This window comes from Phragmites australis, chromosome 3 (genome assembly GCF_958298935.1).
Source record: "Phragmites australis chromosome 3, lpPhrAust1.1, whole genome shotgun sequence".
Classification (NCBI taxonomy): domain Eukaryota; kingdom Viridiplantae; phylum Streptophyta; class Magnoliopsida; order Poales; family Poaceae; genus Phragmites; species Phragmites australis.
The window spans coordinates 32426628-32498716 of record NC_084923.1 but is presented as its reverse complement, the minus strand read 5'-3'; the positions used below and the strand labels follow the sequence as shown (position 1 = coordinate 32498716).

Here is a 72089-nt window from a genome sequence, read left to right as displayed (position 1 = left end):
CTAGTACTCTTTTCTTCTACTTCTTTTCCAACTTGGTTGTACGGAAAACGTTTTGTAATTAAGGCATAAGCATGACATTGGCAAGTATATGAAATGGGTATTGTGAATTCAGCCTTTTGCATAGACACTAAGTTTGGAGTCATGAAAGGGCTGATGAAATGAAGATTGTCGATTATTGGTGAACCATCGATCTTATGGATTTATAGAAGAAATAGGGGATGCTTCAAGTAGACGAATCAAAGAATGCATAGAGGGGTTTTTATATAGGTTTATGCCTCCCTTAGAATAATAGCCATATGTCCTATTTGTCTTGTATTAATCTCTGAGACTGTTACAAGAGGTGCGTGGCTAGCCTAGATGGATCTAACCTAGTTGGACAACTTCCTTGCATGTTGTGAGAGGAGGTGCTAATACAGATCTAGCTACGAAAGGCTTGGTGGATGCAGAGCTTCCGCAAGCTTGTAATGGCTCTAGTTGTTGTTGTCCTCTGCAAGGTCTCCAGGCTTCGTATATACAGGGGACGTCGTATGTCCTTTGGAGTCTTTATTTTTATTCTTGGAGGTAAATTTCTCTGTTTATGAGATATCCTGGGTGTCTATGGGCAGTTTCCTTTCATCTAGGGATCCCCTTTTTGTGGATAAAGATATGGCCCGAGAATGATGGAAAACCCTGGGGTATCCAGATATGGTAGTTACATACTACTCATCATCAAGCCCCCTACCAGTACGTGAAATGAGTCTTTGATGGGTCAAAGACCTGGTCAGCAAAGATGAATATTTTGACCGACCGCGTTCATCAAGTAAGACTTGGGTTCCTGATTAGGATGGCACATCAAATCGGGTTCTCAGGGGCCCTCAGATCATTTATTCGTGATTATGAATACCTTCGAGTTCTCAAGCAAGTCCTCGAGAAGGTATTCCATCCAAGTAGAATTTCTGATTTGTCCAAACATTGTCCTGTCCTTGCAAAAGGATGGAGAAGAAAAGACTTATTGTTGGCTGAGTTTGAAAGTTGGACCGTTTCAGCGGAAGTTTTATGTGGTGGTGAAAAGATTATCTGTCTGACAGAAAGAACTGCACGAGTATGACGAAGTAATGTTCCATCTTTTCAACTGACCCACGTGCTTAGAAAAACACAGTGAGTAATTGAACGCACTGAGAGGCTGCCTCTTTGTCTGTGCAAGCCAGCCGAAAAGACACGGCATCGATGACTTAAACAATGCATGCGTGAACCATTATGTGGCTGCGCCCAACATTTAACGCTTGAAGGCTAAGAGACGTAGTCTCCCTGACTCGAAAGCCTTTAAAAAACCCCCGAGTGATGAGGCCTCGCTGCACTAAACCAACACTCAGTCATGGAACCTCTGCCTTCACCAGAGTATTCTCCATCTTCTCCAAAATACTCTCCGTCTTCTCCAGAGTATTCTCCTCTAACACCACCACTATCCCCTACCCAATCCAACTCTATGGTAGAGGTCATCGACATCTCCTCCGATGAGGAGGTTGAAGAGAAGGCATCCACCAATGGCGTCCCTGTTAAAGACAGTAAGCTCCCAGCATGCTCAGAGTCATCCCTAGTCCAAGATGAAGTGGACTGGACCTCTTGGAGGTGGAGATATGGGAAGAAGAGGCATCGACTGAGGTGGAGGAAGAGGAGGCGACCGACAGCGTCTTCGTTAAAGATGACAAGGTCTCGGCTTCTTATTCACCTTCATCCTCAAGAAACACCGACGAGGATGGCCGAAGGGAGTAGCTGGGGCAATGACATCAACGATGATGGTGGAGAGCCAGGGCCTCCTCACCGTCCTCATCCTCCACTACGACGCTGATGATGGTAGCAGTCAGGGAAGAGGACGAGGAGGGAGAGACTTCCCTGACTTGTTTTCTTTCTTCCTCCATAGCCCAGTGTTGAGTAGATCATGGGGTTTCTTGTAAACCTTCTTTCTTTTAGCTTATCTATAAAAGAGCTCGAAATCTTGTTAAATGGAAAAATCTTATTTCTACTGCAATGCTTATGTATAACTGTGAATCTTCATGAATACAAGGAACATTTAAACAAGTGTTTGACCTTTGAATTGTATCTTCCGAGTACCTTAGGGAGATTCGAAAACACTTGTTGGGATATTCATTGTGATTACTTTAGGTATGACTTTAAGCAAAAATCGTCTCTGCTTTTAGGGTGGACTCGATAAGGTTCCCCGTGGTCCCAAAAGGTGTTATTCCCTTCTCGTTAGAAAACATTTTTATGGCATGCTCGACAAGTTTTTTTAGTCCGAGTACATGTGGAGCCCCCGACTGGTTATCAGGGAGGAGTTCTTGGATAGGTAGTCTAGAGACCTGAGTGCGCGCATGTGCGTAAGTACCCAAAGAGTGGCTTATCTCAGTTTTGAAGGCATTGGATGGAAATAGGAAAAATGATATATATTGATCTATTTAATAATATGGCAACTAATATTACAAAATATATCGTACTCCCTCCGGTCCAAAATAAGTGTCGTTTTGGGTTGTGGCAGGTAACTGTTTCAAACTTTGGCTACAAATTATTTTTTATATATTGAGTTTGGATACCTGAAAATGACAAGGGTAGATTTGTCAAAAAAAATACTTTTTGTTATATTTTTTTATCAATATATTATAACAAAAAATAGTAGTCAAAGTTGTATTTTGAGGATCATATCGATGTCTAAAATGACACTTTTTTCGGACTGGAGGGAGTAAGTACTTACACATAGAACTTACGAAACTGGTTGATATTATAAGAGTTTTTAAGGACTTTACCATCTTCCATAACTAACCTATATGACCTTGGTTGATTAGACTCAACCACCCTATAAGGACCCTCCCACTTCAGAGATAGCTTGTTGCTATTTTTTTTATTCTGGACAAGTTGTAGAACTAGATCTCTAGATTTGAAGTATCTTTTTTAGATGTTCTAGTCATGATAGCGTGGGAGAGCTTGCTAGTACAGTGCTGATCATATCATCACTTGTGTCCTTTTTTCTTTGAGAACATTGAGGTCGTATTGCCTTCTCGGGAGTTTATCCCTGTTGTCACACCCGGTTTTAACGGCCAAAACCAGATGCGGCTTATGTGTGCCCAGGATGTTCAACACACATAAGGACGTCACATGTGAAGTAACAAAAGCAATACTTTTATTAAATAAACATTAAAATCTTACAACAATTGACATATATTATCTTCTATAAAGATATCTGCAGCGGAACAGAAGCACTGGTACCCAACAACACCGCATGTAACTGACCGAGAGACACGCGCCTAGAACGTCACAACCTCGTCTTGATAGTCTTTAACATCTTCACTCACTGAGCAGCAGCATACATGTCACATGGTGTAGGGAAAATAGCAAGTGTGAGCACATGATGCGCTCAGCAAGTGTGGGAAAAATAATGATATGCAGGCTTATATCAAGAATAGGCTAACACATGGTATATTTGCGTAAATGCGAGTAATGAAATCATATTTGGACTCAAAAGCATGAAAAAATTATTAAGTGAATGTAACCCATACGGTCCAACACCCAGCATATTAAGGCTCCCCACCTTGCATACCATAACCGTCCAGTACTCCCTGTACTATAATCAAAACCACAACCATCTAGTACTCCTTGTATTAGAACCATAACCACAACCATCTAGTACTCGCTGTACCAGAACCCTAACCACAACCAAATCCATAACCACAACCCACTAATCATGTGAGGATCCAAGTCTCTCATAACCGTGAGCACGACTGTTATAACAGTTTTACACTCTGCAGAGGTTGTCCAGCTTTCCCCACGAGTCAGTGAATTCCATGTTGCCGTGTTCGTGAAATACTTAACACACGCCAATGGTGTGTCGCCAAGAATTACTGTATGACACTTTCCACTAACCAGAGACTAATCCAGTATATGTCTGCCCACTAGGTTTCACCGCCAGGCTTTACGCAAGCTAAGCTCCTACCCAGAAGCCCCCTTTTAGGCTGACCCAACACACACTGGATAGACTCTAATCAGTATGTCACGCCTTACCCATATCAGCCTTGTGGTTGGTACGTTACTTCTTGGGTTGTCGCTCCACGAATCGGTCCTTACTTAGGTTACTTGAGCAAACACTAAACCAACATCATAACCATGACAACCATCAAACCACTTTGCTCAAGACCTAAGGTTCCATGTTACTAGACCATTAACAAATTAACCACCAATGTTGTATATGTTCATTAGTCAAGATTATGACACTTCTTAACATTCCAAAAGCATGGCTAAGCAATCTACCCACAAAGGACACCTAACCATAAACCATCTAGGTTCCAAGAGATGATAAGGGAAAATCTAGAAAAAAATCCTAACATAGGTGACTACCCATCATATTAACAGATATTGCATGCAGTTTATTAAAATCAAAACATTTAAAACATAGGTTCAATATGATCAAGGACACTTGCCTTTTTCCCCAATATTGCTCAGTGTTGTCAAAATCTTGGTCTTGAAGTCCATCGAACTCCTCCGGAACGTTATCAACTAATCGCGAGAACTACCGACAAACAACACAAAGCAAATACTAAGAACAACATACCAAACATCATTAAAACACTTTAAAAACACTATGGTTGGATATGGATGATTTTAAGAACATTTAGACGCAAGAATCACCTAAATCGGAGTTAAGATGAAAAGAGAATGAGCTTTTGAGAGATGGATTAGACTGAAAAGAAAGACTAATTTACTGGAGTTATCTTCCTATAGGAAAAGAGTTTATTGTGCAATTATTACGCTAGGCTAAGGAGAATGATGTGGCGCTGACTTAGCATTCTATGCAAGTAGCATCTTGGATTAAAGAAGGGATACACTGAGATCTAGTATTGACCACCTATGATGGATCAAAAAGGCTGAACGTTGCGCTTCTAGGTTAAGGATACTACTAGTGACTCTATGTAGCGGTGCTGATTCGGGTTTCGTCAGAGACAGCGATCGGGCGCGTGGCCACAAACATCGATATCGGCTTCAGTGGTGTTTCAGTGAAACAAGGGAAGCATGGCGTAGAACGTGGAAAGACTAACTCAATGATATGGTTGGTTTTGGAAGGGGTCATTCGAGGTAGCGGCAAAACAGCGATAACTGCTTCTAGGTTTGGTGGTGACTGCGAACAGATGCAGGAACGAAGACGCTCGCGTTTTTGGAGATTGGCTATGAAATTTATGAAACCATTTGAACAAAGATGTTCATATAACCCGCGAACACAATGCTATGGCATGATTTTGGGTAGATCATCCACTGAGAGGAAGAACGATCAGCAGATATGAGACGGGTGATGGCTGCGACGTGCTATGGTTGGCAAGAGTGTCCTGGTCGTGTCACTGCATAAACGTGGATGGGCTCCTAGGGTAACATAGAAGACTCCATGGGACACGCCGTGACGTGGTTGGTGCATCTATACGGCTTTCGGATTGACGGGGAACGCGAATGCAAATCTGGTGCACGCGCAGAACGAGTCCAAAAACCGGACAACGGGTATGTCGATCTTGATTTCGATAGTTTGGCTGCTCTATTGGCTGACCTGGTTGGTGAGGGCGTGAGGAACATCATGGGACATGCACCGGTGAAAGGGCTTGGTGATTTGACCTCTGTTCAGTCGGAAACATCGATGCCAATCCGCTACAGCGTGGCTGTCCCGCGGCTATCCGTGACGGCGACGACCGTGGTGACGTAGATCGGGCTTTGGCCGGGGCTAGAGCTTGGTTAGTGACTTAGTATGATGCTAAAACAGTAGCAAGGGAGGATAAGAAGGGGTTCTCACCTTGCTTTGATGGTGGAAGAAGGAGGATTCACGGAGAAGACGACGTAGCGAATCACGGGCGGCGGCGGCGGCTCCGGCGAACGGCGGTGCTCCGGCGACGCACAGACAGGACAGCAGCGACTTCTAGGGCTTGGGGGCATGGAATAGAGGTAGGAGAGGGCGTGCAACTCATATATATAAGGCTAGGAGCAGCTGGATGAGGTGGAGTCCAAACCGAACACGAATTGGATTCGAGTTCGAGTCGGTTACGGTTTCCTTTTTTGCAGCTCTTTATTCCGAGGATGATATCTCCATCGTCCGGAATCCAAATTGGACGTTTCATGATTCTAAATTGTATTACTCGAAACGATCTACAACTTTGGTAGTCATTGGAACTTCTGAAAACGCCATCTTGATTTCCAAAAATGCACCACAAGATAAACTGTTTGAACTCGGACTTCTCTGCGCAGCACTGATTTCGGGGGCTATAACTCCCAGCTCCATTATCCAAAAAACGACTTTCATAGGTTCAAATCGAAGCTTTCGACGAGACCTACAACTTTGGTATTGTCAAGATTTGCATTTGAGACCGTTTTGAACTCCGAAACGTCATGAAAAGATGAGGTTGTCTATGACTTCGCGAAAATTTGCAGATTTTGTGAATCCTTTGTTGGGCTATCTAGAAGACTTGGCTAAGGGTTTGGACTTGAGCAAGATTGAGCCCAATGACACTTTAGGTATATCTAGGGTTTAGAAAAGAAACTTTTGTACAGAAATTGGAATAGGGTTTGAATTTGAATTGAGTTTGGAGTGAATTTAAGAGAAACAAAAAATGAGGTTGAACAAGAATAGGAGTAGATAAGAAATTTGAATTTGGATTTGGGTAGAATTTTGAGAAAGAGGCGAGATTGGTTTTAAACAATGATTTGGATAAGACTTGAATTGACCTGGAGAAGGATCAGGTATAATCAAGGATTGAATAGATGATGAATTCAAAGATTTTGAATTCCAACCATTAAGATCCTTAACTTATTCACTACTGAGTTTTGTAAAAACCTTTTTAAAATCTTTTTCACTCAAAACATCAAAGAGAAAGAAAAGAAAAAGAACTCTAATGCATTTACCTGGATCCTAACAAAACTCAGCATGTAATGCACAAGAAATAATAACCTATATTGATTGATTGATTAAGAAAATAGGTTTTAAACCTATACTACTGTTGAAGCTATTCAATAATCTTGGAAAATTTTAGAAATTTGAGAAATCTGAAAATCAGGGTGTTACACTTGTCGGGATATGGTTGATGCGGGGAGATTTGATCTTTAGTTCAAAGGGAGCATTGCTTTGGCCCCATAGACTAGTAAGAAAGGCATTTCACCCGTCGCCCTACTAGATGTCGTTCGGAGCGTCTAGAGTACATTAGACAACTCGGAAGCCTAGGCTTTAGCGTAGGTGGATAAACGGTTTAAGAGCAGGTCTTGATTCCTTGGAGCACCAGACCGATTGCTTGCTTGACCTGTCCATTGCTTTTACAGATGAGCCACGGATGCACAGCAAACCGTAGTGCCTAGTCCTTTGCAATAATTGATGAATGCCATGCTGGAGAACTGAGAGTTGTTCTCGGTAATTATCCTACTCAGGACGTCGAATCTTGTCATGATGCTTTTTATGATGAACTTCTTGTCACCCGTTGAGGTGATTTTGCTGGCTGGCTCAGCCTTAATCAACTTGGTGAAGGTATCAATTGTGATGAATAGGAACTTAAAGCCCCCGGGTGCTACCGGGAAGGGCCCCAGAATATCCAGCCCCCAAGTCGCGGTTACGACAAGGGGGACCATTTGTAGAGCTTGAGCGGGTTGATGTATGCGTCTGCTGTGAAATTGACAGCTGGTATACTTTTTTACCAACTCACTTGCATCATGAAGAGTCGTAGGCCAATATAAATCTTATCTAAATGCTTTCCTCACCATGGTTCAAAAGGAAGCGTGAACTCCACACATCCCTCCATGGATTTCTTCGAGTAGTTCTCTACCCTGCTTCTGAGAAACACACTTCATGAGTACTCCATGAGCGCCACTTTGACAGAGGACGCCGTTCACTAGGGTATACATCCTGGATCAACAGGAAATTTCTCGGATAGTGCATCGTCTTCAGGCATTACTCGATCTTGAAGGTACTTGCGGATTGGGTCCATCCATGAAACTTCGCTTTTGAGTTGAGCCACAAGTTCTCCCATGACTCCTTTTGGGGCATTGATCCCAGGCGAGCCCTCGAGCTAGTTATATGTCTCGTAGACCACCACTCTTTTGGCTGTGGCATATGATGATTTCACAGACGGCTTTGAGAGTTTCTTTTTGAAAATCCTAGTTTGTCCTCGAGATCATGAGGATGCTAGGCATGCAAGACTATCGGTGAGGCAATTATCCTTCCTTGGGATATATTTGACCTCGAGTCTAACAAGTTTCTTTTCCAGCTTCGTCACCCCAGCGAGGTAGTCCGTCATAGTCTTATCCAAGGTTTGATACTTCTTGTTGACTTGCTTCACCACCAACTGTGAATCCCCTTTCATGACAAGGCGACGAATGCCAAGAGCAGAAGCTACTCGGAGACCAACGAGCAGACTCTTATATTCGGCTACGTTATTCATAGCTGGGAAGTCAATATGCAAAGCATATTGCAGGCTTTCTCGCATGGGAGAGATAAGTATAATTCCAGCCCTCCTGCCTTGAAGCGTAAGTGATTCGTCGAAGAAGAGAGTCCATACATCTGATAAGTCACCACGGTTTCCCTGGGGTTGATCGAGTTCTTTCTATTTAGCCATGTAGTTAGTGAGTACTTGTGACTTGATCACTATCTGAGGCATGAAGTGAATGTCAATTCCCCAAGCTCGACAACCCACTTGGCGATTCAGCCGATTGCGGCTCTATTGTGTAAGATTTCCCCAAGTGGGAATATTGAGAGTACGGTGATCTTGTGAGCCTGGAAATAGTGTCGTAGGTTGCGAGAGGCCATCAACACAAAGTGTAGTAGCTTCTGCACCTGAGGGTACTTCGTTAACATAGTACACCGGTCGCTGGATCTTCTCTCGCTTGTTCGGCACTTCTCTTTCCACCACTAATAATCTACTCACGGTACATGGACCGACCGCAATGTATAACAAAAGATCTTTATTTGGGTCCGGAGTGATTAGCACATGGAGGATGAAAGATACCTCTTCAGATTTTTAATGCCTCGTCTGTCTCTTCTGACCATTCAAACTTGTTGTGTTGTCGTAGCAATTTGAAGAATAGAAGTCCAAGGTCTCCAAGTTGGGATATAAAATGGCAGAGAGCTACCATGCACCCGGTTAGTCTCTGAACTTCTCATATTGACCTGTGGGTTGCATCTCTTCAATGGCTTTGATCTTGTTGGGGTTGACTTCGATTTGCCGGTATGACACCAGGAACTGAGTAGCTTTTCCGCATCGACTCCGAACGTGCACTTCTCTGGGTTCAACATGCCTCGGTTCTTGCACAGGTTGTTGAATGTCTCTTGCAGGTCGGAGATGAGATATTCCTTCTTCTTGGTCTTGATGACGAGATCGTCAATGTAGGCCTCAACATTTCGGCCGATCTAGTCATGGAGTGTTATCTGCATACCTTGTTGGTAAGTGACACTAGCATTCTTCAGTCCGAAGGGCATCTTGGCGTAGCAATAGACTTCGAACGGAGTGATAAAGGAAGTTTCTCCTCATCTTCTAGATGCATACTAATATGGTGATAACCAGAATAAGCACCGAGAAGGCTTAGATAATCGCACTCGGAGGTGGAGTCAACTATCTAGTTTATTCATGACAGGGGGACGCCATCCTTATGGTAACCTTTGTTGAGATCGGTGAAATCCACGCACATTCATCACTTGTCATTTGACTTTTTGACCATGACGGGGTTAGCAAGCCACTCGGGGTGATCCACCTCTCGGATGAATACTACCTTGGTGAGCCTTTCGATTTCCTCCTTGATGGCCTCCTTCCGATTAGGCGTGAACCGCCGGAGCTTCTGCTTGATTGGCCTTGCATCTGGCCGGATAGCTAGTTTATGCTCAATCATCTCCCTAGGATACTAGGCATGTCATACGGTTGCCATGCGAACATGTCAGTGATGACCAAGAGGAAGGTGACGAGTGCGAGTTCCTATTGGGGATCTAGGTTATAGCCAATTCGAATAGTCTTGGAGGGCTCTGCTGGGTCCAAAGGAACTGTTTTGACTTCATAATGTGACTTTACAGCCACCTTAGGCCTTGAGTTTTTTGTCTCCTTGTCGGGTTGGTGCTACGTGGCCATGTCAAGACTCCGCTTGTTGCAGCGGAGGCCTGCTTTTGGGCAGCCTTGGACAGTAATGACTCCCTCAGGGCCAGGATCTTCAAGCACTGGTAAGCATAGTGCGTGGAAGCCATGAACTTGGCCAAAGTTGGCCGTCCTAAGATGGCATTGTATACCCTCTCGTAGTCGACCCCATCAAACAAAATGTTTTCTGACCGATGGGAGTGGCCAAGGATTCAGGTATTGTGCCATGGAAGGCTTGCATAACCAGCTTGATGGCAGATCGGGAAATTTGCATCGCTTTGAGTGTGCCCGCGAAGAGGATGTTCAAGGAACTCCCTCCATCGATAAGCACTCAGGAGACCTTGTAGTTGTCGATCATAGGCTCGACTACTATTCAGAAGCGGCCTGGCCATACAAAGTTTTCTGGGTAGTAGTCCTAGTCAAAGGAAATCTTGACATTCGACCACTTAATGACCTAAAGATCTTTGGGACGGTAGCTAAGACTTCTCAGGCCACCGTCTTGTATTGCTGCTTGGACTCGTAGGACGTGAAACCACCGAACATGTGGTTGACAGTCCTCTCATCGGCTAGAAAGACATCGTGTTCGAGTTATCCTTGCTACTGCTGGAGCTAGAGTCCTTGCTTTGGGCCATAACTTGGGTCTTCTTTCCCTTGGCCGCTTTCTCGATCTCTGCTTTGACCATCTTCTTCTAGTGGCAACACTAATAGAGGCTATGGTTGTCGGTTTGGTGGAGATCGCACCAAGGCTTACCATCACGTTCGCTGGAGCCTAGTGTATAGCTCTTGCTCCGGGATGAACTGGAGTGCTTGTCGGGACGGGTGTCGGGCATATCGACAAAAACTTCATCAGATTTGGCTTTCTCACCTTTACCTCCCTTGCGATTCTTCTTGCGCTTACTCTTAACTACGTCATTGTCGAGCCTAGGCCGGGGGCACTTGATGCCCTGGGCCTTCTCCTTAACAAAGAGAAATGCCTCTTCGGCCTTGGCGGCCATACCGACAATCTTCATGAGCTTTTTGACTGTCTCGGGCTCCTTTCGGGTGACATCTTGAACGCATCATTGGCTCTTAACCCCTTGAGTGAATACTTGGATGATGTTGTAGTCGCTGATGTTCGGGATGGTGTACCGAATGTTGCTAAAGCGGCTCACGAACTCGCGTAAGGTTTCTTTCTCCGTCTTCTCGCAGCGGTAGAGATCATTTTTCGTGCCAGGGAGAACGTATGTACCTTGGAAGTTAGCTCGGAATACATCGCAGAGTTGCTCCCATGAGTAGATAGTTACCGGTGATAGATTGGTCAACCAGGTTCTAGGTGCCCCTTCAAGGGCTGTAGGGAGGTAATTTACCATTATGTTCTCATCCCCACCAGCCGCTTGGATATCTGTGGTATAAATCTGGAGGAACTCAACTGGATTCAAGCTCCCGTTGTACTTCTCGATTGACCCGTGGCAGAACCTTGCCAGCTAGATCACATTCCATTAATATGGAGAGAAAGCCAGGCATCCGTTGATGGCACCTTGCTTGGTCCCGGCAGCCTCGGGTGTTTTATCCATGGGGGTCAGCAATCGGCCCCAGCTTCAGCGGTGTCTGGACGTCCTCCGATCGGATTGTCGAGGGGTGGTCAATGCCTCCTCAGGGGTCTTCGAGCGTTTCCACCGGTCGATAACCTCGCGCAAGTGGTTGACCGGATAACCCTTGATTGGCAAGTTCCTACGGCGGTTAGTTGCTCGGTTGTCATCCCGAGGCATCTTTTTCTGGGGGTTACGCCTCTCTGAGTCCGATCCTTCTTGAGAAGGGGTGGTGCGCGACTTTCCTTGGTTAGAGCTATTCCTCGCGAGGGCTAGATGGGAATTCTCAGCCTAAATAAGAACCACCTTCATCATACCAGTCACCGAGTTCATCTAGTCTTTACCGGTAGGGGTTGTCAGATTTGTAGTCAGAGGGCGCATGAGAGTCTCTTGTAGAAGGAGGAGCCTCTGCGTCGTTGTAGATCTATAACACGAAGACCCCTGCTGATGGTCAAGAGATGGTAAACCCTGCACTCTGTTAGGGCTTTGGTTATGGGGAGGTGTAACCAGTGAAAGTTGGCTGTCGCCTGGACCCGAAGCGGGAGGGATCTGCGTGTTTGCAAGATCATCACCATGATTGACCAGATCGTTACCTCCGTCTCTGATGGCGAAAACTTCTCAGGGGTAACCTCCATTAGAGGAGGAGTCCAGATTCATCATGGATCTGTCATCGGATTGCTCCGGATAGGTATCTCGACAATTCATGTTGTCGAAAGCTGTGGGGGAGGGTCCCGACTTGTGGTGAATATCGCATTCGCAATGTCTTATCAGCCAAGTAGTTCGAGCTTGATGCCGTAGTCCTTGACGCATTGATCCATAAAGTGACTTACCTCGTCGCCTGAATCATCGCTAGATAGTTCTTCATCGAGGTCCACTCGATCAATCGCCGATTCATCGGTGGGAGAGGTGAAGTTGTCATAGAACCCCACATCCAAGAAACCTGTCCTCGGTGCAGGCTTAGACAAAGTCGCATGTTTTGTGTAGATTCTTCAACACCTATTGTCATAATCCTCACAGACGGCGCCAGCTGTCGACGATTGGCAAATTGCTGATCTTACATATTTGTAGAAGAAATAGAGGGATGCTTCGAGTAGACGAATCAAAGAATGCACATGGGGGTTTTTATACAGGTTCATGCCTCACTTAGGATAATAGTGCTACGTCCTGTTTGTCTTGTATTGATCTCTGAGACTGTTACAAGGGGTGTGTAGATAGCCTAGATGTATATAACCTAGTTGACGTTTTCCTTGCGTGTAGTCGGAGGAGGTGTTAATACAAATCTAGCTGCGCAAGGCTTGGTAGATGCTGAGCTTCCGCAGACTTGTAATGGCTCTAGTTATCGTTGTTCTCTGCAGGGTTCCTAAGCTCTGTATATATAGGGGGACATCTATGCCATCTAAAGTTTTTCTTTCCATTCTTGGAGATATAGTTCCCTATTTACGTTCTTAGGTGTCTATAAGTAGTTTTCATTTATCCAGGAATCCTCTTCCTGGGGATAAATTTATTCCTCGAGAATGACGAAAAACTTTGAGGTATCTGGATATAGTATGCTACTCATCATCAAAGACCAAAGGGCTTCGGTAACCGGTCATGACGGTGACTAGAAACATTATACTCTACGTTTATATAAAAGGTGTTGTTTTAGGTTTAGGCATAGTCAGCATATTACAACTTTGATCACTAACTCTTATCATATTATATTTACAAAACCAAGGTTCCTAAATTTTAGCACACCACTAACTCTTATCACATTATATTTACAAACCACACTTTCTAAATTTTAGATGCCTAAAATTTAGGAGCGATAATCAGGTGACAGCGGCCGCCGCGTATGCTATGGTCAGCGAGGTTTAGGGTTCGGGGAGGGCATTTTCGAGGCCGTCGATGTACTTCCCGTGCTCAGATGTATGCTCGGGAAGCAGACTGGTTTGGCAGAGGAGACGGGCGCGAGGGCATAGGTAGCATATTACAACTTTGACAACTAACTCTTATCACATTATATTTATAAAACATATTAATATTAAAATTCAATAGAATTATTTTTCGAGATAAATCTATGTCTAGTGTCAAATAGAAAAAGCTATTAAAGTGGAAAGATTATATATGTGCTTTTTTCCTGGAGGGAAGTATTCTCTGGGGATCGTATCCTCTAATTTTACTTAGCAAAGTCATAGATACTACAGTAACATGACTTTGTTAGCTCCTGTCCATTAGATCGTGAGCAGATGGACAGAGCTGAGTGTTACAGTACCTGTACTACAGTGCGCGTGCTACAGTATCTTACTACAGTACTGGCACTACAGCAAAACTGCACAGACTATAGCTTCCACGCGAATTACTGTAGCACGCGTGTCCATTCCCTAGAGGGCTAGATCATTGTAAGCATTGAATTATCGATGCCTTCATACTGCTTGTGCCTATTGTTGATTTTCGTTATCGCTTCCAGACGGGAGGTCAAAAGGACAAAATTTGGCAAAGTCCACCACCGACGGACGGTGCGAGAGAGGGAGAGAGCGCTGTGGTGGCCGCGGCGAAGAAGCTTGGCAGCCGTCGATGGCGGGCGTGGAAGTGATGGTCGCCTCGGCGGTCGTGAAGGAGGCCATCCGGGGCCTCGCGGCGGCCGCTGGGGGCCCGATGGCCAAGCTGTGGAGGAGCTGCAAGGCTGACCTGGAGGACATGCGATCCACCCTCTCCCTGCTCGAGGCGGGCTTCAGGGACGCTGAGCAGCGGTCCGGGAGCGAGGAGGGGGTGCGCGTGTGGCTGGGGCAGCTCAAGGCCGTCGCGCGAGACATCTCCGCCGTTCTCGACCAGCCGCCGCCGCCGCCGTGGAAGGTGCGGTAGCCGCGCCATATGTCTAATTTACTTCCTTACTAATTGAAGGTAGAACCACTTGCAATTAAAATGCGTTAACGGCATCTAGTTTTGAAGGTATGGTAAAATCTGTGCTCGTTGCCTTTTATTACATATTCATATTTTTAACTCACCCTGAAAGATCATGGATTTGTAAGTTGAATGCAACTATGCAAGGGGTGCCATGCCAATACCCAAGAAATGGCTATGCTATAGTGGTTGTTCTCCTGCTACAGCTAATATCTGATGTTAAGAAAAGATACAGCTTATATATGTTGGTGGTAATGTTCTGAATCTTCGACAGGTATTTGCGAAACTTAGTTTGGTTAACAAGATAGAGGAGCTAAAGGAGAAACTGAAGGTGGTGGAAGAGAAACGCCGTATATTTGGGTTCAGTTTGTATAATAGCGCAATCAATGAAAATGTGGTTGCAAACTATGTTGCATGGTACGGGGATACGGATACGGGGATACGGATACGAGGATACAGGGATACGACATTTTCAAAAAACAGCAATACGGGGATACGGTAAACCCCAAATCCAATACTATAACTATAGCCGAACTGTGCATTATATAACAATATAACATAATAATATCATAGAAATATAGGATAAATAAACATGCTAAGCTCATCAAGAAGTGACAAGAATTCAATTTTCCCCTCCTAATATCTCCTCCTCAAATTCAGAAGATCGAGAAGGAGGAATGAAGGAGCAGCAGCTGCTCCTTTCTTCCCCATTCTTGCTGTCGGCCTGAGCACAGCTGCTCATGGTGGCTCTTCCTCCATCCACCACTATTGCCACGACCACCTCAAATCGGTTCCCTGGGATGTGCTGCATCTTCCCCGCCCCTCCTCTGACTGAGCCCCGCGGCCGCTCGTCGCCGGAGAGCACGAACAGGGCAGTGCCATTGCACAGCACACCTAGAGCTCTTCTACACCCATCGTGGAGAGCTGCGCCATGATCTCCTGAAGCCGACGGAGTATCCCCGAAGTATCCATGGAGTATCCCCGAAGTATCCCATTTATTTTGTATTTATTTTAAATCGAAAATAAGGGATACACGGGGATACGCGTATCCCCGCCGTATCCCCGCGTATCCCCGTATCCCCGCGTTCTGGACGGCGATACGGCACATCTGGGAAGTATCCGTGCAACATAGGTTGCAAAAAGGGAAACAGTAGCATGTATGGACGATGAATTTACTATCGTTGGATGGTCAGGAGAGAGAGATGAGATAATAAGGCTTCTACTACAGTCTGAAGAAAACTTGACTATTATTCCTATTGTTGGCCTTGGAGGCATTGGTAAGACCACTTTGGCAAAATTGGTTTTCAGTGACAGTAGAATGCAAGATTTTGAGGGGAAGGCATGGATCCATGTGTCCCAAAAGTTTCATTTGGGAAGAATAGGAAAAGCTATTGTATCACAATTTGAAGGTACTGCTGATGACTTTGATGATCTGCAGTCTCTGTATAATCAGCTAGAAATCATTTCTAGTGGCAAGAGGTGCTTAATTGTGTTGGATGACTTGTGGGAGAATGACATTGAACTGTTACGCAAACTGAAACTCATGTTAAGATGTGGAAAGAAAGGGAGCATGATACATGTCATTGTGACAACACGCAATAAAGAAATTGCTCAGGAAATGTCTACACTTGGTTCATATAAACTAGGACCTTTGTCCGATGATAATTGCTGGGATGTGTTCAAGGAAATTTCTTTTTGATGGGCAAATGAACAAGATTTACATGTGCTAGAAGCTGTTGGAAGGGACATTGCCAAAAAGTGCAAAGGCTTACCCTTGGCTGCTCATGCTGTTGGATCCATGCTTCGCAATGAAAATGTTGATTTCTGGAAAGCTGCCAGAGATAGTAACACTTGGGATCAGTGCTCATCTCACGACAATGTATTGCCATCGTTGAGATTGAGTTATGACCATATGTCGTCTTATTTGAAACCATGCTTTGCCTACTGTGCCATCTTCCAAAAAGGTTGTACCATAGACAGGGACAAATTAATTCAACAGTGGATTGCTCTTGACTATATTAAACCATCCTTACCAAACTTGTCTTACAAAATTCAAGCAGAGGAATATTTGAGAGAGCTTTTAGCGACATCTCTTCTCCAAAACTCAGTATCTTCGTTGGTGAGTTCTTGTAAACTTCCATATTATGTAGGGAAAATATTTGCTTCAGTGCCCTACCAGCCATGGAGTTTGCACATTGCAGATATAGTCCATTTTTCACACTTTTCCACCTTTCAGAATGCCTCACAAGTTATATCTCAATAGATTAGTTTGTGTTCTATCCCAGCATTATCTCATTGTGTATACAGTATAAAGAAATTTTGGTTCAAACTTCTTTGCTCTTTTTTCTTTTGGACCAAGGGCAGGAATTCTGCCATTTAAAGATGCACCTAAAGAAAGTTTCTTTGTCCTGATAAACACTTGTTACTACTTTGTAGGTTACTCATGACCAAGCCAAAGCTTCACAAGAACTCAGCATGCATGACTTGGCACGATCGGTTGCTGGTGATGAAACACTTTTTCTTGATTGTACAAAGCAAAATAATTATCTCAGTGACGGTTGCCATCATTTAGTTGTGGTGAGATATGATAAAAGGCTTTCCAAGTCATTGACTGTTAAGGTAAAGTCACTACATTTCAGAGACTGGTGGAACACAACTCCCTGGTGATGCATTCTCATCGACAAAAAGCTTGCATGTCTTGGATATAACTGGATGTGCTTTGAGGACGTTGCCAGATCCAATTCATCAGTTAGCCCATTTGAGGTACCTCAATGCTTCACTATTGTGTGACAAAGATTTTCCGATGTGGATTACTAGTCTCCTAAAACTACACTATTTGTGCATGCACGGCTCTTCTAAAATTTCGGAGTTACCTAAGTCAATCGGCAAGCTCAAAGATTTGGCACATCTGGACATATCATGTTGTGGGAGCCTTGCGTACTTACCGGAGATGTTCTCCAAACTTACAAATCTCTCGTTATTGAACCTAGCAGATTGTTCTAGCCTTTCTGAATTGCCCAACTCCATATGTGACCTTGTGAATTTAGAGATCCTAAACCTTTCAGGTTGTCCACCTGAAGAACTACCTCAAAGTTTGGGAAATCTCCAAAAGCTAACGCTCCTGCACCTATCCAGATGTTTCAAGCTTTGTGTCTTGCCCGACTCCTTCTGTAACCTTGTGTCCTTAGAGAAGCTTGACCTATCATATTGTTCTGTTTTGCAAGTACTACCTGAATCCTTTGGCAACCTTGAGGAACTAAGGTTTTTGGATTTATCACACTGTTCCAGTCTTGTAAGATTGCCTGGTTCATTTGGTAATCTCAAGAAATTGCAGCATCTGAACTTAGAAGCTTTGATGCATTCCACATCCTTGCACCACAGTGACCTACTCTCCTACTTCGACATGTTATTTCGAGTCCTCTGTAAATTATCGAACCTTGAATACCTAAACTTGTCAACATGTCCTGTTTCTGCTCTGCCTGAATATCTTGGCAACCTCAAAATGCTCCGCACATTGAATATCTCGTGTTGCATATCTCTAAGAAAATTACCGCAAAGTATTCTCAAATTGCCAAATCTTGAGTCTTTAGTTGTGAGAGGTTGCTTTCCACGTATTGATGAGCAAATCAAGGAATCCTCATTGGCCAATGGTTTGGTATCACTGCCAAAAATTTTCGTATGTACCATGGCTGGTGGTATGTCCAGCAATATTGTGCAACTTGAGGGTGTAAATCCCGGAGAGCTCGAGATAAAATTTCTCGAAAATGTCATGAGTTTGGAAGAAGTGAAGAAAGTTAACTTGCATTGTAAATCAAGGCTTTCCAGGTTGTTTCTATCTTGGACTGGCAGTGTTAATGATCATCTTGTGGACGATGAGTCTGTCCTTAGGGAGCTCCTACCCCCAACCACTTTGGAGCAGTTTATTCTCCAAGGCTACATGGGTATCAGATTTCCAAGTTGGATTGGCTCTGCTACATATCTTGTAAGTCTTTCCCGAATAGAGCTGCTAAACTTGCCGAGATGCACCCAGCTACCATCACTTGGTCAGTTACCTAATCTACAAGAATTGTCCCTCCGCGCATTGCTAAACATCAAGAAGCTGGATAAGGATTTCTGTGGTGGCAGTCCAGCATTTGTGAAGTTAGCAAAATTTATTCTGCAGGACATGAAGAATCTAGAAATCTGGAACACAACGGTATCAATATCTAATGATGATAATAGGGGAAAATTCATGTTCCCCAATCTTCAGAAGTTGCTGATACATGGTTGCAACAAGCTGAGGGTGAAACCGTGCCCACCTGCTGCCGTGGAGTGGGTCATAGAGGTTAATGATGTAATGGTATCATCATGGAACGAGGGAGGATGTGCAATCAATTCTTTCAGCCCGGTACCTTGTTTGGAAATCTCAGATTGTCATGTCCATCCTGATGATTGGAGGTTGCTCAGTCATCTACCTGGCCTTCGCAAGTTAAGAATTCGCATGTGCAATGAGTTGAACAGCTTACCAGGAAGCATTCAAGGCCTCACCTCCCTTCAGTCGCTACTTGTTTTTGGATGTCATGGTTTGATAGAACTGCCGGAATGGCTTGGTAGTCTCACTGCACTCCAAGAATTGGAAATCAAACTACTGTCCAAAGCTCAAGTCCTTGCCACAGAGCATGCGTCACCTTACCTCCCTAAGATTACTACACGTAGGTCATTCCGACGGCATGTCAGTGCTGCCAGAATGGTTGGGCGACCTCACCTCTCTCCAGAGACTTGAGATCTGGGGATGCCAGAGAATCAAGTTTTTGCCACAGTGCATGCAGCGCCTCATGATGCTGAAGGAGCTACAGATCAGGCATAACCCTGAACTAAAGCAGTGGTGTGAATTCTTTTTAGATGGAAAAGAAATAGTTTGAATCAAATAACAGCATAAAAATCTTGCTGACATCAAAGACTAAATGTGTGCACTCTCAAGTTGTGTACCCAAATACTTCCCTTGGTTGGCTGTACATATACCACTATGCCTCCGCGGCATTTGGTAACTAATTATCTTTGTCTATTTTATGTTCTTATCTTGCTGTTCTATACAAGATTCATTCAAGTATGTATACCTAGTTTAATCTTAGCTAGTGATCCAGGTTATGTAATGCACTAAACAATAATGAGTCCCCCAAAGTTTTATGTTTGCCTCCAATCTTATAGCAGGATTGTCTTCTTATGAGGCACCAAACAGCTGAAGTTGTTTGTGAGATCTTTGCATAATTCTGAATCAAAATGTCACCTAGACGCTTAGTAGAAAGGAGCTAAGTCGTTAACTGATCATTGTTGAGCCAAAGGAACGTGTCAGGTTGCTCAAATTACATAGGCCTATGCGTTCTGGGGCTCTGCCAATAGTCCTGAAGCAAGTCTAGATATCACAGATACTGCAATTTTCTGAAGTTGGCATCGTTTCTGAGGTTCAATTTTGGTCACTGGTGTCATTTTGAGAGCTGTTGGTTCTTATGATGCGCAAATTAGAGGGGTGGGGGGGAACCGAACTGTCTTTATGCAGAGTGTGACCAAGATGATCAAGTTTTTTTTTGCAATCCCAGTCCAGCATGTCAAAAAATATTCCTCCAATCCGAAATATAAGTCTTACAACTCCAATACAGCCTTTTGCTTTATTCTTCCATGTCTACCCCTACTTAAATGCATCCTAATCAATTTGATAAACTTGCCACCTATCTTAACTCTAACCATAATTGATACACAATAGAGTTTACACCTCATCTTAATTCTTGTGCCTAAGTCCAAATAGACTTATATTTAAGATTGGAGGGAGTAGTCATTCACAAACATACATGACGTAGACATCAGAGAGGAATCCAATGCTTTGTTTGTTTGAGCAATTTCACGTGCAAGCAATGAAATCCAATTTATTTGATCTGCATGTACCAGAAAATTGTCCAAGAGGAATCCGGCATCTACACCATGCAATGCAAGGGGAGAAATTAGGAGATGAGGAGAGGTATCAGATTTCAGTCCAAGAAATCTCTTGTCGATGATCCAACTGAAGCAACGGCCCGCGCATGCAATTTTTTAGCCGAATAATGCTATACGTACGATGATCATGCTGTACGATCAAACGACAAAGCACTGTTGGCTCATGCGGTGATGATTAAAACTGCTGCTGGCCCACGCGATGCTCTCCTGATGCTGTGCCTGCAAGATTCCCTTTCCATGCATGCATGAGGGTGGGGTCCACCAAGGCAAGATCAACTTGAATAAGGTCTTTGTTTTTTTTTTTTTTTATTATGCATTCTAACCCCGAAAGTAAAAGAAAAAAATAAACGGCTATGATCTAAAAATTGATTATTATAATTTACGACTCATATTGCATTATGAAATTCCACAATTTGATAGGAAGAAAGTTTTCTATAAAATTCAAATTATGACTATCCATAATAAAAACAAACGGGCCTAAACCAAGGTGTCACTGATCCCGGGGTCTCACCTTGAAGGTCGCACCTTGAATAATGTAACGTTAGCTCTGGTTAGTTGAGTCCGTCATCAGTTTGTTGGCAGCCCGAGATGTAAAAGGGAATTGCTAGTATTATTTTATTTAGGAAAGGTAGACCACATGGTTTGTGTGTGAGATAATTAGGTGAGTCTAGAATCTTAGTTACGTAGGTACATGATACACGTATAGATTGGCTTGCATGCCAAGTTGTACGTGTGTGTGGCTTATAAAAGACAGGGTGCTTCATTGTAAAACAAATAGAGTTGATTATTATGAAATAGACCACCACGTGTGTGTTTCGGCTGTGTGCCGTTAGGATCGAATCCCTGTTACCAAGTATTGGTGAGAGCTTATCAAAATTTACCGAGTTATGGAGAAAATCAAGAACTGGTTTCTTAAGTTATCGAGGACGATTCAACCCTTCCTGGTCGTGTTTGGTATGATCACAGGAGGGTAGAGGTGGGACTTAGGCTGGGTCGGGCCGGTCTGACCCGGCCCTTTCGGGTCTCGAGCCTTCTGGGCCGTGATAGGATGGTCCGAGAAACTGTTCGGACCGGGTCGGACTGGTTCAAGCCATCTTCAGCTAGGCCCAGATCCGGCACGGATGCACGATGGGCCTCGTCGGGCCGGGCTGGCACGGGCCCAGCATCGCCACACTCCACCACACTGGAGGGCGCGTGAGGGCGCAGACCCATTTTTTACCGGGCCAGACCGCCCATTGGGCCCATATCAAGGCCCGACCCGACCCATAAATCAGGTCGGGTCAGCCCGGCCCATCAGCGCTCGTGTTGGGTCGGGCTTAGGCTGGATCGGGCTGTGCCGGGCTTGAACCGGCCCAAAAAAACACGACCCAAAGTCCCAGCTCTACTGGAGGGAGATCCTTGGGTACGGCATTATATCTGCACATTAGATTGTAATGGCATGCTAGTTATCCTTGTTCTTCGTCGTTCCACCGTGAAAGATCGAGCAGATCTTCATCAAATCGGTGAAACCTTTTCGGTTCACCGTTTGATTAGTCCAACCGGACTGCCAGTTCAAACCTTATAAATAGCATAAATGTTACACACCAATCACAAGAGCCAACATTGTGCGGTGGTAAGGAATACGACTCAAACATGGTGGACCGGCGGAGGCTTTGATTCTGGTTTTTCGGTCGAACCGTGTTGACGCTGACTATGCTAACAATTAGATTAACTCAAGAATATTCTAAGATTTATCCCTTAGAATATTATAAGATTTATTGAACTCAATGAACAAGTGGGTTAAGGATTTAGCTAAAGAAAATATATACCAACTAAACAAAGGTTAATTGTAAAGTGATTGGATGCCATAAAACATGGTGGATGGTTGGTCTTCCCTACGATTTAGGTTCGTAAGCATGCATATATTAGATTAAAGCGTCTATTAGCACTGCTCAATTGTTACACCGTAGATGAAGAAGGTTCGCCTCACTCAGGATATCACGTAGAAAGGGTATGCCAAGATCTAAAGATGCACTATAGCGATGATATCGGTACATAAACCTAAACACTATGTTTACACTTATCTACTAGAGTCAAGAAAGGATCCGATAAATGATTTAAAAATTCACTTCAAAAATCTCCTTGAAAAAAGAGAATATTTTAGGAAAGGAAACACACATTTTCAGAAAGACGGACATGTCCAAATGGCATTAGGTAATCTCAAGGCACAAGCGTTGTCTCTGCTATCGGATTGCACATTATTGGAAAAGAGTTTCGGCCTTTTGATAACTATTTTACTCAATTTCTGCACTTCTTATCTTGCCATAACTCGCGCACACTCATTCTTGAGAATATTATTGGATCGGACCCTTGAATTTACGTTATTGAATATTTCTTTCCTTCAGCATTTGAAAAAGTAGCTTCATCTACTTCACTTGTTTTATCTTGTAGTGTGTCATGGAACCTATAACAACCCGTATTTTGCATTTAGAATAGTAATCGAATTTTAGTACAAGTTTGAACTTTTTTGTTCACCGTCCCTCTCTCTTGGCCCGGTCTGTAGGCGTTAACAATTGATTATGGCCAATGGGCTACGGGACTTAGCCCATGATGTTCTGAGATCAGTCAATGGACTGGACCACTGAACCTTTGAATGTAGGTCATTCTGGACTATTAAACCGTGGACCCATTTTAGCCCATGTTGAGGCAGTCTGACCTTGGGCCCAAATCTAATCCAGCTCCGTTTCAACCTAAGTCAACCCAGCCTCTCGTGATCGTCAACTTCGATGGACCAGTAAATGTGTACGTGTAACATATATAATTAATAATATTATAATAAATATATGTATACACATCAGTAATATTATAGTAGGAGTTGAAATTTAAAACAAAATATAGTACATAAGTTTACGATCACCTATTATATTATTTAAGAAAACTACATGGTAGAAGTTTACGGTCACATATTACAATTATATATAACTGAAGTCATGAGCAAAAACATAGGTAAAGAAAAAAATGGTACAATAGTCATGAGAAAAAATAATAGCATAACTAATTTCTCATTCCAGACGATGCACTATCTGATACGTTTAACAAATTCTCGTACAACTACAGAGATGTTGTCTTTTGATTCATTCCTGTTGTATTTTAGCATGTCAACTAAAAACTTCTTTCTTAATTCGTACACATTCTGCTTATATTTCATTGTAATTGTTAAAAAAGTGCATAATCAGATGTCCAATTGCTTAATGTAAATCACAATTCTGTTGAGAACACTCATTGCGCAAATCAGTGGTTGTAGTTGTTTACCACTCCACGTGCTTATGGAGTTAATAACAAAACCCCCTGAGTTGAACCTGTAAAAGAATAAATTATTACATATACGTGGATAATCTAATTGAATGAACCAATGTTGTAAGAAATTTACAATTCTTTTATCTTTGGAACACAAATTGGTAGTATACAAGGCTAATCACACATGTCATCAATCCATAGGGAGTTTGCTACTTCTAGAGCTAGATTTAATTTATTAGAATTTTGAGAGTTTTCATCAGATAGAAGCATATGGGTGCATGTCATTTAAACCAATCCGGTATAGGTAGTGAGTCTAATATCGATATACTTCTAGCCTTCATGTCGAATACAAATAGTATGAAATACCCATACTAACATATCAGCAATAAAATATACAAACAATAGTCACTATCTTATTGAAACCGATGAACGTAGAAGTGGATAGTGAAAGTGTGTACGGACAGGGGGTGGTTGCTGAATCAGAAGTTGAAGGACTTGGAGAGGTGGCAGTAGATACTGAAGCAGGTATGGTGGAGAATGCAAGTCCTAAGTTCTTGGGTGCTAAAGACTGGAGCTATAATTGAACAAAAGTAAAATGAGTAAAGATTCTAGATCAATAAAGTTTTTTAAGGTTGCTATTGTAGATTTTGTAAAGGAAGTTCTTAAGTCATTATGGAGACAAGGTAACATGAGCAAAGTGGCTTTCAAAACTATTGTCAAGAAAATAGTTGATGAGGTTTTTTAATTCAGTCCTTACCGGTCATATACCGAAAATGTCTGCCAAGATTAAAAGGTGTGTATTGTCCTCTCAAAGAAAGTTGACTAAATTAGTAATAGTATGTCATAAGCGCATTCCGAATCAATCACGCCCAAAATATTACAACGAGACAAAATCTTGCACATACCAACTTTCACTATGAAATATTGTACTCCATCTCAAACTACATATCAAACATTTTTGCTAACAATTGGACATCAAGCTTCCTTTTATATTTTAGATGTAATATGAATTCACATAACAACTATGATAAATAAAATAGCTCTAAAGATTATGTGCAAATAGGATCATTACATGAATATATTATATCATATCCAGAACGGAAGGTTCATGTAGTGATATTGGGTGTCCATTAATAGGTTGATCTTATCGCAAGCGAACATCGTCACACCCATGTTGAAATAATCCTTATCCATAGATTTTTGCATATTTATTATTTCATAAACCTTCTTTTAGGTTTAAGCTAATCGGTTGAGGTTTAGAGCTCCGAGTCTTTTCCTTCCCATAAAACAATGTATTGCATTATGTGCAATAATAAATTAGAATAATGTATATAAACAATACATATATATGAAATTAGATAGACGTACTCAACAGTCTCAACATGATCTATAGACATGATAAATTTGCAAAGCTCACCAACTAACTCAGATGTGTTTGTCGGCATGATGGTAATGAGAAGAATATAGTAACAATTGATCTTCAGTTTGATGTGATGTCTTAAAAATTTGCCACACTTGATAGGTCTCTCTGCAATCACAACACCATCTAAACTTTTTTCTTCTTTGCTATCATGTTTGGAATATGAACATGCTTTCCTCATGTTTAGTTTGGAGTCCAACAAAATTGCTACTAGTTTTAGCCTAAAATTTATCATATCACGCTATAAAATTGTAATTAAAATTAATCTGTTATCTAAATATAATATTTTTAAAAAATATATCACAAACCTTTATGATGAAGCTTAAAATACCTGAGTCACACTATCCGATAGTGTATCTCCTGTCCAATACTCCACGAGACTTAGCATGAACAAACCACAGGAGACGCTACAATATTGCAAAAATTTCATATAGTTATTAATTTAATTTAATCAATCAATTAAAGGTAATTATTTCAACAAACAATAATATTTGAGTGTATCCGTCAGTCTGCATTGCCTCCAGAAATTTCTCTATAACAGGCCATGTTCCAACCTTGAGGTCCTGCCGCTTGTGGCCTTTAAGCTCTTTCAACTGTGATGCAATATTTATTTGTTTCTCCAATTCACTTATCTATTACATAAAAAAGTAGCACCAGAGATAAGATAATAACCAAAATTCTTATCATATTATAATAAAAGGGAGTATTGAAGTTATAAATACTCACAATAAGAATGAGATCGTTGCGGTTTATTATAGACCTTAGCGAGTCAAGAACATATATCTCACATTTTTGGATGTTTACAGCTGCTAGTACCAATGGCATCGTATGATGTTAATTGAAATGAATACCTAAAAAAATATTTATTGTAAGTATTAGTCACATATATATCTATGCTTTTATAAAAAGCACGAGTTATATTAAAATCAAATAATCTGCAACTTAGATTATACACAATTCAATGATACACAGTTAAAAATTCTTCCGGTCACCTACCCTCTCGCTTGATTGGAAACTGCTCACCGCTTCTCACGACGCTCCACCACGCGCTTGGGCCGCACTCTTCCCCGTCCCCGCGCTGACGCCGCCTCCGCGATCCTCCCCGTCCCCGCGTTGCCGCCGCCGCCGCCTCTGCTATCCTCCCCGTCCCCGCGCTGCCGCCACCGCTGCGAAGACTCACCGCGGTCATCGGGCTGCCCTGCTACCCTCCATACAGCAGATGTCGTAGCCCCATCCTCTCCAATCTACTCGACAAAGACACGGAATGTGCCGCCTGGTGACCGGCCTCGTCTCATGCCGGTGATACGCTGTGGTCGCCTGCTGCTGCGCCGGTGAAAAACCTTGCCCACTGATTTCCTTTTTGATGTTTGCATGCAAGATGACGCCAATTAATGACGCATTTCTCTCGATTTTTTATTTTTGTGCTGGACGTATTTGCATTTTCTAATTACATGGGTATCGATTTTGCATCTTGTTTTCCATCCATGTTCCATCAATTGTGCAAGCAATGCGTGCAGAAGTCTAAATTAGATAGTGTCAGACAAATGAGGCACAAATGACTATTGTTCCCAAGTAACATGTACTTTAATTTGTTTACAGAATGGGCCTTTCACACCCTTGGGTCTCCAGTTTGCATGACTCTAAATAGTTCCTTTCAATTATCTGGAAAATATAACATTTTCTGACTCTAAAAAAAGGTTAACTTATTGACATATAGTTATTAGCAAGAACAGACTAACTTGCTGGAGTAATATGGATGTAAGTTACCTGCGCAATACGACTCTTCTTTCATTAATGTATATATCTGGATTCCCTGATTAGGGTGATTTAGCCAGCTATCTTTAGACGAAAGATCGCCTGAAGTCTCACAAAGCTATCAGATTTGCTCTTGACATTGCAAGGTGTGTTGGAACTCATGACATCTGTCCCTCTTGGCATATGTTTGTTCTTTTGTTGAAGTTGTATTTACCATGCAACCTGTTGATTGAACTGCAACATACTTGTAGTACACTATTTGATCACCTGGAAATAAGCTACTCTTTTTCCATGGTAGTTTCTTTAATTTTGTCTTTGATGAGTGTTTTCAGATTTTCAGTTCGGTGTTGTTTTGGTAGAATACAAATGAAATCACAACCTTGGCACAACTTGTTTTTCCAAGAATCTGTCTATTATGTTCACAGTAAGAAAGAGTGTCTCATACATCAGCTAAAACTTGTAATGCACCTGGAAAAGGACCAAACAAGATATAATAGGCCTCAAGTTCACAGTTTCGAATCAGTACAAGATAGGAGGTCCAGTATATGCATGACTGCATGCTGTTCTACCTTAATGAGCCAATCAATCAGAATTGCTCTCATCTTTTCATTTATGTCTTCTTGACTGGACATGTAATCAGGATGCACACAACTTGTTTCCTGCATAAATCACCGTCTTAGTAATATATTGAAAAGTAAGGAGTCCAAATCCTTCAGGATATACAACACAGGAGAAAGGGTAATCTGAGCCCTTGTTTTTAAATCATGTAAATCAGAACAAACTGCTATCAGCAGTCGTGAAAAGATTTCCATGTTTGTTCTACATACATGTTGATGCAGATAATGTTGACTACTCAATTTCCATTTAGGAGATTGTGTTTACCATACAAAATGGCATCAGAAAGTTCAAATGTGATGTTCAGCTTCAAAATTGTATTTAATTATGAGCACATATAGACCAATTTCAGTAGTACAGCGATAATACATTAATTTGGAAGACCACAACCAAAGCCCCGCCTTAGAGCAAACCGCATAACATTTCAATGGGTTGCATTGCACAATTGAGTAGGTGCTACCCCTGGCTGATTCAGGTAGGTAGAAGCGCCAGATCAGAATCACTAATGTCAAACATATTGGCACTTCAAACATATAAGCGTATTGTATCCAATGTATACGGTCACTCTTAAACATATCATATTTGATACAAAATCCAGCATCCAATTTAGGATTGTCTAAACAAAACGAAAAGACGAGGATATGCAATGTCTGACACTGAAATGACATTTAATCAATGCAGCTCCAGTTTTACGACAGACTTGCATTACTCAAATTACGTCATTTATAAACAAGGTACACACCTACGTTATAAATCATGTAAAAGCTCATGCTTCATATATGTTAATAGTATTGTTTTTTGAAATGAAGGACTAAAGGTATCACCTACCTCCCAAATACACAATAATTAAAGCCCCCGGGATCATCAAGGATCAAGAGAATGTGACCAGGAGCGATACTCGCGATGAGTAGTGAAAAAAGAAGAAGCCTACTAGAAAAGGAAACGCGAGTACTATCAGATGTCATGTTCTGGTCGTAGTTTAATGTCGACATCTCATCCTGTCCTGCCAATACAATCTGTAGTTAGTTTCCTATTAGCAATTCTGCATCGGTTGGTCATGACATCAAAACCCAAACATCTCAGGTGCCTATACAGAAAAAACACACAATTCCAATGCCACAACTATTGATTCACGAATCTCTAGGGGGGGGGGGGGGTTGAGGGAAACCGTAAGTGCAACTCCTATACGAGATATTACCAATATTGACAGACATCTGAATAGTGTGTCAACACCACCTAACATTGTCAAGTGAGGCACAATATTCATTCCATGTTTCCTCTTTTGAGGACAATGCTTATATATAGTTCAGATTGTATATTTTAATTTCAGATGGACATTCTTCTATGGGGTCCACACAACTATGTGCATCAAAAAAAAGCGATGGCATGAAAGAGAACGCTACTTAGCAATGTCTTCGGAACAAAATGAGAGTATGTTGCATAGGATCCATGAGAACAAGAAAGGAAGAAAGGGTGATGGAGAACACTCAAGCAACGCTCATGTTGGAGAAACATTCATAGACCGATCCAGAAATGCTCATGGTGCAGATGGATCCGTACGCACTGCAATGAGTACAACTACCGCAACGTCCTTTTGATGAATCCACAAGCTGGGTGGATGTCATAGCTCAAATGTATCACTCACTCAGGTCTGTTATTGAAAGTCCTAATTATGTCCAAAGCTTGTTTACAACCTTACAGGCTGATAATGGCTGCTGAGGTAACGAAACCAGATGATTTACATTGCTTCTTTGTCCTCAATATTACATAGTTAAGTTTATAATTACTTTTCCAATTGTCAGCCCACCAATCTGTTGAGGGAGCATTTGACTTGGGTATATTTGAAACAATTCATCCTCATGCTGAACTAGAAGGTAAATTGTCGTTTATTGATGCCTTTTATGTAATCAATATGTGTAGATACATTAATATTTATTAAGCCATTTCATACTATGTGTTTCATGCCACATAGCCCTTTGAGAGAGTCCAAGATTTAGCAACCGAATTTGATGATGATGAGGAAAGTAGGATCTTCAATTCACCAGGTATAATATAGTATACAATCCTTTTAGGTGGTTTTGGACTCATTGTTTGGTTCAGTATATATACAATATATTATTTTTTCACTAACTCGCTTTTCACGAGGTGTCGAGTTTGAGTCATATCGTGTGACTGGGAATGTTGTTGAAGGTAGATAGACTCATGATCCTTATGACAAAATCTACCATAAACTATCGACTATGCACCATGTGTTGAAGCATATAAGTGACTGCATATACTGTGGTGCAAAACAGTTCCAGTATGAGACCCGCATTTTGTTGCAGAATAGGGAAAGTCAAAGTGTTTATGCTAGATGTCCCTGCAGAGTTGAAATGGTTATTTATCAGTCAGGTTGATTATGATGCAAAATATTTCAGAGAACACATACGGTACTTCAATTCCCACTTCTCTTTCATAAGTCTTGGAGTTACCCTTGACAAATGAGTCAGTACTGCAGTGGGAATAGGTATATATACAGTCCGTGCGCATGGTGGTTTGTATCACCGTTTGGACTAGCTAGTGCCTGAGGTTAAAGGCCCACGCCATTTGCAACTCTATTTCTATGATACAAATGAAACATTGTCACACCGAGTACAAAGGTCTCCAGATCTTAACGTTAATCTCATTAGAAATATTCTACACATACTAGAAAACAACCCTTATGTACAGACATTCAAGAACATTGGTTCTGTTCCAAACCTAGATGAGTGTAGGATTGAACTAAACACAAGCATCACTCCGGACCAGCGAAGGTACAATGCACCCACATCTTCTCAAGTGATCGTGATCTGGATTGAAGGGAATGACCCACATAATACATTTAATATAAGTGTTATTGTGTATGGATGGGGAGACCGACCACGCTATATCAAAGCATATCATGGCTGCTATGACCCCTTGGCATATTCTTTATTTTTTCCTGGTGGGGAATCCGGATGGACTCGTTGGATGCTGTATGATGGACCACCTTTAGGTGATCAGACGAACAACATGGATGTCATCCAGGATGGGTCCTCTAAACAAGAGGAACATTCCAAAAAAAAAAGTACATGTATATGTACTTTACTTACCACTTACATTATGTATAATGAATCATCCTGGGAGTAAATAATATTTTGCATAGAGTTCAACATATTTCTTTGTATATGTAATTTGTTACCAATATACTTGTGCTCCAACCTTGATCCAGATGATAACGACAACGACAACCAGGATGAGGATTTTGTGGATAAGATATCTGAGGCAGTTGAGTCCACCAGATTTGTAAGCACATGTGAGTATTATTGTTTAAGCTACAAGTAAGGAAGAAACTTTTTAACATCTTGTTATTCGGAGGATAGCTTTTCCAACAGTGGGCTGTTGATATGTACATTAAGATCGAGTCAATGAGGCTCGATTGGTACTCTAAGCCTAAGAATTAGGTGCTCATACGTGCTGAGTTCTATCATGTATTATTTATTTTACCATTTACTTCATCTGGTCAGTGAGTGATCCGCCTTGCTCTTTTTGTATGAGCCAATTTATTGTCAATGGGGTTCTGATAGTTGGCATATTTTCTTATAAGATTTCCCTGCTCTTATTTTACACAATTCTAAAATAGTCATGTTATATAACAAACGTCTAGAATGCATAGTACGAGCTTTTAGAAGACAAAATCCTGGATTTTGAAGCCTTTCTAAATTCTTTATCTAGGTCCTTTTTTTTTATTCCTCGCTGTTACATTAACACGTAATGCTAATTCCCTTTTCACCTAATATTTTTATTGATGTTTAGATTAATATTTACTTCGTAGGGTATTGTCGATATCATTGCGACAAGAAAGTCACATGCTTCCAAGGTTGGCAAAAGAATTGTGCTTCCGTGCACCTTTCCTAGAGGTGATCGAGATATGCAGCGAAGATTCCTTGATGCTACGACGATGGTCCAACGGTTTGGAAAGCCAAATTATTTTATCACGATGACTTGCAACCCCTACTAGGAGGAGGTAGTAAGCAATGTTGAACCTGGGCAAACACCACAGGACAAGCCAGAATTGGAGGCAAGAGTATTGAGGGCAAAGCTGTGAGATATTCATGAACTTTTGGTCAAGAAGAAATACTTTGGCGAGGTTACAACATATGTTCATGTTACTGAATTCCAGAAGAGGGGTCTACCGCATGAGCACTTCTTGTTAATCATGAAGAAGGATAGGAAGTTAACAAACCCAGATGGATACGATAGGGTGATATCTGCAGAGATTCCTGATAAGGACAAATATCCTGTATTGCATGGTCTAGTAGTTAAGCACATGCTGCATGGACTGTGTGGCGTCCTCGGGAAAAACTGTTCTTGCATGGTAGATGGACATTGCCGTGTCCACTATCCTCGGTAGTTCTGCAATGGTACATAGCAAGGAAAGGACTCATATCCTATCTATAGGAGGAGGGATGATGGGCATCGAGTAAAGGTCAGAGGTGCCAAATTGGATAATAGATGGGTGGTCTCGTACAACCTAGGCTTGCTTATGCGGTATAACTACCACATAAACGTTGAAGCTTGCTCAAGCATTAAAGCAGTCAAGTACTTGTTCAAGTATGTATACAAAGGACATGATTGTGTATCATTCTCAGTTGACTCGGCAGCTAATGGGGGTGCAATAATCAATGAGATTCGCCGAAATCAGGATGCAAGGTACATATCACCACTGGAGGTTGTCCATAGGATTTTTGGATTCCCTATGTTCAGTGTCTCTCCTGCAGTTCTACAATTCCAGCTTCATTTGCCCAACATGCAGTATGTCGCATTCAAAGGACATGATAACTGGGAGGTTGTTGTAAATCATCCAACTTCTTTAAGGACCACACTAACTGAATACTTCAAGACGAACCAGGTCAATAGTTATGCATGGAATTTCTTATACAAGGAGTTCCCAAAGCACTTTCGGTGGGTTAAGGGTAGCAAGCAGTGGAAGCAAAGACAACAGAGAGGACAGATTAGAAGGATTGTTTATGCGCACCCAGCTGAAGGAGAGTGGTACTACTTGAGGGTGCTCCTCAACCATGTGAAAGGTGCAACTTCATTTGAGGGTTTGCGAAATGCTTATGGCGTGATGTACTCTACCTTTAGAGAAGTGTGCGAGAAAAGAGGTCTCGTTGAGACCGACACATCCCTTGATGATTGCATGAATGAAGCTACAACTTTCCAAATGCCTTGTGCTCTCAGAAGGCTGTTCGTGACAAATCTGGTATTTTGTGAGCCGGTAAACATCCGAGCATTGTGGGACAAGCATTTAGAGTTAATGTCCGAAGATTACTATCGTAGCCACTCCAACGTTGCAACTGAGAAAATGGTCCTTAGAGACATAAGGGATTTGGCACTATCGATACGGAAGGATCTTAGAAACTATGGCCTCCCGGAGGTGGCTGAATCAGGTGATCTACTGAAAGTGCATCTAGCCCTCTATGTGGGTTTTGGACAATTTATGACAAACAATTAAGGGACTTATGAGTTTAATGAGGTTTTGGACAGGTATTAGTCCATTTGAAGAAGTAAAATGACATTGGCGTCCCTCAAAAAGAAAAAAGAAGTGGCATATAGTTACTCAATAGATTTAATTTATTTTATTTTTGAATTTGAGTATATGTGTGCCGTACTATCAAGAGGGATGTGTTTGGATTGACTTGAAGTTGTCTCAGTGCTCAAATGACTCTTCTAGATGAGAGACACATATCACCCCATGAACACCAGAAGTTTTAAAAAATTTGTCAGGACCTGGAGTCTCCGGGTTGGCCCGAATACTCCGAGTGACCGGAGTTTCTGAGCAATACTCTGGCAAGGGGTTCTCGATCTATGGTTGGAGTTCAACCCAGAGTCTCTGGACAATACTCTGGGAGGGGGTTCTTGATCTATGGTTGGAGTTCAACCCGGAGTCTCCGGGTTAGCCCTGGCGATACTCCGGCAAAGAGTCTCAGTTAGAGCCTATAAGTTTTATCCGGAGTCTCCAGGTTGATCTAGATACTATGAATCCTGTGTTCATCCGAACCCTCCGGGTTGGGTTCTGGACAGGCTCGTGGCTGTGCGATAAGTGCCAACCCAAAGTCTCCAAGTTGACCCGGATACTCCTGGTCAGTACAAAATGTACTGTAACGACTAGTTTTTGGGGGCTAGGTATAAATGCCCCATCACCCATTCCTTCATTTGCTGCTAAACCAACTCGAGACAAAAGCATTCAAAGCTACTTTAAAAGTCCTCCCACTCCTCTATTGCATTAAATCTTTTAAGGATTTGAGAGTTGAGATTGAAAAGTGTGATTGAGTGCTAGTGAGCAAAATTCCATTGTTTGAGCACTTGAGGTCTTCATCAAGCCATCAACTCACGTTCTTTACTCTCGGAGCTTGAAGCTCCTAGACGGCTAGGCATCACCCGGTGAGCACCCAAGCTTGTGGAGTGCCTCGGGAAGTTTGTGAAGGTTATCCTCACCTCCGCAAAGAAAGAGGAAAGTTGAGTAAGCCTCGAGCTCGATCTTCGTGGTCGCTCGGTGAGGATAAGGGTTGAGGGAGACCTGGCTCTTTGTGAGCACTTCAACGGAGATGTAGGATCATTTGATCCGAACTTCAGGAAATAAATTCATGTCTCATTTTATTTCTTTGTTGTTCTAGCTATTTTTTGGCGATCTTCCCTGACCTACGTGTTTGTGTGTTTCTAGCTGTATGTGATCCTTTAAAAGGCTTCCATACATCCTTAGGAACCTGTGTTAACACATGACATCCAATAGATTTACTTATAATTTCATAACCTTCAATTTCCTATTACATCCAGACTATCCGGGCAGAACCCGGAACCTCCGGAGCCGGAGCATATAGGTTGACTCGAATTATCCGGATAGTTTAATTCACTAAAAAATTTTAAATTTCAAGAAGCGCCTATTCACCCCCCTTCTAGGCAACATTTCGTACATTCAATTGGTATTAGAGCCTAACTTCCTTAAAGGCTTCACCGCTTGGAGGATTGGAAGATATCGGTATCCAGGGAAAAGGGTCTAAAAGGTATGGGAAGTCCGAAGGATGACATTTCGACATCGGGCAACGGTAAAGGGAAGAGAGTAGCAATTGAGTTTAATTATGACAAATTAAATGCATCTAATTCCTATATATCTGTGTCATCCGGGCGTGCACTGTATTTTGATGGTACATATTATGCCGCTTGGAGACACAAGATGAAATTGCATTTAAGTTCTCTATCCAAGTATTTAGAAGATTGTTTGCATAGGTTGTGATTTGCCGAATGAAGATAAGGAGCTCACTCCCGAACAAGAGCAAAGCATCCATCGTAATGCAGAAGCCGCAAGTGTATTGCTTGGCACCTTGAGCTCCAAGGAGTTCAATAAGGTGGACGGGCTTGAGAAGGCCAAAACAATATGGGACACACTTCAAGTCTCACATAAAGGCACCATAAGCGTGAGAGAGTCTAAGATATAGTTACTTGAGGGAAAATTGGGAAGATTTGTGATGGATGATGATGAAACCTCTCAAGCAATGTATGATCACATGATGGTGTTGGTGAATAAAATTAGAGGGCTTGAAGTAAAGAGCTAGATGATCACAAGGTGATGAGAAGATTACTAGCTTTCGCACTAAGAAATCCCACCTTTGTGACTCTTATCCGAGAAAGAAGAGATTACAAGAGGCTCACACCAAGCAATGTGCTCGGAAGAATCCTTGCTCACGAGCTCATGGGGGAGGAAGCAAATGAAGTTAAAAATCTTGTCAAACAAAGCTTCACCTCCAAGAACAAGGAAGTAGCATTCAAGGCAGCCAAGAGTAAGGAAGTTGAAGAATCAAGCTCGAGTGAAGATAAGAGCTCGAAAGATGAAGAAATAGTCTTCTTTGTGAGAAAGTTCAAGAAATTCATGAAGAAGTATGGCTATAGTAAATACAAGAGAGATATGCCCAAAAGAAGAACATCCAAGAGAACTTGCTATAAGTGTGGCGAAGTTGGCCACTTTATTGCTGAGTGCCATAACAAGAAGAAGAGTAAGGACAAGGAAGAAAAGAAGAACAAACCCTTCAAGAAGGACAAGTATAAGACCCACAAGAAAAAAATACTCAGGTCAAGCCCACATTGGCGAAGAGTGGGATTCCAACTCCGACTCTGACTCCAATGATGGAGTCATCACCATCGCCATTCGCTCCTTTACACCGGTAAAGTCACTTTTTGGTAACATGAGCGACGACGATACTCCCAAGTGTCTCATGGCTAAAGGACACATGGTAAAATCACAATCTAAGCTCCTAGATAGTGATAGTGGTTGTGAAATCATGCTTAAAGGTCTTAGTAAAAATATCATGTATAAAATAAAAGAACTAATGGAAACAATAGAGTCAAGAGGAGATTCTTGAGAAGCAAGAGCACTTGCTCATCCTTAAAAAGGAGAGAAACATTGAACTCGAAGAGCTTCTTGCTAAAGAGAGGGGGAAGGTTGAGGAGTTGACCAAGCAATTAAGCTTGGCCAATGAATCCGTTACTAGTCTTGAAAGTAGGAATATTACACTTCAAAAGAATTTTAAATGTGTGAATGAATCTCATAAAACTCTTGAAGTGCAATTTGATGCTCTTAAGAATAGCACTCCCACCTCTATTGATGCAACCTTACTCTCTAGTGCTTTTACTAGTAATGGTTGCTCCCGTTGTTACAAAATTATTATAAATGCTTGTGCTATTAATGTTCAATCTTTGCAAGTATTGCAAAAGGAAAATAAGAGGCTAAATGCCTTGGTTAAGTATGGGTGCATCAAGACATACAAATCCAAAGATGCACTATACATGACCATTAAGGTCAAGGATAATAAGCAAAAGAGAGATTTTAGTTTTGACATGCATACAAGCAAGCCAAATGAGCTTGTGATGATAAATGACAAGGAGTGCATTAAGTTCATCAAGGAAAATGGAAAACTACATGCTCACACAACACAAGTCAAGCAACCCAAAGGCTATGCACCTCAAGCAACTTTTTATACATCTTATGTTTTGAAAAGGAATCACCGTGGTAAAGTGGTTACTTTATATGTTGGTACCCGTATAAAGGATCGAGTTGTCAAAAAGTGTGTGTCGGTGCCAAAAGTGCTTGTGACTAACGTGAAAGGATCCAAACAAATTTGAGTAACTAAAACAAAAGCTTAACTTATTTTATAGGCATATTCCTCTGGTGGATCAAGTTAGATACTCGATAGTGGATGTACCAATCATATAACCGAAGAGAAGAGCATATTTTCCTCATTTGAAGAAAATGGAGGACAACATGAAAATATTGTCTTTGGAGATGATGGAAAAGGAGATGTAATTGATCTAGGTAAAATTGCTATTTCCAATGATCATCCTATCTCAAATGTCTTGTTAGTTAAATTTCTTAGCTACAATTTATTGTCTGTGTCACAACTTTGTGAAATGGACTACAATTGTCTCTTTACTAATAAGGGTGTGGTGATAGTCTCTAGAAGGGAAAACTTCTCAATAGCTTTCACCGGTCGGTTGAAGGGTAAACTTTATCTCATTGATTTTTTAATGGATAAAGTGAGGCCTAAGACTTGCTTGAGTGCTAAGTCTAGCATGGGTTCGCTATGTCACCGCCGACTAACCCATGTTGGCATAAGAAATTTATCTAAACTTCTAAAGGAGGAGCACATCCTAGGACTAATAAATATTTTTTTGAGAAATATATAATTTGTAGTGCATGTCAAGTGGGCAAGCAAGTTGGAGCTCCTCACCCTGCTAAGAATGGGATGACGACCACAAGGCTATTGGAGCTTCTTCACATGGATTTGTTTGGACCGATCGCTTCATAAGTATTGACGGTAACAAATATGGTTCGGTAATTGTTGATGATTATTCTCATTTCACTTGGGTATTCTTTTTGCATGATAAAAGTGAAACACAAGTCATATTCAAGAAATTTGTTAGAAGAGCTCAAAATAAATTTGATGTGAAAATCAAAAGGGTGAGAAGCGACAATGGTAGCAAATTCAAAAATACTCTAATTGAAGAGTTTTTTGATGAAGAAAGGATCAAGCACGAGTTCTCAGCACCCTACTCCCCTAAAAAAATGAGGTTGTCGAGAGGAAGAATATGACTCTCATAGAGACAACAAGGACCATGCTTGACGAGTACAAGATTTTGGATCATTTTTGGGCGGATGCCGTTAATACCGCATGCCATGCCATCAATAGGTTATATCTCCACAAGATCTTAAAGAAGACCGCTTATGAGCTTCTCATCGGTAGCAAACCTAATATTTCATATTTTAGGGTCTTTGGTAGCAAATGCTTTATTCTAAATAAGCTCAAAGTTTGCTCCTAAAGTAGATGAAGGTTTCCTGCTTGGTTATGGATCAAATGCCTACATTTATCGCAACAAAACCACCGGTTGTGTTGAAATCGCGCGTGACATGATATTTGATGAATCTAACGGTTCTCAAGTGGAGCAAGTTGATCCTAATGTTTTAGATGAGGAAGAAATTCCAAGCAAAGCAATAAAAAATATGGTAATAGGTAAAGTCAAGCCTCAAGAGCCCCAAGAGCGACAAATCGTCAATAATGATCAAGTTCATCCATTTTCATCAACTCATGTGGAGCCACCAACATTAAGTCAAGATCTAGACCTAGTACGTGATGGCTCCAACAAATTTCTTGATAATGATGAAGTGGATGACATTCAACCCAAATCCCAAGTGCCACATCCAAGAATCCATCAAAGTATCCAAAGAGATCACCCGGTTGACAACATCCTCGGTGATATACAAAAAGGGGTAACCACTCGTTTTAGAATTGCAAATTTTTGTGAATATTACTCTTTTGTTTCCTCTTTAGAACCGTTGAAGGTGGAAGATGCACTTGGTGATCCGGATTGGGTGGTGGCCATGCAAGAAGAGTTAAATAACTTCAAAAGAAATGAAGTTTGGTCATTGGTGGAAAGACCAAATCAAAACATGATTGGCACTAAATAAGTTTTCCGCAACAAACAAGATGAGAACAGAATCATGATGAGAAACAAGGCAAGGTTGGTTGCTAAGACTTCACACAAATATAAGGTTTAGATTTTGGTGAGACTTATGCTCCCGTAGCTAAGCTTGCGTCAATTCTTATAATCCTTACCTATGCTACTCACTATGATTTCAAGCTATATCAAATGGACGTGAAGAGGGCTTTTCTTAATGGGCCAATTTCTGAATTGGTATTTATAGATCAACCACCCAGATTTGAAGATCCTAAGTATCCTCATCATGTGTATAAACTCTATAAGGTGTTCTTGGGCTTAAGCAAGTACCTAGAGCATGATATGAATACCTTAGAAATTTTCTTATCAAGAAAGGCTTTGAAATAAATGTGGTGTTGATAGTTACTATGTCATGCTCAAGATAATTATCCACCCTTTTTTCGATGGTGTCATGGCTAGGATCTATTTTGTCCATTGCAAGCTCGCCATCGCACTTTAAAATGCTAGAAATATAAGTAGTCTCTAGGATGACTTTTGCACCAGCCATATAATATAGATGCTTTTCAGCCCTTATACAATGGATATATGCACTTATAACCTGTAGTTACAAGTTATAAATTACGATTAAATTATAGGATTGTGTTATATAACTGTTTTATACAGGTGTACTTACTTCATCATTTAAGAATTCAGTCGGCTGTACAAGGAATTCAAAAATGGAACTTATCTACAAATGCATCGTTGATGTCCACAAGTATTCTATTTTCAGGTGATGATTTGATGGATTCGACAATGGCAATATCTTCTCGAGTATAAACATAATCTATAACAAAACATATGCATAGGGGACTAATATATATAGCTAAAGAGAAAGGACAACAAACGCGGTAGAAATATGTATCTTGCGGGGCAACTCTGGTTATATGCGCCTTCTTTGGTTTGTTATGCTGTGTTATAAGTTTTGGTAGTGTACAACCCAATGTGTTCTTGGTCCCTTCCAACATCTGAATATCAAGGCTTATACCAGTTGATTCTTTTTTGTCCTTAAAAGAATCCATCTGTGCCACAAATGCATGTAGAAGTTCAATTATTAAGATATAAAAAAATATTGTGCCACCGAGATTTACCAATTGAAGGGGTATCCTATGTTATAATATGGTTCAAACGAACATATCACATTCTTTTTCCAATTCCTAGGAGAATTTCTCTTTTTCTTAGACTTTCTTGATTTTAGGATTCACGTGGTGCCTTATATCTCTGAACATGCTTTTAACTACAATGCAGAATAGGTTATATGGGCTAACTGTCAGTTCCTTGCATAAAGCGGCTTAATCATATCGTTTAGTCTTGTTCGCAAACTGAACTATCATGATTCATAAAGCGGAATCAATTATCTGGTTACGAATGCATGTGGTTACGGATGCCAATTTAATTCACTTTCTATACCAGTGGAATCAATTATCTGTCTATGAATCTCACTATGATTTACATCACAACGAAAGAATACCAAATGTAATCAATCCTAGCTAACCAGTTTTTCAGAATATACTGATTAAGATTAGTAGCTGTAAGTACATCAATTTATTTACCTATTCAGACATGTTTAGTCTTGGCTTTGGCTAGTTGGTTTTTTCGGACTTGCAGTCACACATGTTCATGTGCTAACTGGCTATTGATGAAGCCTATAAGGACGTGCGGCTGCGCTCATGCCTTGCTTCTTACAGTCTTGCAGTTGGAGAGCAGTCGGCGATGCGATCTGGGTGGTCGGCGGCGGCACGAGCGCGACGTGATCACACGATCTGGCAACATGGCGGCGGGTGGTAGGATGTTTTGTGGCTGATGGGTTGCTAGGTTGCGTGGATGCTTTTATAGCTTTGGGCCTAACAAATCGGCGTGGATTCTTTAAGCTTTTAGCCCAATGTTTCCCCCCCCCTCCTGAGCCCATCACCTCCTCCTCCTCCTCGCAGCTCCTTGCCTTCGTCTCTTGCCTCCATGAACTCAACTCTCCGCTCCTCGCCTCCAGGCTCGCCAAGCTCCTCATGATCTCTTCCTCCCGCCACCAAGATTGCATCCGCTAAGCGTGACTTTGGCGTCCCGGACGACTTCCTGGTCTTGTTGGTCCTGAGGTACCTTGACCTCTTCCGCCTCGTTGGCGACCCCGGGCCTAATGCATTCAGGAACACGTTCCTTGAGCTGGTATTTTGTGACGACCAGCTGGCCATGTCAGTGACCAAATTGAGGGCTGATACGGAGGCCGATGTTGTTGGCATTTGGCCAAGGCCGAACTTTGCTGTTAAATTGCGGCTTCATGTTCATGGTCACATCACAAGGACCCTCCCTGTCTCCGTTTTGGTTCCTCAGGACTCTTCACTTATCTCTCCTTTTATTCTTTGGATTAGATTTTTGTTCAAAGATTAGGTTGGAATTTGTATTTATAGATAGGGAAGGAACGAATAAGAGCTGCTGCAGATTTGATGAATCATGATAGTTCAGGAAACAAAGGCATGTTTCATGAATCATGATAGGCCACGTAGCTAAAGACATGAATGCACGGTCAACAATTTTCTTTCCTTTTGTTTTGCAACTGTGTTTACAGGAATACTATGATCCAAACCGTTAAATGTTGGAGTTAGGCTTCGCTCCTGCAGAGGAATGAGTTGGATGAAGTAAAATTGAAATCACTGAGGTGAGGATACTTTTCAAAGATCCTTTCCAATAGTTAATCATAAGCAGTTCTCATAGTTAATATGTGTTTTTTTCTTATACATTCATACGTTTCTGGCTTACTGTTGCATATCTGTTTACAAAACCGTCCCAAATTGTGAACCTTGTCGACCTCTCCAAAGATCACCAATTGAAGGCTTCTATCTGGCTGGCGATTACACGAAGCAGAAATACTTGGCTTCCATGTAGGGTGCAGTTTTATCCGGAAAACTTGGAGAAACCCTATCGAATTGTCCTTGGGAACTATGGCGATTTAGGGTGCAATTCGAGTATAGAACTCCTTGTATAGTGTATATCCATGTTTTGGTGGAATAGATTTAGCATGCAAGTTAAATCAGCCAGAGAAAACACTTTAGAACTCAACTCGGCTAGAACCCGGATAGTTCGGATCAACTCGGAGTGTTCGGCCCAATTCGGAGTTTCCGGACTTGACTCGGAGGGTCTGGATAAATATCCAAGAGCCCCACTCGGAGCCTCACTCGGAGTGTTCAGCCCAATCCGAGATATCCGGACTCACTCGAAGATTCTGAGTTATTTCAAAATGGCTAACCGAGAGCCCTCACCCGAAGGTTCCAGAACCCGAATACTCTGAGTTCAACCCAGGGTCTTTGGTCTCCTTTTCCTTTTCCTGTGTTGTTTAGATCGTAAGTTTCGTTATTCCAGCGTATGTTGTACACTTTTAGATTGTTGTTATGCATATTGTAGCATACATTATGTATTTCATTCATGCTCATCATTGCACATATTTTTCTTTAGTGAATAAAGCCCAAGCGTGTCGCGATCATGGTTGAAGGAACGCTAATCTACCCGAGTTTTGCGAGTGTTGCATGGGTAGCATAAGGCAAACCCCAGCGTAGCAAGGCAAGCATCTAAGCATATTTCTCCTAATACTTTGGATCTCGTATGATATGATGTGATAAATATGCTTTATATATGTTATGCATGAGTTCGAGTCGATGTTGGGTTATGATGGGTAGAACCTATGTTGATGCACTAATTCCCTTATCTTGAATCATTGTTGATCCGTATCTTTATAGCCTTGGTTTAATATGATGTTGTCTAACTTAAAATATTATTCGTGATGCTTAGTAAGTGCTTAGGTCCTCGGTAGAAGTCGAGCAGTGAAATGTTTCATCGTTCGCGAGCATAGGTGTCGGAGGGTGAACTCCTCAAGCGGGATCCGGAGGGACCCCTTTGAGATTCGGCCGGGGGGATAATTCTGAATCCGCTTCGTAGGTGAAATAAATGGGAGTAAATGAGATACAGGTGGAGGTGGAATGATCGGATGCAGGAAAGGACTAAATGCTCAGGGGATTTTTAGACAGGTTCGGGCTGCACTGAGCGTAACACCCTACTCCTGAGTGTATGCTATAAATGCTCTGAGAATGTTTCTCTGAGGATCTGCGGTGTTACAAGAATATTTGTCTAAGTCTAGAGCTTCATGCTCCTTGTTTTTCGGGACTCGTCGATGTGTTCCGTGCTTCGGTCTGTGTAGGACTTGATCTCCTCTGGCCGTTGGTTCTTCTGAAGCTCTCATTCGTTCTCCGGGGAGCCTGCCCCGCTTATATACCCGCTGGGGCAGTAGCGTGCCCACAAAGGATAGTGCGAGTCCCAAGGCACCATAAATGGAAAGCAACCATCATGGGCTGTCGCGCGAGATGACGGGGAGGGTTGAAAACGCGCCCCCGTCTGGTCTTGTTCGTCATCATTCGGCTTTTCGGCGAGTGCCCTGGGGAGGGCCCACTGGGTAGCCACTGAGCAGCCCCGCATGCCCGCACGGTCAGAGCAGGCTTGACACAGCAGGGCGGCAGGCGGTGTGCCTCGGGCTCTGCGACATTATCCCGAGGCGCGGTGGATGACGCGCGATGGGACCCGTGCATTAAATGTCCCCACGCCTCCCTACCAGGCCGTGGCAGGGACTGACAGCAGGTGTGGGGGGAGTGGTTGGAAGTGAAAGGCCACGCGCCCTCTTAAATGCCACACCGGGCCTCTCACCAGTTGACACCTCATCGCTGAGCCCTTGTGGGGACCACCGGCGAAGGACTTCTCAGGCCCTCGGGGACTGTGAGTGCTCGGGGGCTACTGTTTGCAGCCTCGAGCACTCTCTCCCGGATATGCCCTCTCTTGGTCCTCGGGGAACCAAGTGACCGGGATCCACTGTTCACGGCCCCGAGCACTCTCTCCCGGAACTGACTGTTTGGGTCCTCGGGAAACTGAGTGCTCAGGGGCCACTGTTCGCGGCCCCGAGCACTCTCTCCCGGAACTGACTGCTCTTGGGTCTTCGAGGGACTAGGGTGCTCGGGGGCCACTGTTCACAGCCCCAAGCACTCTCTCCCAGAAATTGGCTTTTCTTATTATCGGAGAACTTGGGTGCTCGGGGACCACTGTGCATGGCTCCGAGCACCCTCTTCCCGGTACTTGGCCTTCTCGGGTCATCAGGGAACTCGGGTACTCGGGGACCACTGTTCATGGCCCCGAGCACCCTCTCCCGGAACTTGGTCTTCTCAGACCTCGGGGAGATAACCCCTAAGGGAGGGCGTCATGTGGCACTCTGCTGTTCTGGCCTCGGGACTCGGGGACCCCCGGTTCTTGTGTCACCGACAATAGGCCTTAATTACTTGTACAATGATCATAATGATGGGTTGATGGTGTCGGTTGGATGAGTGGGGTAGATGAGGTGAGATGTGGGCAGTCTTAGGGGTGTTTGTCCTGTCTGGATGTGGAGTTCCCTTAAGTAGGTCAGGAGAGGGACCCGGACACCATAGACCGCTTGTATCGTTTAAGCACCGATCGTTGTTGCAGTTGGTATTAGCACTTTCCATGCTTATTACCTTTGTAGCTGTGACTTTTTGGCGTGCGGGTCGATGGTGTCGGGTATGAGGTCGGTTGGGGTATCCAGTTTGCTCCATGAATAGTTTTGGATGACCTCCACACCTATCGACGCATGTTCAAATGGTCAGGGCTTATTGAAAAAGGTTGATATGAGTACTCCCTTGTATGGACCTGTGTGGTCATGCAAGTCATATGGTCCTCAAGTCGTGTAGGTAAAGGAGTACCCCCTGCAGGGTGTAAAAATATTTTGAAATATCGCGCTCTCGGTCATGAGCATACTTTTGTCCATTTACAGCAATCGTAGAGTTACAAATGTGGTTTGGTATGATTAAGATGTTGAGATGGTTCGTTATAGATGTTACTACTATGGTTCCTTTTACATTATGTTCAGTTGATGTTTATGTGTTAGTTTGTTACTTTGGTCAAGCATAGATGCTCACACATGTTTATGTCAAATTTGCTTTCGCATATGAATTTACTTAACCATGTGGTCGTATTCTTGCTAACATCCCAATGCAAAATCCTTGGAGTCAGGCTATTTATAAGTACATATTATGGATTAAGTCTTGCGAGTACATTCGTACTCAGCTGCTCTACAGGTTTTGCAGGTGAGGAGTTGGTTTTTTGCTACTTCACGCCCGCCAATACGAGTTGTGGGAATGAGTAGTGCATCCTACTCTTCGTGGTTGCCCGTTCGGGGGTGAAGCCTAAGGGCATATGGTTTCACCCATCTTGATACTAGTATGCTTAGGGTTTGTTACTTTGCTCTCTTCAATGATGCTTGATCTCTCTTAAGAGAGTGCTTACTTACTTATTTTATCAAAGTTGATTTTTTGTTGCAACTATGTGAACTATGTGGTGGTACTTGGTGGTATGTGTGTCTTGAATGGTGGGATGGGTTTTGTGAAAACTACGAAAACATGTTTTGGCAGGGGTGAGTAAGGTAGTCCTCGGGGTGGATGCCTTTTGGGTGGAGGGGGACTAGCCTACCTATGTGGTATTCGCTGCCTATAGAAGATACTTGCCCTAGTCGTTTTAAGGACCAAATCATCGTGCCATCATACTAAGCCACACTTGTGCAACCACATGCTCTGATTATGGTAAAGAGCTTGTCTCTCATTTACCTAACCGAAGGTCCACCTAGGAAGGCTAAGAGCAACGGGAGACCAGGAGCAGACTCAAGGCTTTGTGATACTTGAGGTTTGGCTAGAGACTTCATAATGAGATGAAACTACATGAAAGTCATGGGCCCCTAGGGCGTCCCTTCGGTGGATTCTAGTAAAGGTTGAGTGTTGGGACTTGTTATGTTTCACTCCACCGCAGGCTATAAATGGAGGTTGAGCATAGCTTGTGGGTCAAGTGTGTAACCTCTGCAGAATGTTAATCTATTCGAATAGTTTTGTCCACGGTCATGGACATGCAAAGCTTTGGCCACACCTTGGTTAGTTTTTGGGGATGTGTGTGTAATCCTTAATGTGTTAGTGTGTGGGTTGTATGCCTATGTTTTCAAAGACTACATGCTATGTTCGATAGCCTGGTTGGATCTGTGTGACCACTAGTTTTAAAGATGGGAACTGCAGAGACTGGTAGCTTCTCCTGGTCCAAAAAAACCCCTATATGACTTACAAAACTTGGGTAATTTAACACTATTTTAATTTATGTGCCACACCTAATTCAAATGCATAAACCTACTTTGTGCTCAAAAGCTATGTCATATGGCCTTATACCTTGATTATATCCTTTAAATATCTATTAAACCCTTTGAGTAGTGTTAGGGCTTGCTGAGTACCTTCTGTACTCATCCTTGCTGCTTTCAGATGAAGAGCTAGAATATAACTCCGCCCATGACGCTGCTGAAGATTAAAAGACTAAGGTTGCGTCTGCACCCAAGTTGCCTATAGGTGATAGGTTATAACATTTCCTTCTGCTGTTTAGTTTTCTCTTCTTGCCTGTCAGCCACTGTTGTAATGTATCTTAGGTATGAGTCCTTGTTAATCTAAATCTCTACAGAGATATTGTAATCAAATGTATGATTTGACGTCATTCTATTGTAATCTATGCGTATTCGTTACTAATCCAGGAACCCAAACTTGGGGTCTCATAGAGTAGTATTAGAGCCATACTTTGCTATAGGACGAGACCTTACGTTTGCCTATAAGATATAGCTATATTTTACACTCTGCAGATATTATACACTTTACCCACAAGACATGTTATTAATATTTACTGAGCATCCATTGGTTGAAGAAAACTCTTATACACTTTCGAGGTGTGCACTAGGAATCGATTGCAAAGCCTTTACAAAGCCCATCTCAACATGTGCATACCCGCTAAGGTTTCACCACCGCGTGAATACACCTCAATAACGGAGGCCCCCTCTTGCATCTTACGGATCCTAGAAAGTACACCCTTCCATTTTGTACAACTAAATGGTCTACACCATGTTGGGTCTTCAAAGTTTTGATCCTAAAGTCCTTCTAGCTTATCCAGAACGTTGACGTCTACTCACAAAAATAAGCAAAAGGGCAATCAATAAACACCAAGATCCAAAAAGAACCAAATAGCATAAAAAATCAACATCACTCAACATATTAGGTTTTTTTGAAAATTTTAGCGAAAGGAAGTATCAAATCAAAACTACAGTTTACAAGTTACAACTTCTAGAAGATTAAAAACATGATAAAAACATTAACTTCAGATAAGATTATGTGATTAGGATTTTTTTTTGGAATTTTCTAAGATTTTTCTAGAATTTATTAGCATTTAGTTAAATTATTTAACCATATAAAAGCATTAAACATAATTAATAAACATTATTAAAACTATTATCAAATTAATCCTATTTATAAGATTTATTTTTTACTAGAAACATATTTATCACGTATTTATTCTATTTATGATGTCATCATAGGAAACAAATAAAAAAAGAAAAGCAGACTGTGCATGCTGATTAGGCTGTCATGTGGCTGACACACAAGCACAGAGGTTGAGGTGATTGCTGATTTGGATAGTTGACGGGCTTCGATGACTGGGCAGGACATGTAGCGTTGATGCAACATGCTGACTAGGTTAGGGTTTATTTAAATCCAGCATGTTCATCTAGAACAAACAACCACCCCTCCAAGGTCATCATCACCAAGCGGAGGCTTGACGAGTACTGCAAGCAACCACATCCATTGGCGATAACAACAACCGTGGTGGCCAGCATCCTCTGTGCAGCTTCCATGCCATCAACACTGCTACCGCATCTAGAGAGAGGAACATGAGAAGCAGGTTGGTGTAAATCTACTAGCCTTGTGAAGTTTGAGTTTAGCATCCTCATGTCCACTAGGATGAATGTAGCGGCAACCTCTTATATTAGATTTTGATATTCTCTAATAGAGATGAGGTGCTATTATCCCAACTACTAGTCTAGCTTAGAGTTGAGTTTAATGATTGGGCCAAGTCTTCTTATAACCCGTGTTGAATCTTGTACTATTCCCATCATATTGAATGGATGATTTCCAATTTACTTTAATCATGTAAACTTATTACTACCTTTGTTATTAAATAGATGTCGTTTTAGAAATTTGATTTTGTTCTTAAATATATGTCGTTTTAGGTTTTCAAGGTGGTATTTTACTATAGTGCTCATATTAAAGGCTATTAAAAAGTAGAGTTTCAATTTAATGAGTGTGGTGCATTGGTGGCTTATATGTCATTGATTGAATATTGGAGAAATTGAGAGAGATAAACATGTTATGTATGAAAGAATTTATTGCAACCTTATTCTGTATGCTGAAGGCTAAAACGACATCTAAAAGAGAACGGAAGTAGTACATGAGTAGTATTTCCTTAGTTGACAAGATCACGAGTAGGAGTTCTCATCAGCCAGGATTCAACTTCAACTGAATGGAACTCTTGATTATCGAAGGCTATGACACTTACTAAGGTTTATGCTCGTAATAGTTCATTTCATCAGGAAAAAGTTTGATTAAGAAATTTCAGATGTCCAACTCAACCTCATGGTCTTTTTTCTTATCCATATAAATAAATAAATTATTCTTACTTGACAGTGTGGATATATGAGATGTCAAGTCATGTCGTACCAGCATTGACTCCTTCTTAAAAAGGTAGTCTTGATGACTGCATGGCAGTGTGCCACCTTGTTAGGTGTGAGCGGGAAACCCTCAAAATTTGAATTGTTAATGATGGCATTAGTCTTGGCAGTCTTTCGGTTTCCTTGATGTTCACGTATCGTCGTATAAATAGGAAATGACAGGCAACATTACGTCTCCCCGTTTCTTGACTCTTTCGCTGCACGCCTCTTCTTCTTCCTCCTCTCATCATCAAACAAAAAACCCCTCTAATTTCTCTCTCTTCAAGCATCCATTCGGATCCATGGCGGCGAGATGGAACGAGTTGGTGATGACAGGGGCCAAGCTGGATTCCCTGGTTGAAGATGAGTTGATTGACCCGCGCATGGTAATCCCTTGGCGGCTGGCGGAGAAGAACAAGTTCCTAACACCCGATATCAGGGAGTTTGTGACCTTCGCAGAGTTCACCCAATGTGCACTACGGATCTTGTTGTCAAGCTTCCTCGGGAGGATCTTCAAGATTACTAGATCGAGCTAATCTTAATCCCAACTCCATTACTATCAGCATTTTTCCCCACCTCTTTGAAGTGTACACGGTCCTTTTTCATCTTTTCCAATACTATTATCAGTTAACTTCATAAGATGGAGTTGTAAGATCAATAACTCTTGCATTGGCTCAATATGATTTTAGTGATTAATGTCAACATAGTCAATAGGACTAGTATAGTTTGCTAGTATGTAATGTTTAGTCTTATGAATGCTATGTGATGAACTTATGTTCCAAACACTCTCATAAATGCTATGTGATAAACTTGTGTTCCAAACACCTCAAAAGTATAGACGTTAAAATCACGCAGAGCTTCATGAACATATAATGATATATTATTTAGACTGAATAATAAAGAAAAAGAGCATCTCCCTACATCTATGCCTACTTGTGTTTGTATCTAATATTCGTTGTGTTGATTGGAGAGATGAAGATGCTAATGCCCTAACTGTTGGCAACATGATTTCACAACAACTTCCTCTGATTAAAAAATATAAGTATGTTAGGATATGAACATGGTGTCTAATATGGAGTCTAATATGATTTGTATTATTTTAAAAGGACTAGCAATATATATAGATTTGTATTATTTTAAATAGAAAGAGTTATATATTGTTAAAGTATTTTTTATAATTAATCTAGTAACATCAATCTCATGTTATTAACCTATTGTTTTTTTAGAAATAAATGATCACAAATAAAAATGTTGATTTCAAATAATCCTAAATCGATTTATATTTGGGATAGAGGCCGCATTTATCCTAATGTGTAGGTCAAAGCTATGAACTCCCTTTTCCAAATTCCAATATTTCTTCTCAAGATTGGTTGTGGAGCACAGGACCTCACCGTTGCTTTGGGAAACAGTCAAGGTTCTTCCTCCAAACTTTTTTTTTTTGGCCGCGACTGCTTGGGCGGTACTTCCTCTTTTCCTTCAGTCGCGCTCGTCCCCGCAGCCGCACGGCGAAAACCCTAGCGACCAAGCCACCGGAGCAGCGGCGCTTGGGCGGCGGGAGCCATGGCGGACGACGATTACAATGAAATCGACATGGGGTTCGATCTCTCTCCCCCCCCCCCCCCCTCTCTCTTGTGCTTGTCTCGTCTGATAACGCAAAGGTTAGCAGAGTAGAGCTAGGGTTTCGATAGGTACAGTCTTCGGTAATCCTAGAACGAACAACCGCTCTTGGCGGTGGCAAAAAATCAATTGGCTCTTGTTTATTGACACCATTGATCAGGATCCACTTGTGACTCTTTTGATCACTCAAATATCTGTAATTATACGCCAAGATTCACATATTTGTTTCACTTAACTTAGGATCTTACAGTTCTTAATTTTGTTACGCAGGTACGAGGATGAGCCCCCAGAGCCTGAGATTGAGGTGCAGACCAATTGCTATTCTTCTATTCTTCTGTTGTGCTTTATAGGAATAGCTTATACAACTGATACAACCAATGTACTTCTATTGAACAGGAAGGGACTGAAGAAGAGCCTGAGAACAACAATGAGGATGCCCCTGATGACATTGTAGGTGCAGAGGGTGAAGAAAAGGAACAGGAAAAGACCCAGCGCCAACGCAAAACGTCAAAATATATGACGAAGTATGAGCGTGCACGCATCCTGGGTACACGAGCTTTGCAGATAAGGTTGAGTTATATCTCAGAGTATTGTGCAAGTCAATGACATAAATTCGATGAAATACTGACCCTTGCTGATATTGTGTAGTATGAATGCTCCAGTAATGGTTGAGCTTGAGGGAGAAACTGATCCTCTCGAGGTAAAAATTTAATTTGGTTTAGTAGACTTTTAATTGGGACCTGTCCTGATAAACATTAGTCTATGTATACTTTTATTTTTTTAGAAATTAATGATCAAAAATAAAATGTTGATTTAAAATAATCCTAAATCGATTTATATTTGGGATAGAGGGTTGATTGTTTCAGTTCCATTGCCAAACTATATTTCTGTTACTAGTAAATCTTCAATAGTTTGTCACAATTAACATTTACATTCTAAATGAAGATTGACCCCTGGTTACCAAACTAGCCATTGCACTTTCTTTCTTAAGAATGTATGTTATGTCCACTGTGTAATGAGTATCTGTTCATGGTAGAAACAAGTAGTATCCAATATTGTACATATGTTTGATATTTGAATGTTCCATAGTGTACTGGCGCTTAAAACAATTGTATCATAAATTCAATCAGTACCGATGAAGCTGATTGAATTTTTTTTACATTTTATTTTTCCTCTAGAATATTGGGATGCTTGCCTTTTAGTTGCAAGCCTCACTATGCTATCTGTTAGTTGGAGATATAATTATGCCATTTACATGGAGAGGTCAGAAGTGCTGTTTCTACGTAATCTGGCCATCAATTTGGTATTTAGTTTAGGAACAACAGCGCCTTTCTGTCCCAAGCAAGTAGGGGTATGCTAGAGATGAAACCCAACAAGAGCCACAAAGAGGATATAAAAAGCAAGTTGGTATTTAATTTAGGAAGAAAAAAAATAGTAGATCAGTTTGATGGTATGATAGCCAAGGATGCTTTTATTATACAGTAGGTCTGATGTTGTGTATGGCTTATGAATATGTCTGTACCTTCTCCTGTATGGTCTTTCCCTGGGACCTCATACATATTGGTTCCAGTGTATTTACTATAACTTGTGACAGGTTTCATAGTCTTAACATAGGTAACACATTTTGTGCTACTGAGTAGATACATGTTGCGAGTGTTAAGTTATGATAAGATAACTACCGTGCAGAAGATGACCATATGGCATGACTTGAAGAATACTAGGATTTCTAGAATTATAGAGAGATGCAGAATGGGATGTGAGCTTTGGAGGGGTGACACAGAAATATTCTTGGTTGAACAAAGATCACATACAATGTGTCTTTATAAAGAGGATGCCTTCTATTCCTTAAAAAAAAAATAGGATGTCTTCTTGCTGTGGACTTATAATACTCTAATGCTTCTCTTACATGCCACAAATAGACCGCCCAGTTCTCCTGTTTTCTGTCTCAACTTACTTTGGCTTAATTGAACTTACTATTTTAATTCCTGGAAAGGACCTTCCTCTTGCACAAAGACATCAATTAACTGACTCCTAATTCTAACCCCCCTGCATAGAAAGATGAACCGAAGTTTATTGAAGATTCTAGCCAAAATACTGCAGAGAACGGCTTCTAAGTGCTCAGGCTAAATTTCATAATCATACTAGATAGGGACATTTAGCAGAAGCAGTCAACATATAGCTATTTGATCTTGAAATCTTTGGTAGGTTTACGCATCAGTCCCTCCATGTTATGTAAATATTTTACAGTTGTTTAGCCTTCTATGACGGGGAATCTTAAATGTCTACTCTGGGGTATATAGTAAAAACATATCCTTGTTAACATTGTACCTCCCCTGTAAACTGATAGTTTAAAGCCATTACAATAGAGTTTTGATGGCTTTAGTCAATAACATCAAAAGCATGATAATCTGTAATATTGTTAGCCTCCCAGAAACCCAGAAAAGGAAAAAAAGAAAATCCACATTATTTATCAATAATTACTTAAAAATACTTTCAGATGCCATCTCCGATTACACACACACACACACACAATGCTACCGTCAGTTTCATTTTTTCGTATTTCCTGCTCTGACATCCATGTGCCTTTGCACAACTTTAGATTGCCATGAAAGAGCTGAGGGCACGCAAGATCCCCTTCACAATCAGGCGGTACTTACCTGATGGAAGGTGAGTTTTGATGGAAAGGCCAAGTACTTCTTTTGGCTTCATGAGTTTTACTACATCTTCATTGTCATTTACTTTGTGTTGAAACAGCTATGAAGATTGGGGGGTGGATGAGCTCATTGTGGAGGACTCCTGGAAACGCCAGGTTGGTGGGGACTAAAGCTGCTACGCTACTTGACTTGTAGGGCTTTGTGGCGCAACTAGACTGTTCTGTAGTTATAATGGTATTGTGCTACTTCTTTAAGTCGATGTTGCAGTGAATGAACTGAGACGTAGTACTGACGTTATGTTACCTTGGTGTGTGGCCTCCTTGATGTTATGTTACCTTGACGGACCTAGCTAATGTCATGGGTTTTCTCGTCGCACTAGTGCATCTTTTTCGTAGTCCTCCGAAACAGAGACTCTGCATAGCTCGTTGGGAAATTCTTAAATCAGATTACGATGTCTTGTCGTATGAAGCTCCGGTTTGCCGACGTTTCTTTTCTATTAGAACTTGCAAAGATTGACAGCTAGTCAATTTACAGAGTCTTAGGTTAAGCAAACACATGTGTTTGGTTCAGGGATGAAATGAGGTAGGAGAGGATAATCTAGGGATGAGATTATTTCTTTTAAAAAATATTCTCTCAATAAGTCGTATAAAGCTATTCGTTCAAATCAGTGGGATGAAGTACTTTGCTAATCATCATGTTCATTTGTAAAATAATTAGTGATATTAATATGTTATATTATTAATTAGTATATATTACTATGAGATTAGAGTTGGTAGGTTTTAACATGCTAATTAGTAGTAATTAATGAGCTAATTAGAGTATAATTAAGGTTAGTTAACATATTTCATTGTTAATTAGTAATAACTATGACAAGAGTAACATTAATACGTGTTGATACATGTTGGTTAGTGTATTATTAATAATAATTATTTAAAATTAAAAGATATAATTAGTTGATGATTTTCGTCCTATCCATTCTCGCCTCCAACCAAATAAAAAAAAGCTCATTTCATCCAACCAATTAAAAAAAAAAGAATTATCCAATTCTTAAAAACAAGAACAATAGTATCTCATCCCGCTTTTACCTCTAACTAAGCACACACTTATTTGACAGTTGTTACTATGTAGTATTGGATATTGTTACTATGTGTATTGGATATACGGCATCTTTGTCTGCCCAACGTACGTACACAATCCTCTTGTTCACCAGTGTGCTCTTACTCTGTTCATATATACATAAACTGTTGTATCACCACAATCATCGTATTGTTTGTGTATGACGCTTCCTCTTTTTCTACGAATGAACAAGAGAGCGCAGCACAGCCCATGCGTTCCAAACCCCGTGACTCATTCCTCAGAATCCGATTCCAGTGGGCAGGAGCCGTCATCCACGGTCGCCAGCGGGTCGAACAGGTGCGAGGTGGGGTCCATGCATCCGCTCACGATGTCCAGTTTGCACCGGTCGCCCTGCCATGAATCAGAGATCAGGACCGATGGTGTTCGCCTCCATGTCACGGTGGAATTAGAGAGCAGAGGTTGATGGTTACCCCCTCTTCGTAGTAGCCGTCCATGGCGCAACTTGTGATGACGACGTTCTCGTCCGGGTAGATGGCCCTGTCGCAGGCGCTCTCTCCGTTCAGCTCGTCTGCCAGACCCTGCACCATCGCCACAAAAATCCTCACTCTTTTAGTTGATGGCCACACAAGTTCAGTGATTGTCTAGTGGCTAAATCTCAAGATAAGTTTTCAAACCTTAATCGATTAGCTAAGGATTTGTTTGTTTAAGTTTTTATTTCTAATTTTTTTAGTGCTAGAAGTAAGGACAAACGAGACGGTTGAAAAATAGAGCTTCTGCTTTTGGTTTTTATGCTGCTAGAAGCCCAAAGAAAAAATAAACGAGATTGCTAAAAAGTAGTTTTTAAAGAAGCTAAAAATCTACCTCTGATAAACTAGAAACTATAGAGCTAAATAAGAGTAGTTTTTCTGTTTTTTATAGAATGAGAAACCAAAAAATTATTATAAAAACTAATAGCTAAAATTAAAAACAAGTTTTTCAAAAGAACCAAAAACACATCATTTTTACTTTAAAAAAACGCAAACCAACGTACCTTAAATCTCAATACAAGAAGTATTCGTCGTAAATTTGTCTCCTTTTTTCTTTTGTGATTTGTTAATTAAAAAACAAGCTTGAAGCAAATTCAGTTCACCTCATTGAAGAAGCTCAGCGGCTTGTTCTGCCAGGGCTTGGGGATCCTGAACTTGAGGGTGTACGGCCCGTCCCACTCGGCTCCGTTGGTGAAGGAGAAGATCAGGTTCATGGCTGCAACCAACAACAACAGCAACGCTCGCTTCATTTTCTTCTCGTGTCGTAAGAAGATCAGTTCAAGGAGAGATCGACGAAGACGAACCATGCTGCGGCACGCGTATCCTGATGGTGTAGATGGGAGGGTCAGCCTTGCCCCTGACCTGCAGCGTCATCTGCCTCGGCTCGCCGCCGCACATGATGGGCTGGTTGAAGCCGCCGTTGAACGCGACGCCGAACCCCTCGTTGGGCCTCATCTTCGTCGCCGCCGGGTTGTAGAAAAGGGTCAGCCCCTCACTCTGCCATGCCACGTGACTCGGTGTTCAAAAAAAGGACCACGATCGATGAATAGATGCAACAAATGAACACCCATTTTATTATCTGCCTTCTTTAATTTTGATGAATATAGTTATCTGCTTAACGCCTGAACTTTCGGGCAATTTTTGGAAAAAAAAGGAAAACAAGATTCATGACTTACAGGGGAGGGAGGAAGGCCGTTGCTGGTCTTCCAGTACACCGGCGCCCTCCCGAGCTCGAACTCCGCCCACGTCGGCAGCAAGACCCTGAACCATATTCAGCTGCCTCATCAGTCAGCAGCTACAGGAACCAAGCGTGGCACACGTACTGTGTAGAACACCGGACAAGGGGAGTTCAGCAAGCAGGTTACTCTTACTCCTTGTTCTGCTGCTCTACCGCAGCCGGCGTCGCCGTGGCAGCGGCGGCGGCGCGAACGCTAGTGGAGGAGCTCCAGCAGGTGACGACGGCTCCTGCACGGGCCGGCCTGCGGTGGTGGCAGCAGAAGGCGCTGGCGCCGCTCAGGCGGCTGCAGGAGGAGAGCGTGGCCATCGTCGTTCTTGATTGCAAGTACGGTTGGTGAACTGACGAGATACTTCCGTGACCCGGTGTGAGCAGCGCTGGAGGCGTTATCGCATTAGGCTGCCGGCGTACATAAGGATGGATGGATGAGGGTGGACATGTGTGGTGGGGAGGTGGCAACGACGTAAGTGCTTGATCTTTTTAGCTGCGGCCTGCGGGAATGGGACAAAGCTCGTAGGCGTTTGGCTCTCACGGAAAAAAAGATCTTCATTCTCCAGCCTCCATGGTCAAAACTCGGAGCTCAAAATATCTTCTCTTGATCTCGTCGCTCTCACCGATTTTTCTCTTGTTCTTTGTTTTTTATTTTACGTGGTGTGATTGGTTATTTGTACAGGAGTTTGCTTGTATGAATCGTAGGCTAAGAAAAAACATGCTAAACAGAGTTTTATTTGCTGAAAAAAGAATATTTAGTTGGTTATATCGGTTTGATATGTTAAACTGAGTTCCTATTTAATTGATTAAATTTAAGAGTGTATAAAAAGGTATATGTGCTAATATTATAATTGATTTTCTGCATAATAATAGTTGCGGTGACCTGCATATGAAAAGTGGTGTGCTTACCCTCATCTTAGATCATGTGCATTCATATCATTAATAGATTAATGATAAAAGCAGCCACACAGCCATACAGCCACACAGCCACTCGATTGTCGCCTGTCTCATAAGCCATGATATATAAAACATGATGTATGTTTTTGGTTGAATTTACTTTGGTATGTATCCATGACAATTGATGCCATCCCTTTGTCAAATTCTTTTATTAAAGGATTTTACAAAACTCAAAAATCAGAATACAACATTCACATTGTCTTGCAGATCAAATCACAACAACATCCACATCGTCTTGCAGATCAAACCATATACTACTTAGTAGCAGGAGGAAGAGACACCATTTTTTTTTCCAAAAGTGAAGAGATGCAACTCAATTGTTTTTTATTCTGACACTCTGACAACATAAATGAATTGTATAATCTATATGCTAAATGATGCAACTAAATAGCAAAAATGGAATGCATAGCAGGATAAGAAAAAACTTTCAGCTTAACACCCAGAATCTATTACAAAATAACTCATTAGAGGCATGGGTTTCCGCTCTACGGCTTATAACAGATGATTTTAAGTAAAATGTTCTATAATCAGCCACAAAGAAAAGTTGTCGTAGTTGAAGGGCTCAAAGGAGCATCCTATTCTTCTGGAGTACAACATGAAGTATCTTCAGGAGCGTCAAATTTAGGGGTAAAATTGTTTGTGTTTTGGTTCATACAAAGCATGAAAAGTGCAAGTCAAATCAAAGCAAATAGACAATCAGACCAGATGGTAATAGCAAAAAAAAAAAAAGAGAGAAAGAAATAAGAACATAAGAACATAAACAAACAATGAGCCTGGTCAAAAGAACATGTATGCCCTATACAATAGGAGAAATGTGCCTTCTTTTTTACAGCACCCCTGCAGACATGTATGCTCAAATCTTGCAATTCACTACAGACATGTATGCCCTAAGCAACTCATTTAAGCGTTATCATCTGAGATTATGAGTTAAAGCTGATATGGTACTTACAAAAAAAAAAAATCCGAAACACCAAAAAGGGTACCAACAATACAGGACACTATTTCAACCAATTCAATGTGATCGGTTGCAAAATTATTATTAGTATATACTAGTTGTACGATTTTAACATAAACCGCAAAATCCGTTTTACCTAATGATAAAGCTCTAGGATGTTAGGAACACATATGACATGCATCTAGTTAAGTTAGCAATTTTGAAGCCATTACTCTGGATGCTAACATTTCTATGCCCTTTCTTCTTGTTTCTTAAGCAAAGGTGCACATAGGATAGAGAAAACAAATTAAATAAACAAAAAAAATCCAAGCATCCCGGTGATTTTATTCCACAGATTTAGATTTAGGTGCACATAGGATAGTACTTTGAACATGCATGAAAGCTCCGGTGAGCAGAAGATGCAGGGAGCAACATGGTGCTTCAGATTTAGAAGAACAAATCAAGGAGCAGTTTAAACACCCAAATCTTGATGGAGCCTTCTTATCAAATCAAGCTTTAGGACCAAGTCTATGGAAAGCTCTAGGATTTACTCAAACCAGTAAATCCCCCAAAATCAGAGAGATAGAGCAGGGTCTAAGAACTATCTCGCTAATCCCCCCCCCCCCCCTCCCCCCAAATCTCTGAACAAAACACACATGAACCAAAATATAAACCCTAAAATCAGTTGATCCATGAGAGTCGGGCCTCATCTCCTTGGGATGACGCACGATTCAGGCCAGGCTCGGGCGAGAAGGGCATCGCAAGCATTGCTGCCGGGACAGGTTGATGGCATATTTTTGCATGCGCTAGGACATGCCAGAACATTACAGGCAACCAAAGAATAATCTTTTGGAGATTGTACGCATCTGTCGGTCTAGGATGGACTTGATGCAGGAATCCAATCACACACTTGGTGTCTTTAGCAATCCACATTACGATGGAAACACAATTTGATAATACAGGCCGCTTGGAAGGATACAATATGGTTTCAGTTCTCCTTCTGATAGATAATTTCCCTCTTATTTGCATTTTCATTTATTTATCTATACTCATATAAAATACACGAGTTATGATACATCTTATTGATCTCCATCGTCCATCCAAATTAATTAAATGACCATCATACAAAGTTGGTTTCAATTTCTCCTTCTAAAATACATTTAATCTCCCATTATTTATATTACATACCTAGACATCCAATATTTACCTTCAATACATTCTTAAAATACATTTAATATCCTATTATTTACCTTCCATATATTCACCGTCAGGTTTCTCTAGAGGGTACGTTACCTCCTGCACTTTGCATATAGTGCTGGTTTTCTAGAGAGGGTGCGCTGTCGCCCGCACGTCGCCTCCTCCACCGTCTACCACGGAGATCACATCTGTCATGATATCTTTACAACAAAGTACTATGCAAGAATTATTTTTATCTCCTCACAAATCGGTCACCATCTTAATCCTTCTCAAAGCGTTGCTACAGATGGCCAACTCTGGATGATATGGTCCCCTCCACTTGCTTGTCTAGGTACTCACCATTCTCCTCATTCCTAAAATTACATGATCATGTTGCGAATTCTATTTGTGCAAATCTCTCTCATTATGTAAAAAATAGATAAAAGAGACATGAAATGAGTGATGGGTCATAACATGATCCATCACTGATGATAAAAATGTGACCCGTCACTTTTAACTTATCATAAGTGACAGACTATCCTAGGTCAGTCATAGGTGATGGATCATAGTTGTGACCCGTCACCTATTATAACTCATAAGTGACCGATCATCCTAGCCAGTCATTGGTGATGGGTCACAACTTGATCCGTTACCAATAGCTAACTTATCAATGACGGATCATCCTAGCCAGTCATTAGTGATGGATTAAATTGTGACCCGTCACCAATGACTTGATCAATACATAGAGCTATCATTTCATGTATTATGTGTATATATACCCCTAGGTCATATACTTAGGTTTATGTATATATGTACACAATATTTATGGTTGTTTTTATACATGTACATGATTGATATATAGAGCTATTATTTCATTTGGTGCAAAAGTGAATGTACTCCTAGTTTATACCATGTGTGTGTATATATATATATGTATAGTAGTATAAACATATACTCATATATATGTGTATTCTATGTTATTTTTTCTCTATTTATCAGGGGTGTATATATATAATATACAGCCTCAGGAATATATATATATATATGTATGTATGTATGTATGTATGTATGTATGTATACGATGCTAAATTTTTTATTTTTCTCTTATTTTTTCTCACCTCAACAGCACTAGAATAGTATTGTACAATTTTGCTCAAGTTTGATGTAAGGGGTGGCGGCTATAGACACAAACGCGTGTTCCAAAAACAGTGCAGAAACTTCTGGGGGTGAGAACTCAATCTTCCAAGCCGTTTTTGCCTCAAAAAATTTGCAGAAACTGACATTGTAGATGTCTCTAGAGTAAAAAAAAAAAAGAAGTCAAAATCAGAGTTCGTATGTAAAAGTTATGCCATTTTTACTAAAAGCACTACAGGTTAATATTTTGGAAAAAAGTCATCAGTGACGGGTCATAATTATGACCCGTCACCTATGACTTGCATAAGTGACGGGTCACAATTATAACCTAGCACCTATGACCTTTGGACATGAAGGTTAAAATGATAGCATATCCAGTTTCTATCACAAGCACGTGATAACTGAGGTGGTAAGGGAGTCGTGCACGAGGTCCTTGGCTTGGGTTCGAGTCCCATGAAATGCAAAGACTAAAATATGTTTGAAAATGATGTGGATTGGGCAAATGTGATGGGCCCTGTATTAGGTGTCTCTCGGGTGATTTTTTTTTTTTACTTTTTTGTGTCAAAAACAGGAAAAACATTCATTGGTAATAAATGATGGCTCACAATTCACTTATGACTTGTAATAAGTGACGAGCCACAATTATGATCCATCATTTATAACCTTAATAAGTGACGGGTCCTTACTCGTAACTTATGACTTGTCATCAGTGACGCGTTCTGGGTGACGCACCCGTCACCCATAACGATTACGACCCGTCATTTTTAAGCTTTTTTTTTTCACATAGTGTCTTTTGTTATGTTTTTTTAATTTCTTTGGATTGATATATCCTAAATTAATTCCACGTACGTGAAACATGTGTATAATTGCTAGTAAAGTATATGACTGTGGTTTGCCCATTTTTTGATCCGTTTTCACACTGATGAATGATTTATTCTATCTAGATTTGAGTCAAATTGCCAAAGAGAGAACTTATAGTAGCACACAAAATGGCATCAATGTTAATCCAACAAAAAAAAGCCAATATAAATCCTTTGTTGTTCCAAGCCTATTGAGACCTTGAGTTCAAACTCTTTATAGGCAAAATTTAAGCTAAATATTAATAGATGTTTGGTTATGGTTAAAATTCAAATTATAGATTGTCCACATCCCAAATTGCCACTTACTTTTTACTTGGCTAAAGTTTTCCCCATTAGATCTGTTAATATGTGATCCGAATTCATAAATGGGCCTCACGGGGATGCCTGGGTGGCCCATGTTACATATCATTGTGTTTAGCATATTTGTTTTTATATTAGACCATAATCCCTTTTACCACATATATACATTTGTAAGTTGTATAGGAAGAGTTGACGATTCATTGTTATTCCCTTTTTAGAATCATGATACAGTGAAGATCGTCGATTGATATCTATGATTTTTTCCGTAACTATTTTCTACATAAAAATTGTCTCTTGTTCGATCTATTATTACATTATTTACTAAGAAGTGATATCAGAGCTAGACGATAGAGAAAAAAATTATGGTTTTAGTGACAGAGGAGATCGGAGTTTGTCACGTCATCAGGTCGCTGGTGGCGATATCATCTTGGCAATCCTTATCACGACTCATCTCGGCGAATGTTGCTTCTTCCCCGGTGAATATCACGTCTGTCTGGGCATGCTCCATCGAAACCTAGTCATCACTTTAAAACCATCAAAACCACGCCAAACACAATAGACACGCGCGCTCCCTACCTAGTCTACTACTACAGGCATAGAACCAGAGGTATTGTTCGATCTTCCTTTCGAAATTGATTGCCAGTGCTTCGCGTACCAGGAAGTGTACCAAGGGATTATTTTTTATTATTGCCGAACGTACATGGAAGTGTACCAAGACTACTGCAAATTATTGCTTTGTACACACGGAGTTGTACCAGAGACGCTGCAAATTGATTGCTACTGTTTTTTCTTTGCCGTGACTTCAATGAAGTATGTTACCATGAACAGTGTAAAGCTATCGTATCCGAACATCCTGTGTTTTCTTTATATTTTAGGGGTATATTTCTATCTTCGTGAAAAAATTCTCTAGACGTATGAAAACTATCCGCGGATACCTGAGATATCTTGTAAACATGAAGTTTATTTCAAAAATTAATAAGAAAAGACTCCAAGTGTCGTACGATGACCCCTATATATGTGGAGCCAGGAGACTTTACGGAGGACAATCGATTAGAAGTCAACACAACTCCATTGACATCATTCAAACCTGCAGAAGCTCTACACCCTTGAGCCCTCCGAAACTCAGATCAGTATTAGCTTCTCTCCCCAACTACATACAAGGGAGCCCTCCGACTAGATTTAGATCTATCTAGATTAGCCATGCACATCCTTATAAATAGTCTCAGAGATTAATACAAGAACAATATGATATAGGACTATTATCTTAAGAAAGGCCTGAACTTGTGTAAGATCCTGCATGCACTATGTGATTCATCTACTCTAAGTATCCCATACTATTTCTATAAGTTAGTAAGATTGGTGGTTCACCAACCATAGACAGCTAGCGCCGTCCATGAGGATCATGACAAAAGATGTTGAAACTTCCGCATATGACATGCCGTTGTCTTCACCCAAACCCGCATCGAGGATCGGCTTCTCGGATGAGGATTTCTATGACAACTTCAGCCCCTCTACCAACGACGAACCGGTGATCAATCGGGTGGATTTCGACAAAGTCCTAACCGGCGGTGACTCCTGTGGTGAGGTAAGTCGCTTTATGGATTAATGAATCAAGGGCTATGACATCAAGTTGGAACCACTCGATTGCCAAGACGATCACGAGAGAAACATTCGCCGCAAGTTAGGATCCTCTCCCATGACTTCTGATGATATGGATTGTTGAGATACCTATCCGGAGAACACCGATGACAAATCCATGATGGATCTAGACTCTTCCTCCAGTGAACATTACCCCCAAGAAGCCTTCGCCATTGGATACGGTGAAGCTCCTCGAGTCATCCATGGTGCTTAAAACTTTATTATACTAGTCTTTGGATTAGTCGCTGGTAAAATCAAGTCTTACAATAGGTGGTAACATAGTCATACAATAAAAGGAGTGGTGAAATAGCTCTATCAGGCTAGTAACAATACATGTTTATACCAAGGCCTGCGAGAAACATAGTCCATGACATCAGAGTGCACAGCAGGGCCAGAATGATGAACACTTCACTCCACAGGCAACTCGGGTGAGGACATGATCGGGACCTACTCATTAGCCTCACCGTCAGCATCGGTGAAGTTTGGATCTTCTTTTGAAAGCACAAGCAAGGGTGAGTACAAATGTACTAAGCAAATCCCAACCCTTTCCCTACAACAAGAGGGTATAAGTACATGAATATGGTATAGATAAGGATAAAGCTGTAAGGTTAACTTTTTGCGAAAAAGCTAAATTTACACATGCAAAGATTTCATTTTCATAAGACGGTTTTGTGAAAACATCATTTCATCATCATTATGAGAAGGGGGTTTCAGTCGTGGTGGAAAGTCACTAGGGCCTAAGTTTATTGTTGCCGGACGCTCCATCCGCAGCAACTCATGGCACACTGCCGGACCTATTTTCTGAAAAATGGGCACACCTTGCCCATTCACACTCCAAGGAAACACACACATCCCATGCTAGTTGTTGTGACCGAACTATAGTTCGTCCATGACCGTGAAAACATCTATTTGAATAGATTTACCTCTACAGAGTGGTATACTTTACCCATAAGCTGAGTTTGTCCACATACCACCATCATGGCAGTGCGACTCAACAAAGCTATTACCCACTATAGCATCATCTCACTAACCGTCTACGGGAGCTCACCAAGGGTTCCTGACCTTTAACTAGGCCTCCAACCGGGTCGCCAAGCCTGCACCTGCTTGCACCTGCTCCATGGTCTCATGTTACACTAGGCCTCCAACCATCTACGGACTACCAGTAGACTAGCAGTAGCGAAAATTGCCCCATTAGGTCATGATTATGATTTTGGTGATTAATGATAACATAGTCAATGGGACTAACATGTTTGTCAAGAATATATGTTAGTATGTCTCATGGATGCAATAGATCAAGAAGTCACCGTAGCCGGGACAAAGTTGGAATGAATTGGAGAAGTCCCAGGAAGATTTGTTTCACCGGATGGTCCGGTGCTCTAGGTGTTGAACTCATCAGAGCATATTTTGCAAAGGGGAGAGAGGCCTGAAGACCTCACCGGAAGGTCCGATGATCAGAGAAGATACACACCAGAGCATGTTGTCCAGAGGAGGTTGCAGCCATTGAAGTTGAAGATCAAAGCACCGGATGGTCCGGTGATCAAAGTGTTGCACACACCGGACAACGAACAACGCAGAGAGGCAGAAAGAAGTTCAATGCATCAGATGGCCCAGTGATGAAGGTTGTGCACATCGGAGCATTATTTCCAGGGAATTGGCTTGGTTGGCTAAAGTTAACTCACCAGATAGTCCGGTGATGAAGTGATGTGCACTGGATGCATACACAAGAGCAATTTACACAGAGAAGAAGGAAAGGCTTAGATGGCTCAGGGTAACTCACCGGATAGTCCGGTGATGGAGATGAAGTATACTCCGGTGTGTCCGGTGTTCACAGAGGCTTGAGTGGGGTTCCAACGGCTAGTTTATGAGAGTGTACTCACCGGATGATTCAGTGTTAGTATTATTGTTCTCACTGGATCATCCGGTGTTAACAACTTTTCTGAGCCGTTGGGTTAACAGCTAGTGCACAGGTTTGAGGCTATAAATACCCTCCACTCAGTCATTTGAAGGTAGTGGCATGCTGCTGGAGTTTAGAGGAAGCTCATACATACTTGAGAAGACATCCAAGCCACCAAAGTGTTGAATGTGATTATCCAAGGCGATTAAGCACAAGTTTAGCAAGTGATTAGTGTTATAGACCTAAAGAGAGTGTTGCTAGGTGATTGCTACCTAGAGAGTGGATCAAGGAGTGATCCAACCTTATACTAAGTGGTACACCGGTACCTTGGAGTCTTGGTGATTCGCTGGCAAGATTGTTGACCCTCCGACTTGGTGTGGAGTGGCGGCAAGGCGATTACGCGGAGATGCGAAGACCGTTGCCTTGGTGGATCAAGCTCCGAAGTGATCACAATGGTAAGGAAGAGGAAGAGAGGCTAGTGGTGAGACCTTGCCTTGGTGGCTCAATCTGGGTGGAGGCCTTGTCTTTGTGAGTTGGTAGCTCAAGAGTCGCGACCGGATACCAACCGAGAGCATATCCTTTGTGGAACTCCAACATGGACTAGAGGTGGCATTCATGCCATCGATACCACGGGAAAAAAAATTCTTATCCCAAGTTTGCTCTCTCTACCTTATTTACGTTTCCACATTTACATTCTTGTAATTTACCTTCTTAGATAGGTTGCAAGTGCTTTGATCGGTAGATTAGATACACTAGATAAACCTACAACACATTTAGATAGAATTTATATAGGTTTATTTTGTGTTGTTTTTGGAGCCGAAATAGTTCTAAGTGTCATAATTCACCCCCCTCTTAGGACGTCACCGATCCCTTCACTAGCTAGTGGGGTGTAGACTAAGCCCTGCCACATACAAGGTCGAGTGGTTGTACGGTAAGAACTAGGTAGGATGTCACATCAACTTAGTTCTTAGTTGAGCGAAGGCAAATATCTCTACAATAAGCCTGCTATACAAACATCACTTAAACTCCCAAGGCATTCCCTGTAGGAACCCTAATTTGTCCTAGCTCTACCAGGTTCTCATGCGAGAACCCTGATTTGCCCAACTCTAACAGGTTCTTAGTTGTTAACATTATCCGCAAAGTCTTCCCATCCCGCAAGCCATGCAACACCAAAGCACCAAGTTTCACATATTTTGTAAAACTAAATATGATTAAGCATGAAGTAACAGTAAAGATTACCGTCCTAAGTATACTAGTAACAAAGTAATCATCTTAGAATAAATAAAGTAGCCAAGATGAAGATCCTAGTGTTACCAAGATTATACTCAAGTTGATAACAATTAGGCTGGCTAATCTACAATTGGTCATAACTAGATCAACAATCTAAATTAAGCTGACAAGTAATACTTCATGCAATTATTTGGTGAAAAACAGCTGCTACGAGTTGTGGTGATAAAATCTGGGTTCAATATGATCAATGAGGGAAATGGATTGGACTTGCCTCCGTTGAAGTCCTCGAGAGGGTGTTGCTCGAAATCCTGCATCCCGACTCCTCCTCCTCCTCGAACTCTCCAGTGTTTAAAAAGCAGCACACAAACACATAATTAAATACAATTAAAATAAAATAAATTTGAAATAAATGTGAAACTGATAGAAATAGATAGAGTTTGATTTTAGATGAATATCGGTGGTAGAATCATCGAAATCAGAGTTGAAATTGATAGAAATAGATATGGGCTATAGAAGTTGGTCGACAATTTAATTCGGGGAAAAGAAAAGGGGAGAGTATTCCCTGGAATATTATTTGAAAATTGGATTTCTGGAAAAAGAGAGAAATATTACTGTGCTTATATAGGCTTTGTCTGGGTTCTATGGCTACTCGGTCGACCTATGGGCTAAGTTGGCCCATTCTAGCCCAAGGGAGAGCTGACAGCGGGGTGATGGCATCGGCAGCTGGGCCCATGTGTTGGATTAACGCAGAGAGAGAGAGAGAGACAGAGAGAGGGAGAGAGAGAGAGATAGATAGATAGATAGATGGATAGACAGATAGAGATAGATAGATAGATAGATATATATATAGAGAGAGAGAGATGCGGTGGGGAATACACATCGGTGTTCGGATTGGTCGGTGATGCATCAATGACGGCCAGCGATGGGAAAGGGGCATGATGGCCATGGATGCATGGTGGTAGCTCAGGAGAGAGGAGGAGAGACTGACAGAAGGGCTAGGGAGGTGGAGTGAGGTTGGGTGAAGCTCGCTGTGAGGTTTAATTGACCGGCGGCGACCTCTGAAGAGGAGATCGACGGTGAGGACCATTGGCAGAGAGGAAAACAATGAGAGAGGGAGAAAAGGAGGGAGAGAGAGAACATCTGGCTCAGTTGGGTTGTAGCGGAGTGCAACGGTGCTCGGGCAGGCCTTTATAGAGGTGGACTTATAGAGGTGGAGGGAGGGGTTACCATGGTAAACGGTCGGATTTCATAGTGGACAAATTGACCGTGGAGTGCAGTTTGGCGAAGGCAGGGCCAGTGTCAATGAGCACCAGTGGTCGTGGTATAGGTGAGGTGACCAGCGTGTGCGTGCGAGCATAGAGAGAGCGAGAGAGGAAGGTAGGGTGGTGGTTGGCGGTGACGTGGTGTCGACCATACACTGCACAGTGCGTGTGTGTGCTATGCGCTTGTCGTTAGATGGTGCGCGACAACCTTGCAGAGAGGGGAGAGGGGTTGGGGTAGAAGAGTGTGGCATGACAACCTACTGGGGTGGTAGCGTCGGACAGGCTCGGCGGGGTCCAGTAGTGCGAGTTCGGCACGCGCGCGGGTGACCAGAGCGGGGCGAGGAAGAAAGGAACAGTAGGCCGGGCTGGCGCACGTGTAGGCCACGTGTGAGAAAAGAGAGGGAAAGAAGGAGATGAACCGGGAGAGTGAGCTGAGCTGATGGGAAAAGAATAGGAAGCTAAGCCGGGTTGGGAAAAGAAAGAGATAAAAAGAGAGGGTGGCCGGGCCAAGAGAGAATGAGCCCAAGAGGAGAAAAAGAAAAATGTTTTGATATTTTGGTTTGAATTGATTTGAAATAGATTTTAACTGATTTCTTTGGAAAAGATTTTGAAATTCTTGTTTTTGAAAACTGGGATGTTACAGATGGGGATGCCGGTCAGGATGATCATGATGACAACAATCCCACAGACCCGCGGGTTCTCGTCGCTTCGGCTACGGGAGGTGACGGCTAGCCTCTGCTGGTCACACCCCCTAGATCCAAAACTCTAACAAAGCACATCATCCAACATCTCTTGATCATTAGCAAGGGGCTCAGCGCTACAGATCCACAACGGTGTAATGGCTACTTCTTCTACAAGAGGCCCTTATGCGGCCCCTATTGCAGATCCGACGACCACCGTAGGTAAGGGCTGGATCAACTTGATGACCGGCATGGCAAAGGTGGTGATCACCCAGGTTGAGAACTCTCATCTAGCCATTGTCGCAAATAGCTCAAACCGAGGGAAGTCTCACATCAACCTTCCCATGGTGAATCAAATTCAAAGAGACGCAATCCCTAGAATATGACGGTCTGGGAAGATAACCGAGTGCCTAGCCATCGTAGGATCCCATCAATGATCTTCATGAGGTTATCGAATGGCAAAGACGCTCAAAAATCCCTAACGAGGAATCAATTGTGCCTCAATGGTCGAATCGGAGGATGTCCCAACGCCGCTCGAGTAGAAGACGGGGCAGATCTCTAACCCCCATGGGTAGAACACTCGTTGCTACCTGGACCGAGCAAGGTGCCATCAATGAGCGCCAAGCCTTCTCTCTGGACTTGTATAAAGTGAACTAGCCATCTCAGTTCTGCCCTAGGTCAATCTAGAAGTACAACGAGAATATGAATCTCACTGAGTTCCTCCAGATCTACACTACGACCATCCAAGTGGTTGGTGGGGATGAGAAGATAATGGCATATTAACTCCCCATAGCCCTTGAAGTGGCATCCAAGACCTAGCTAACCATTCTATTGCAAGGGACGATCTACTCATGGAAGCAGCTCTACGATCTATTTCGAGTCAACTTTCAGAGTACATACGTTCGCCCCGACACGAAAAATGATCTCTTCCATTGTGAGCAGATAGAGAAAGAAACCTTGCACAAGTTTGTACGCTGCTTCAACAACACTCGGAACACCATCCTTAAGATAAACAACTATGCCATCATCCAGGCGTTCACTCAAGGGGTTAGGAGCTGATGATGCATCAAAAACGTCATCGAAAAGGAGCCCGAGATGATCAATGAACTCATGAAGATCATCGACCAGGAGCCAAGGCCGAAGAGGCGCTCCTATTTATCAAGGAGAGGGACCAGGGCATCAAACGCCCTCAGCCCAGGCTTGATAACAACATGGAAAAGAAAAGCACAAGAAGAACTCCAAGGGATGTAGGGGTAACAAAACCAAAACTAATGAAGTTTTTGTAGATCTACCCGACACTCGTTCTAACAAGCGTTCCGGCTCATCCCGGAGCAAGAACTACACACCAGGCTCTAGCCAATGGGAAGAAGACCCAAGTCACAATCGAGAGTAGGGACTCCAGCTCCAGTAACAGCGAGGATAACTTGGACACGATGTCCTACCAACTAGAAGAAAGGACTGTGGACCACTCCGTGTCCTATGAGTCTAAATGGTAGTACAAGACCATGGACCATGAAGTCTTATATGCTATCCCCAAGGGTCTCTAGGCCATCAAATGGTCAGCTGTCGAGATCTCCTTCGGCCAGTAAGACTGTCCTGAGAACTTTTTGTGGCCAGGCCACTTCCCAATAGTGGTCGATCTTACGATCAACGACTGCAAGATCTCCCAAATGCTTGTCGATGGAGGTAGTTCCCTGAACATCCTCTTCATAGGCACACTCAAAGTGATGCAGCTCTCCTGATCTGCCGTCAAGTTGGTTACGCAAGCCTTCTATGGTATAATACCTGGATCTTCGATGCTACCTATCGGCCAGATATCGCTCCCCATTACCTTTGGAAAGTAAGGAAACTTTCGAACAGAGAAGGTTTTGTTCAACATGGTTGACTTTGAGATGGCGTATAACACTATCTTAGGACAATTAGCCAAGTTCATTGCTACTGTGCACTATACCTACAAGTGCGTGAAGATCCAAAGACCCGAGGGAGTCATCACCGCCGGGGTTGCCTTAAGGCGGATCTCCGCTGTGACAAGCAGAGTCTTGATATGGCATCTCAGCACTGACCCAACAAGGTACCCAAAAGCTTAAGGATTAGGATGAGCGAGAAGCCTTCATCGTCACCACGACCACAATGCCTCGAGAAGCAAACCTGATAATCCGGTAATCTGGTTCCACGACTAGTTTGAAGCCAATGTAATAGTTCTGTGCTATCCTTGATGTTGTATGGTCCCTTATATTGGCTTAGTCTAGTCTATGTTGGTTAGGTTTATGATATTAGGACTACAATAGTTAGTGGAATGCCAATTAGCTCTGTAAGTTCCAAGTGTAAGTACTAATAGTAACTTCGTCATAATAAAGATCATATTTCCTAAAAAGACACTTGGATACCTTTTCTGCCTTATTTGTCTTCTTGTGCATTCCAATGCCTGACAACGGGGTAAGTTTCCACCTGGGTACCTCATCCCACACCAGCTATGAGAATCATCCAAATCGCACTTGGCTTAATCGATAATGCCGGCTGTCTATAAAGATATGAGCTAGCACACACCCTAATTTGACGTGTCGAGTGCTAACACTCATCTAAACATCTATCGCAACCTCTATTTGATTAAAATGAGAGCAATTTCGGTAGTCCCAATATATGCTCAACAAAGCACAACATATACCGTTTATGGCATAATTTCATCACAAGATATGAATAGACTGCAAAGGTTTAACTTATATTACATACCTTGTTCACCATACCAATTTCTACTTAATATCAGATTTTTCATATGCAGCGAAAAGTATTAACAGAAGATCAGTGTATCCATTACCCAAAAGGCCCCACTGAGATTAGCTCAATTAGACATCCTCTACTCCTGCCCATTGCCGGTATTGACATAATAGAAATATCCGTACACTAGTTTGTCGTTACCTGCAACAACTTGAGGGCAGCACCCTGAGTATGAAGGGTACTTGCAAGGCTTACACAATATAGGTATATACTATTCCCGACTCCAAGGACAATGCATTTAGTTGAATAGCAAGGAATGGCCAGAAAGTTAGGTTGATTTAGTGAAAAACACTTTAATCATTATAATGACATGAACAATTAATATTGATCGAAAATAATCAAAACCTCCAAGAATGTAAACTTGCTCAACTCAAATAAGCATAGGTAGATGCTTCTCCTAAAAACCCACATACTTTCCATCCCACCAAACTGAACAAGATTCTACAATTGATATCCAATGGACATTAAGCATGCTCATGTCCGAGAGCGCGGCTATTCAAATAGTTCTTACACCCTGCAGGGGAGTATTTCTTTACCCACGCGACACAAGACCACCGACCACACAACCCATTGGTTGCAAGTGATGATTCATGGGACAACCGTTCACGTATCCACCCCGAACGTTTGTTCCCATGCCTAAGCCTGCGGAGAGTACATAGGTCCTCTGTCACACCTGGTTTTAATGAACAAAACCAGATGTGACTTATATGTGCCCAGGATGTTCAACACACATAAGGACGTCATAGGTGAAGTAACAAAAGCAATACTTTTATAGAATAAACGTTAAACTCTTACACCAATTGATATATATTGTCTTCTATGTAGATATCTATAACGGAATAGAAGCACTGGTGCCCAACAGCACCGCAGGCAACCGATTGGGAGACACGCGTCTAGAATGTCACAACCTCATGTTGATAGTCTTCAACATTTTCACTCACTGAGCAGCACCATACGTGTCTCATGGCATAGGGAAAATAGCAAGTGTGAGCACATGATGCGCTCAGCAAGTGTGAGAAAGATAATGATATGCAGGCTTATATCAAGAATATGCTAACACATAGTATATTTGCGTAAATGCTAGTATTGAAAAGATTTTTAGACTCAAAAGAAAGAAACAATTATTAAGTGAATGTAACCCATACAGTTCAACACCCAGCATACAAGACTTCCCACCTTGCATACCGTAATCGTCTAGTACTCCTTGTACTATAACCAAAACCACAACCAAACCCATAACCACAAAAAAAACCAACTAACCATGTGAGGATCCAAGTTTCCCATAACCGCGGAAACGACTGTTAATAGTTTTTACACTCTGCAGAGGTTGTCTAACTTTTCCCATGAATCAGCGAATTATATGTTGTCGTGTTCGCAAAACACTTAACACACGCCAATGGTATGCAGCCAAGAAATCATCGAATGACATTTTTCACTATCCAGAGCCTAATACAGTATGCATCTACCCACTAGGTTTCACTGACAGGGTTTACGCGAGTCTAACTCCTACCCAGAAGCCCCCTTTTGTGCTGACACAACTCATACTAGATAGACTCTAATTAGTATGTCATGCCTTACCCATATTAACCTCGTGGTTGGTACATTACTTCTTGGGTTGTAGCTCCACGAACCGGTCTTTACTTTGGTTACTTGAGAAAATACTAAACCAACAACATAATCATGACAACCACCAAAACCACTTTGCTCAAGGCATAAGGTTCCATGTTGCTGGACCATTAACATATTAATGACCATTGTTGCATAAGTTCATTAATCAAGTATATGACACTTCCTAACATTCCAAAAGCATGGCTAAGCAATTCTACCCAAGAGACTCATATCAACTACCACTTAAGCTTCAAGGAATGTAAAGGAAGAACTAGGTAAACTCTAACATAGGTGACTACCCATCAAGTTGATAGACATT

General features: G+C 41.8%; 3 protein-coding genes and 1 long non-coding RNA gene across 5 annotated transcripts; 3 read left to right on the top strand and 1 right to left on the bottom strand.

Moving 5' to 3' along the window:
• Window positions 1-14101: 14101 nt before the first annotated feature.
• On the top strand, window positions 14102-16440 carry LOC133912826 (putative disease resistance protein RGA3). 2 transcript variants are annotated; one of them, XM_062355750.1, is made up of 3 exons: window positions 14102-14500; window positions 14823-14945; window positions 15681-16440. In XM_062355750.1, the coding sequence occupies exons 1-3, from the start codon at window positions 14222-14224 to the stop codon at window positions 16245-16247; spliced, it is 969 nt and encodes a 322-aa protein (XP_062211734.1). In that variant the 5' UTR covers window positions 14102-14221; the 3' UTR covers window positions 16248-16440. The 2 variants fall into 2 exon arrangements, with proteins under 2 accessions (XP_062211734.1, XP_062211735.1); XM_062355751.1 differs by having other exon boundaries at window positions 14103-14500; window positions 14823-15046; window positions 15209-15681.
• A 12502-nt stretch (window positions 16441-28942) lies between these two features.
• Window positions 28943-29707, top strand: LOC133911144 (uncharacterized). The gene is made up of 2 exons (XR_009908605.1): window positions 28943-29301; window positions 29384-29707. It is a non-coding gene; the product is annotated as an uncharacterized LOC133911144 (long non-coding RNA).
• Window positions 29708-49594: 19887 nt separating this feature from the next.
• Window positions 49595-52868, top strand: LOC133912825 (DNA-directed RNA polymerases II, IV and V subunit 6A-like). The gene is made up of 6 exons (XM_062355749.1): window positions 49595-49817; window positions 50110-50143; window positions 50236-50408; window positions 50488-50539; window positions 52439-52506; window positions 52594-52868. Exons 1-6 carry the CDS (start codon window positions 49783-49785, stop codon window positions 52661-52663), a joined length of 432 nt encoding a protein of 143 aa, XP_062211733.1. The 5' UTR covers window positions 49595-49782; the 3' UTR covers window positions 52664-52868.
• A 750-nt stretch (window positions 52869-53618) lies between these two features.
• On the bottom strand, window positions 53619-55811 carry LOC133912824 (protein POST-ILLUMINATION CHLOROPHYLL FLUORESCENCE INCREASE, chloroplastic-like). The gene is made up of 6 exons (XM_062355748.1): window positions 55468-55811; window positions 55273-55357; window positions 54901-55093; window positions 54700-54812; window positions 54041-54148; window positions 53619-53960 (listed from the first exon to the last, which is right to left on the bottom strand). Exons 1-6 carry the CDS (start codon window positions 55638-55640, stop codon window positions 53841-53843), a joined length of 792 nt encoding a protein of 263 aa, XP_062211732.1. The 5' UTR covers window positions 55641-55811; the 3' UTR covers window positions 53619-53840.
• Window positions 55812-72089: the final 16278 nt, after the last annotated feature.

Coding starts and splice junctions, on each gene's coding strand:
- LOC133912824 (XM_062355748.1), bottom strand. CDS start 55,640: ATGGCCACGCTCTCCTCCTGCAGCCGCCTGAGCGGCGCCAGCGCCTTC. Junction 55,358..55,467: donor GTAGAGCAGCAGAACAAGGA/GTAAGAGTAACC, acceptor AATATGGTTCAG/GGTCTTGCTGCCGACGTGGG. Junction 54,149..54,699: donor CGCTGAGCTTCTTCAATGAG/GTGAACTGAATT, acceptor GCGATGGTGCAG/GGTCTGGCAGACGAGCTGAA.
- LOC133912825 (XM_062355749.1), top strand. CDS start 49,783: ATGGCGGACGACGATTACAATGAAATCGACATGGG. Junction 49,818..50,109: donor TACAATGAAATCGACATGGG/GTTCGATCTCTC, acceptor TTTGTTACGCAG/GTACGAGGATGAGCCCCCAG. Junction 50,540..52,438: donor GAGAAACTGATCCTCTCGAG/GTAAAAATTTAA, acceptor GCACAACTTTAG/ATTGCCATGAAAGAGCTGAG.
- LOC133912826 (XM_062355750.1), top strand. CDS start 14,222: ATGGCGGGCGTGGAAGTGATGGTCGCCTCGGCGGTCGTGAAGGAGGCC. Junction 14,501..14,822: donor CGCCGCCGCCGCCGTGGAAG/GTGCGGTAGCCG, acceptor AATCTTCGACAG/GTATTTGCGAAACTTAGTTT. Junction 14,946..15,680: donor GCGCAATCAATGAAAATGTG/GTTGCAAACTAT, acceptor CGTGCAACATAG/GTTGCAAAAAGGGAAACAGT.